General features: G+C 47.6%; 2 protein-coding genes across 2 annotated transcripts in view; both read left to right on the top strand.

Moving 5' to 3' along the window:
* Window positions 1-20,202: 20,202 nt before the first annotated feature.
* On the top strand, window positions 20,203-28,898 carry LOC143961674 (uncharacterized). The gene is made up of 2 exons (XM_077470994.1): window positions 20,203-22,180; window positions 28,315-28,898. Exons 1-2 carry the CDS (start codon window positions 20,241-20,243, stop codon window positions 28,487-28,489), a joined length of 2,115 nt encoding a protein of 704 aa, XP_077327120.1. The 5' UTR covers window positions 20,203-20,240; the 3' UTR covers window positions 28,490-28,898.
* A 30,011-nt stretch (window positions 28,899-58,909) lies between these two features.
* The window catches only part of LOC143962450 (uncharacterized), a 21,164-nt gene continuing 7,984 nt past the window's right edge, over window positions 58,910-72,089 (top strand). Inside the window, exons 1-2 of the mRNA XM_077471722.1 lie at window positions 58,910-60,551; window positions 67,363-67,365. Coding sequence (XP_077327848.1) covers window positions 58,961-60,551; window positions 67,363-67,365 — 1,594 coding nt within the window. The 5' untranslated portion in view covers window positions 58,910-58,960. The remainder of the gene's footprint in view (window positions 60,552-67,362; window positions 67,366-72,089) is intronic.

Genomic DNA, 72,089 nt, shown 5'->3' on the forward strand with positions numbered 1-72,089 from the left:
GGCAAGTTGGACGGACTAAGTATGGCGCATGCTCAGAAAGGATTTACACGGCCGAAGGTTGCATTGCAGTGTATTGGACGTCGTTTTTCTAGTCCCGTCGTACGTGCTGTACACGTCATCATGCACGCTTTCAGCGGACTGTCTGCTCATCGTGTGTGGTCAAGTCCATTCATGCAAATTTTGAACGGACTGTCTGTCGAATTGTCTGACGAACTTAGTTGGGCAGACAATCCGCCCGTGTGTACGCGGCCCAAGAAGCTTGCCATACACCATACAATTTTCTTATTCAATTTTCTTTAGATTTACCTTCAACTATGTAGTGCAAGAGCCTGCCTGATTGCATACAAATTCAAAGTGTTTAGGTTTAACCTCCTGTTATATGCTTTTGGTAAATCTAAAAGAAAGTTGTACAAGAAAATTGTATAATGTATGGCCAGGCTTAGTCTCATTCACACTGTTTTTTTTTTTTTTTTATCTTTATTTAGTATTTTTTCCATACAAAAAATATAAAACAGTATACAAATATATGCATCCTATAGCCCTACTGCCTCGTTATATTTCTTTGTTAATTTAAACAGTTTCCATTGTTCCCATTTCTTTCAGGATTTATTTTTTCCACTCTCCTCGTCCTCTTCCCATCCCTCCATTCTATACATATCCTCTACTTTTCCTATCCATTCCCTCAGGTTTGGGGCTTCCACCTGTCTCCAATTTTTTGGAATCAAGCTCTTTGTTACGTTTGTTAAGTTTCCTATGAGGGCCTCTTTATACTTTTGAGTTGGGGTGTCTGTACCGTGAAAGAGACAAGTCCAAGGGTTTTCTAGTACCTGAGTTCCTGTTATTATTTTTATTAGAGCTAACATTTCCCTCCAGTACTTTCTAATTTTTGGGCATTCCCACCAAATGTGTGCCGCACTCCCTTGCTGTCCACACCCTCTCCAACACGTCCCAAGTTGATCTTCTTGGTATCTCCTCATCATATCTGGTGTCCTATACCACCTAACAAGGCTTTTGTAATTCATTTCTATTGTGTTAAAGTCTCATTCACACTGTTAACCTTTATGAAAATTCTATTGGATTGGGTTCCTCTCTACTTGTAACCTTTGGTCATGAAGTCTTTCACCCTGTGCTACAGGTGAAGGTCATTGTTGGAGGGCAGAACACTCTGGCCCCCTGCCATATATATGTCCTCTGATGAGAACAGGAAATGTTCACTGGTGCCTTGGTCCTCTTCCTGGGCTGATTCCGTTTTTTGAGAAAGGTTCTTAGGGAATTCCTATAAATTTGTGTTCATCTCTAATTGTAACCTAGTCATGGAGTCTTTCGCCCTGTGCTGCAAGTGAAGCTCATTGTTGGAGGCCCATTGTATCTATAAGGTGTTGGCGGGCAGAACACTCTGGTCCCGTCATACGTTTCCTCTGACGAGAACAGGAAATGTCCTGTAGGGGCTAGGTCAGTGATGGCGAACCTTGGCACTCCAGATGTTTTGGAACTACATTTCCCATGATGCTCCAGTACACTGCAGTGTGCCAGAGCATCATGGGAAATGTAGTTCCAAAACATCTGGGGTGCCAAGGTTCGCCATCACTGGGCTAGGTCCTCTTCCTGGGCTGTTTCATGTTTTTCAGAAAAGTTCTTTGGGCTCTTTTTTCATTCCTGTGCCTCCATGAATGCTGATGCTTCACCTAATCTGGGTGATCAGAAGTATTCATAGATCTATGGCTTGAGGTCGGGGATACGCAGGGTTGGTCTTCAGCTGGACTCCTCTTCAGCAACGCCAGTAGTACCCCTTGGTTTCAACGATGATGCATTATATTCATCCTCCGTTCTACCTGGTCATTTCCATCTCACAAGTCTGGAGCTTGGGTCTCAATCCTATTTCCTGCCTACCCTTGTAAGGGTGTTCCTCATGCACCATATTCTTTCAGTCATGCTGATCTCGTGGGATCAAAGCCTTGCGTTCCTTGGCAGACTGAGTTGCATCAAATTCCCTTGAGGCTGTTGTGCTTGAAAGTGTTCAGGAGTTTCCCTGGTAAGTCTCGCTTAGCAAAGCTAGTTGTCTGCCTCGGGGTTATGCAATTAGCGAACCTTCAGCTGTCCCATCATGCCTAGACAATATCTTGACACAGTTTCCGTCCCATGACCATAGGGATCAGGGGGTGTAAGGCTTAAGGCCTTCCCTTTGACACCATGTGACTTTTTATTTTTTATTTTTTTCACCAGAACCTTTTTCTTTTTCCTGTTGATATGTTCCTTTCAGGCTCTTGATGCCTTTTTATGTTGACCACATCAATCTTTTCTTCCCCACTTGATGAATCTATGTCAAACCTGTTTTTTTGGTGGGTTCTGGCTGATCACCGATTCCAGTTGGTATTCCCTTCCACGTGGAATCATGCCCCATTGGCAGTGACCTTTGCTTCTTGGTCTGAGCTTCTAGTTGAATTTCCCTTCCATCCCTTTTGGTCGTGTTGGTGGCTCCCTTATCTGGTAGGGGGCTCTCCCAAATCCGGCTCAGATTTGGTGTTGGTCCTTCAGACATCCTTTGGGCTGCAGGCAGTCTTCAGTTCCTTTTCGGCCTGTTAGTGGTTGCTAATATGTTTTCCACCTTCCACTGGCCTGCTTTTGGACATTCTGACTGTATCTGGATACCTGTGTCCCTCAATGGATGAGAAAGAAGAAAATTGTGTTTATTGAATTTCCTTTTACTTGTAGTCCATTGAGGAATGCAGATCCCACCGCTCTTGTTTTAGTCCATGGTCTTGGTATTGCACTGAGGCCAAAGAGTAGAGGAGTGGGCTGGCTTACAATTTTTCTAATTGCCAGTAATCCAGTAGGTGGCAGTATACCTGAGTCGATTTGAATTCCTGTTTCCTTCAATGGACTCCAAGAAAATATTTTTAGTGCCAAAATTTCCATTTAAGGATGCAATGAATTATTTCTTAATTACAGGAACAGGGAGAACATGCAAACATGCATACCATGTGGGTAAGGTCCTGGTTTGGATTTAAACCAGGAACCCCGAATGCTACAGGGGAGATAACCACTAAGCTATTGAATACAAAGTTCTATTACTTTGTGTCTGCCTTGAGCTCAGCTTTAATCTTTAGGTATGGAAGGAGTTCTTTTTAGTAAGAGTTGCAAGGCTGTTCAATAGTCATCCATGGGGGACTGCTAGCAGCAGATGATGTAGATGACCCATACATTTTAAATAAGGGGTGTACACTTTCCTAAAGTGATACAAAGTTAAAAGTTAACTACCTTTTTAGGAATACAGAGCAGGATACATTACATGCTCAGGAAGGAATTTCTTCAGTTAAAGCAAATAAGCCCATACTTTCTTTATAAGGGTTGTTTTTGAAGGCTTGGTAGATTGTTGCCTGTCAACTCCAAAAAAAATTGATTTTATCTAGTTTTACAGAAGGTAGGGGGAATGGTCAGAGAGTATTTTTCACGTCCTGTTTCTGACACCAGCTCCCAGGACAGGAAGTGAACATAAATCTTCCTTCTGGGGGAAACAGGAAGCAATAATAACATGCCAGAGGTTCTAAACTTTTCATAATTTATATTGCCAGTTTCCCCATGTTGGGGATTCACCTTTTACTTCCTGTTCTGGCTCACACACATGAATGAGAGAGGAAGTGGAGAACTTTCACCTCCTTTCAGGAAGTGGATTTCCCTGGACTTCCTGTTCAGCTACTCTTCAGACAGGATGTCTAGAGAAATCTCCTAAATGGGGTCATAATTGTAAAGAGTTGGCAGAAGTTCTAACCCTTCTCTACACTCTCTGAAAATAGTATTTGGGCTTTAAAGGTTGAGGGCACTTTAATGCCGCGTACACACGAGCGGACTTTACGATGGACTAGGTCCGACGGTACGAATCCGCCGGACAATTCGATCGTGTGTGGGCTCCATCGGACCTTTGCTGTCCAAAAATCTGACGGACTTTAGAAATAGAACATGTTTCAAATTTTTCCGCCGGACCCAGTTCCTATAGAGAAATCCGCTCGTGTGGATGCTACTCCGATGTGCAAAAACCGACGCTAAGGCAGCTATTGGCTACTGGCTATGAACTTCCTTATTCTAGTCCAGTCGTACGTCATCACGTTCGAATCCGTCAGACTTTGATGTGATTGTGTGTGGCTAAGTCCGTTCATTTGGAAAGTCCATCGGAACTCTGTTGGGAAGACCGTCGGACCTAAAGCTGAAATATCCTTTTTGACCCAACCCAACTCATCTCATCTCATCTCATCTCAACCCAACCCAACCCAACCCATCTCATCTCAACCCAACCTAACCCAACTCAACCCAACTCAACCCACCCCAACCCACCTTCCCCTGTAGCTGAGTCATGCTTGCCTCAATCCAACTGCTGAGGTCTCCAGTGTGTACATTCTACACTGCAAGTCTCACGCTCATGGCCACACCTGCATGCTACTCGCTACAGCCCAGTAGACCTCTATGAGTATCTTTCAGATCTTCTCTGACCTCAGGACAAAGCCCCATAGAAGTCTATGCACTACACAATATTGTGCAAAGAAAAAGAATACCCTTATTAGAAAGTTACCACATATACAGTAATAATAAAGGGCACTGTATTGCCACATGAGCAAAAATAAAACCCACTAAAAACAATGCCTCCCAGGTGAACCAGAATGGATGAGACTGGTGGAGCTGAGGTTCCATGGACACTCACTGGCCACTTTATTACGTACACCTGTTCAATTGCTTGGTAACACAAACTGTTAATCAGCCAATCACATGGCAGAAACCCAATGTATTTAGGCATCTAGACGTAGTGAAGATGACTTGCTGAGAGGAGATTTAAGTGACTTTGAAGTGGCATGGTTGTTGGTACCAGACGGGCTGGTCTGAGTAATTAAAAAACAACTGCTTATCTAATGGGATTTTCACGCACAACCATCTCTCGGGTTTACAGAGAATGGTGAGGAAAAGAGAAAATATCCAGTGAGCGGCAGTTGTGTCAGAGGAGAATGGGCAGAACGCCTTGTTGATGTCAGAGGAGAATGGGCAGACTGGTTCCAGATGATCAAAAAGCAACAGTAACTCAAATAACCACTTGTTACATCCAAGATATGCAGACACAACAGATCTGAACGCACAACACATCGAACTTTGAAGCAGATGAGATACAGCAGCAGAAGACCACACCAAGTACCACTCCTGTCAGCTACAAACAGGAAACTCCTGCTACATTTGGCACAGGCTCACCAAAATTGGATATTAGAAGATTGGAAAAACTTTGCCTGATCTCATGAGTCTCAATTTCAGCTGCGACATCCAGATGGTGGGGTCAGAATTTGGAGTAAACATTGTGAAAGCATGGATCCATCGTGCCTTGAATCAACGGTGCGTGGTGGTGGTGGTGAGGGGGGTATTTTCTTGGCATGCTTTGGGCCCCTTAGTATCAATTGAGCATCGTTTAAACACCACAATCTACCTGAATATTGTTGCTGACCACATCCATCCCTTAATGACTACAGTGTCCCCATCTTCTGATATCTACTTCCAGTAGGATAATACACCATGTCACAAAGCTCAAATCATCTCACCACTGGTTTCTTGAACATGACAATGAGGTCACTGTACTCCAATGGCCTCCACAGTCACCAGATCTCATCCAATAGAGCGCCTTTGGGATGTGGTGAAACGGGGGAGTCGCATCATGGATGTGCAGCCGACAAATCTACAGCAACTGTGTGATGCTATCATGTCACTATGGACCAAAATCTCTGAGGAATGTTTCCAACACCTTGTTGAATCTATGTCAGGAAGAATTAAGGCAGTTCTGAAGGCAAAAGGGGGTTCAACCTGGTATTAGCAAGGTTTACCCAATAAAGTAGCTAGAGTGTATATTGTGGTCTCCCATTGCTTCATCAGGGGTGACAGTGAAGTAGAAAGGAGGCTTTAAAAACCCACTTGGTATATAAATTGCCACCAGTTGGCAGATGTGACATCAAAGGGCTTTGAAAGGACAGATTTTTGTTCCACAAAGAGGAACAGGAAGCGAAATTGAGGGAAATTGGGAAAATGACACTTGAGAGAACTGGATAGTCCTTAGATGCATGGCTTCTTGTTAAGGTGACACATTCTCACCAGGACAGGGAAATGAGGAGAACTCTCACCAACAAGGCCCACTGAGAGCAGTATAAACTCAGGCTCTCAATCCGTGCTCCATCCAATCCACAAAATACAAAAACAAGTTTTGACTGCTTTGCAGGGTGCCCTATGTTGAGGACACTGCTGATCCATGCTCTTCCCATGTTTGAAGTTGATAATTATTTGTACACAGTGCTAACCCAATTCTATTGAGAATTCATGAAGACTGAGATTTAAAAAAAAAACATCTTTCAAAGAACCATTACAAGAGGCCTTATAGTTACATGGTTAGTAAGGTTGGATAAAGACACCAGTCCATCCAGTTCAACCTGAGTGAGTGTCTACAATTGTCCCTATCCCTGTACATTGCACACTCACATCGGTCCCTACCCTCAAGGAGCCCACAAAATAATACCAAACCATTGATAAGGTCGTAGATCTAACCATCGATAAACCATCATAAGAGGCCTTATATCTAACCATGAATGAATGATAATAGGGAGCCTCAGATCTGAACATCAATGAACCATCAAAGGAGGCCCCAGATTTGACCATTGATGAACCATCATAAGAGGCCTCAGATCTGACCATCCATGAAACTTCATAAGAGACCTTATGTCGAAAAATCGATTAACCATCATAAGAGTTCTTGGATCTGACAATGCATAAACCATCATACCAGGCCTCACATCTGACCATGGAAGAACGATAATAAGAATCCTCAGGTCTGACTATCAATGAGCTATCCTAAGAGGCTTCAGATATGACCATCGATAAACCATCATAGGAGGCCTTAGATTTGACCATCAATAAACCACCATAGGAGGCTTCAGATCTTACCATCGATGAACCATAAAAGGGGGTCTTACATCTGACCATTGATAAACTATAATAGCAGGCCTCAGATCAGACCATCATAAGAGGCCTCAGATCTGACAATTGATGAGCCTTTATGGAAGGCAATAGATCTTACCATCAATAAACCAACATATGAAGCCTCAAATCTGACCATCAAAGAACTATAATAGGGACCCTCCGATCTGGCCACTGATTATCTAACCATAGATGAACCATCATATTAAGCCTCAGATCTGACCACCAATGAATCTTCATAAGAGGCCTTATATCAAACTATTGCAAAACCATCAAAAGAGAAACGGATGAATCATCATAGGAGGCCTCATATATGACTATGGAAGAACAATAAGAAGCCTCAGATCTAACCATCGATGAGCCATCATAGGCGGCTTCAGATCTGACCATTGAAGAGCCATCATAGGAGGATTCAGATCTGACTATTGATGAGCCATCATAAGAGGCTTCAGATCTGACCATTGAAGAGCCATCATAGGAGGATTCAGATCTGACTATTGATGAGCCATCATAAGAGGCTTCAGATCTGACCATTGAAGAGCCATCATAGGAGGATTCAGATCTGACTATTGATGAGCCATCATAAGAGGCTTCAGATCTGACCATTGAAGAGCCATCATAGGAGGCTTCAGATCTGACTATTGATGAGCCATCATAGGAGGCTTCAGATCTGACTATTGATGAGCCATCATAGGAGGCTTCAGATCTGACTATTGATGAGCCATCATAGGGCCTTTAGATCTGATCATCAATGAATCATCATAGCAGGTTGTAGACATCTAACTTGTAGGAGGTCTCATATCTGACCAGGATAAACCATAAAAGAGGGTGTCTTACATCTGACCATTAATGAACCATAATAACAGGCCTCAGATCTGACCAGCAATGAGGCATCATAGGAGGCCTTAGATCTGACAATTGATGAACCATCATAGGAGACCTCAGATCTGACTATTGATGAACTGTCATAAGAGGCCTTAGATCTGACCATCAGTGAACCATTATTACACCCTATACACGCTATTAGATTTTCTGCGGATTTTTGTCTTCAGATTTTCGGCGGACTTTTGTCTTCAGATTTTCTGCAGATTTTTGTCTTCGGATACCAAAACCATAAAATATGAGGTCAAACTTCCCCGCATACACACGATCGGACATTCTGACAACAAAACCATGGATTTTTTTTCCAACAGATGTCGGATCAAACTTGTCTTGCATACACACAGTCACACAAATGTTGTCGGAAATTCTGAAATGACAAGAACGCGGTGACGTACAACACGTACGACGAGCCAAGAAAAATTAAGTTCAATAGCCAGTGCGATTCTTCTGCTTCATTCCGAGCATTTTGTGCATCGGAATTGTGTACACATGCTCGAAATTTCCAACAAGTTTTGTTGTCGGAAAATTTGAGAACCAGCTCTCAAACCTTTGTTGTTGGAAATTCTGACAGCAAATGTCCAAAGGAGCCTACACACGGTCTGACTTTCCGACAACAAGCTCACAACGAACATTTTCCGACGGGAAATGTTCGATGGGAGTACGTTGTTGGAAATTCCAACCGTGTGTAGGCTCCATTGGACATTTTCCGTTGGAATTTCCGACAAACAAAATTTGAGATTTGGATCTCAAATTTTCCGACAACAAAATCCATTGTCGGAAATTCCGATCAAGTGTACATAATTCCGACACACAAAATTCCACGCATGCTCGGAATCAAGCAGAAGAGCCGCACTGGCTATTGAACTTAAATTTTCTCAGCTCGTCGTACATCACCGCGTTCTTGATGTTCAGAATTTCCGACAAGATTTGTGTGACCGTGTGTATGCAAGACAAGTTTAAGCCAATATCCGTTTGGAAAAAAATCCATGGATTTTGTTGTCGGAATATGCGATCGTGTGTACGAGGCATAAGAGTTTCAATTTCTATGCAATCAGGCAGGCCCTTGCACTATATGGTTTTGGTAAATCTGAAGACAAAAATGTGCAGAAAATCTAATAGTGTGTATGGGGCTTTAAGAGGCTTTATATCTGACCATTGATGAACCATAATAAAAAGCCACAGATCTGGCCAACGAACCATCATTGGAAGCCTTAGAACTGACAATTGATGAATCGTCATAGGAGGCCTCAGATATGACCATCAATGAATCATGATAAGAGGCCTCAGATCTGACCATCCCATATCAGTCCATCAAACTATCATTGGAGGCCTCAGATCTGACCATCCCATATCAGTCCATCAAACTATCATTGGAGGCCTCAGATCTGACCATCCCAGATCAGTCCATCAAACTATCATTGGAGGCCTCAGATCTGACCATCCCATATCAGTCCATCAAACTATCATTGGAGGCCTCAGATCTGACCATCCCAGATCAGTCCATCGAACTATCATTGGAGGCCTCAGATCTGACCATCCCAGATCAGTCCATCGAACTATCATTGGAGGCCTCAGATCTGACCATCCCAGATCAGTCCATCGAACTATCATTGGAGGCCTCAGATCTGACCATCCCAGATCAGTCCATCAAACTATCATTGGAGGCCTCAGATCTGACCATCCCAGATCAGTCCATCAAACTATCATTGGAGGCCTCAGATCTGACCATCCCAGATCAGTCCATCAAACTATCATTGGAGGCCTCAGATCTGACCATCCCAGATCAGTCCATCAAACTATCATTGGAGGCCTCAGATCTGACCATCCCAGATCAGTCCATCAAACTATCATTGGAGGCCTCAGATCTGACCATCCCAGATCAGTCCATCGAACTATCATTGGAGGCCTCAGATCTGACCATCCCAGATCAGTCCATCGAACTATCATTGGAGGCCTCAGATCTGACCATCCCAGATCAGTCCATCAAACTATCATTGGAGGCCTCAGATCTGACCATCCCAGATCAGTCCATCAAACTATCATTGGAGGCCTCAGATCTGACCATCCCAGATCAGTCCATCAAACTATCATTGGAGGCCTCAGATCTGACCATCCCAGATCAGTCCATCGAACTATCATTGGAGGCCTCAGATCTGACCATCCCAGATCAGTCCATCGAACTATCATTGGAGGCCTCAGATCTGACCATCCCAGATCAGTCCATCAAACTATCATTGGAGGCCTCAGATCTGACCATCCCAGATCAGTCCATCAAACTATCATTGGAGGCCTCAGATCAGACCATCCCAGATCAGTCCATCAAACTATCATTGGAGGCCTCAGATCTGACCATCCCAGATCAGTCCATCAAACTATCATTGGAGGCCTCAGATCTGACCATCCCAGATCAGTCCATCAAACTATCATTGGAGGCCTCAGATCTGACCATCCCAGATCAGTCCATCAAACTATCATTGGAGGCCTCAGATCTGACCATCCCAGATCAGTCCATCAAACAATCATTGGAGGCCTCAGATCTGACCATCCCAGATTAGTCCATCAAACTATCATTGGAGGCCTCAGATCTGACCATCCCAGATCAGTCCATCGAACTATCATTGGAGGCCTCAGATCTGACCATCCCAGATTAGTCCATCAAACTATCATTGGAGGCCTCAGATCTGACCATCCCAGATCAGTCCATCAAACTATCATTGGAGGCCTCAGATCTGACCATCCCAGATTAGTCCATCAAACTATCATTGGAGGCCTCAGATCTGGCCATCCCAGATCAGTCCATCAAACTATCATTGGAGGCCTCAGATCTGACCATCCCAGATCAGTCCATCAAACTATCATTGGAGGCCTCAGATCTGACCATCCCAGATCAGTCCATCAAACTATCATTGGAGGCCTCAGATCTGACCATCCCAGATCAGTCCATCAAACCATCATCGGAGCTTCCGGTGCTCAGAGGACTAAGGCATGCCACACATAGCTTTATTTCTCTCGGTATACCCATTTGGACGGAGAAACCTTTGATGGTTATTGTGGTCATTGACAGCCATAGCAGACACAAGTCAACTGACAATGATCCACCAATCTATATTTAAATTGACTTTTGTCTAGCTGAGTGGTGCCAACAGGGGCATCTATAGCTTGAAATTTGGTCACTTCCACAGGAAGTAGGAGAAACCTGAGAAGAGTCTGACTAGCTTCATATATCCTCCTACATCCCACAGAAATCTCCATACCCACCACACAAAGCCAGACTGGAAGGACCGCATTCCAAGGACCACTCATTGTCAGCTGAAGGCAAAGGCTTCCCTCCCTCACCGGGATGAATAACAATACAGTGCTGGGGGTCTCCACCCAGATCACTAGCCAAGAGAAGTCCTCCTGTGCACAGTCCACAAACACAATACAAGTACAGATACCGAGAATTACACCCGGCATACAGGACAAGAGAAGTAGTACTGTGCAGAGACCATACATACAGAATAAGGACAGATACCGAGAATTACACCCGACATACAGGACAAGAGAAGTGGTACTGTGCAGAGACCATACATACAGAATAAGAACCGATACCGACAATTACACCCGGCATACAGGACAAGAGAAGTGGTACTGTGCAGAGTCCATACATACAGAATAAGAACAGATATCGAGAATCACACCCGACATATAGGACAAGAGAAGTAGTACTGTGCAGAGTCCATACATACAGAATAAGAACAGATACCGAGAATTACACCCGACATACAGGACAAGAGAAGTAGTACTGTGCAGAGACCATACATACAGAATAAGAACCGATACCGACAATTACACCCGGCATACAGGACAAGAGAAGTGGTACTGTGCAGAGTCCATACATACAGAATAAGAACAGATACCGAGAATTACACCAGACATACAGGACAAGAGAAGTGGTACTGTGCAGAGACCATACATACAGAATAAGGACAGATACCGAGAATTACACCCGACATACAGGACAAGAGAAGTAGTACTGTGCAGAGACCATACATACAGAATAAGAACCGATACCGACAATTACACCCGGCATACAGGACAAGAGAAGTGGTACTGTGCAGAGTCCATACATACAGAATAAGAACAGATACCGAGAATTACACCAGACATACAGGACAAGAGAAGTGGTACTGTGCAGAGTCCATACATACAGAATAAGAACAGATACCAAAAATTACACCCGGCATACAGGACAGGAGAAGTGGTACTGTGCAGACTCCATACATACAGAATAAGAACAGATACCGAGAATTACACCCGACATGCAGGACAAGAGAAGTAGTACTGTGCGGAGTCCATACATACAGAATAAGAACCGATACCAAAAATTACACCCGGCATACAGGACAGGAGAAGTAGTACTGTGCAGACTCCATACATACAGAATAAGAACAGATACCAAGAATTACACCCGGCATACAGGACAAGAGAAGTGGTACTGTGCAGAGTCCATACATACAGAATAAGAACAGATACCGAGAATTACACCCGGCATACAGGACAAGAGAAGTAGTACTGTGCAGAGTCCATACATACAGAATAAGAACCGATACCGAGAATTACACCCGACATACAGGACAAGAGAAGTGGTACTGTGCAGAGTCCATACATACAGAATAAGAACCGATACCGAGAATTACACCCGACATACAGGACAAGAGAAGTAGTACTGTGCAGAGTCCATACATACAGAATAAGAACAGATACCGAGAATTACACCCGACATGCAGGACAGGAGAAATAGTACTGTGCAGAGTCCATACATACAGAATAAGAACCGATACCGAGAATTACACCCGACATACAGGACAAGAGAAGTGGTACTGTGCAGAGTCCATACATACAGAATAAGAACCGATACCGAGAATTACACCCGACATACAGGACAAGAGAAGTAGTACTGTGCAGAGTCCATACATACAGAATAAGAACAGATACCGAGAATTACACCCGACATGCAGGACAGGAGAAATAGTACTGTGCAGAGTCCATACATACAGAATAAGAACCGATACCGAGAATTACACCCGACATACAGGACAAGAGAAGTGGTACTGTGCAGAGTCCATACATACAGAATAAGAACCGATACCGAGAATTACACCCGACATACAGGACAAGAGAAGTAGTACTGTGCAGAGTCCATACATACAGAATAAGAACAGATACCGAGAATTACACCCGACATGCAGGACAGGAGAAATAGTACTGTGCAGAGTCCATACATACAGAATAAGAACCGATACCGAGAATTACACCCGACATACAGGACAAGAGAAGTGGTACTGTGCAGAGTCCATACATACAGAATAAGAACCGATACCGAGAATTACACCCGACATACAGGACAAGAGAAGTAGTACTGTGCAGAGTCCATACATACAGAATAAGAACAGATACCGAGAATTACACCCGACATGCAGGACAGGAGAAATAGTACTGTGCAGAGTCCATACATACAGAATAAGAACCGATACCGAGAATTACACCCGACATACAGGACAAGAGAAGTAGTACTGTGCAGAGACCATACATACAGAATAAGAACCGATACCGAGAATTACACCCGACATACAGGACAAGAGAAGTGGTACTGTGCAGAGTCCATACATACAGAATAAGAACCGATACCGAGAATTACACCCGGCATACAGGACAAGAGAAGTGGTACTGTGCAGAGATCATACATACAGAATAAGAACCGATACCGAGAATTACACCCGACATACAGGACAAGAGAAGTGGTACTGTGCAGAGACCATACATACAGAATAAGAACCGATACCGAGAATTACACCAGACATACAGGACAAGAGAAGTAGTACTGTGCAGAGACCATACATACAGAATAAGAACCGATACCGAGAATTACACCAGACATACAGGACAAGAGAAGTGGTACTGTGCAGAGTCCATACATACAGAATAAGAACCGATACCGAGAATTACACCCGGCATACAGGACAAGAGAAGTAGTACTGTGCAGAGTCCATACATACAGAATAAGAACAGATACTGAGAATTACACCCGACATACAGGACAAGAGAAGTAGTACTGTGCAGAGTCCATACATAAAGAATAAGAACCGATACTAAGAATTACACCCGACATACAGGACAAGAGAAGTGGTACTGTGCAGAGTCCATACATACAGAATAAGAACAGATACCGAGAATTACACCCGACATACAGGACAAGAGAAGTGGTACTGTGCAGAGTCCATACATACAGAATAAGAACAGATACCGAGAATTACACCCGACATACAGGACAAGAGAAGTGGTACTGTGCAGAGTCCATACATACAGAATAAGAACCGATACCGAGAATTACACCCGGCATACAGGACAAGAGAAGTAGTACTGTGCAGAGTCCATACATACAGAATAAGAACAGATACTGAGAATTACACCCGACATACAGGACAAGAGAAGTGGTACTGTGCAGAGTCCATACATACAGAATAAGAACAGATACCGAGAATTACACCCGACATACAGGACAAGAGAAGTAGTACTGTGCAGAGACCATACATACAGAATAAGAACCGATACCGAGAATTACACCCGACATACAGGACAAGAGAAGTGGTACTGTGCAGAGTCCATACATACAGAATAAGAACCGATACCGAGAATTACACCCGGCATACAGGACAAGAGAAGTGGTACTGTGCAGAGATCATACATACAGAATAAGAACCGATACCGAGAATTACACCCGACATACAGGACAAGAGAATTGGTACTGTGCAGAGTCCATACATACAGAATAAGAACCGATACCGAGAATTACACCCGGCATACAGGACAAGAGAAGTGGTACTGTGCAGAGACCATACATACAGAATAAGAACCGATACCGAGAATTACACCCGACATACAGGACAAGAGAAGTGGTACTGTGCAGAGACCATACATACAGAATAAGAACCGATACCGAGAATTACACCAGACATACAGGACAAGAGAAGTAGTACTGTGCAGAGACCATACATACAGAATAAGAACCGATACCGAGAATTACACCCGACATACAGGACAAGAGAAGTGGTACTGTGCAGAGTCCATACATACAGAATAAGAACCGATACCGAGAATTACACCCGGCATACAGGACAAGAGAAGTAGTACTGTGCAGAGTCCATACATACAGAATAAGAACAGATACTGAGAATTACACCCGACATACAGGACAAGAGAAGTAGTACTGTGCAGAGTCCATACATAAAGAATAAGAACCGATACTAAGAATTACACCCGACATACAGGACAAGAGAAGTGGTACTGTGCAGAGTCCATACATACAGAATAAGAACAGATACCGAGAATTACACCCGACATACAGGACAAGAGAAGTGGTACTGTGCAGAGTCCATACATACAGAATAAGAACCGATACCGAGAATTACACCCGGCATACAGGACAAGAGAAGTAGTACTGTGCAGAGTCCATACATACAGAATAAGAACCGATACCGAGAATTACACCCGGCATACAGGACAAGAGAAGTAGTACTGTGCAGAGTCCATACATACAGAATAAGAACAGATACTGAGAATTACACCCGACATACAGGACAGGAGAAGTGGTACTGTGCAGAGTCCATACATACAGAATAAGAACAGATACTGAGAATTACAGTTGCAAAGTTTTGCATTGTTTAAGTTTTATAAAGTTTTGTAAAGTTTTTTTTCATTTCCCCTTTTTTCTGTTTGTTTCCCCCCTCCCCTCCCCCGACAACCCAGTTCCCTGTCCCCCCCCCCCCCCCTTATAATCAGAGAAGATGTTTTCTGGATGCTCAGTATGGAGAGTGACACAGGGGTGGGGGAGGGGACACAGGGACAGTGGAGGGGACACAGACCTCCACCCCCTCCCTTCCCTGTGCAGGACAAAGCAGCAGAGGAGAGGGGGGAGGGGGGCTCTGTAGGGGGTCTATAGAAGTGCATCTGAGCTATGTGCATGTGTATAGGGGGCAGGCCGGAGAGCCCCCCAGCCCTCAGCATCCAACACAGGAATGGAAATGGCCCTATAGTCATGGATATGGAGCTGCAGGGGACTGCTGACTACTCCCCTGTGTGTGTGTATGTGTATGTGTGTGTGCGCAACCCCTGCCCGGCCACACCGCCATTCCCAGCTTTTCCTCCCTTCTACAGGATTGGGACACTGGAACAACTGACTTTTATTTAGTTACACTTTAAAAAAAAAAAAGATCACTGTCTCTACATCTACGATCCTCAGATCGATTTAAAAAAAAATTATTTGTTTCCCAGGGCCTGCGCTGATCAATACATTCGCTGGTCACTCTTTATATAGAGATTGATAAAAAAAAAAAGAGATACAGAGATTGATAAAAAAAAAAAATTAATCAATAATAAAAACGAATCAATAATACAAAAAATTAATCAGTCTATTTTTATATATTAGTCCCAGCAGCTACGCTAATCAATACATCCTCCGGTCACTCTTTATACAATCGATCCCCCAGCGTCTGCTCAATAAAAAATATAATAATCGCCGGTTGTTCTTTAGACATCATGGGATCGATAAAAATAATGAATAAATACACATTTATATATCAGCCTCAGTAGCTACACTGATCAATAAATTCATTGATTAAGCTTTATACATCGGCTCCTCAGATACATAAAAAAAAAAAATTATTCGGTCTGTCTTTAAATATCAATCCCAGTGGCTACGCTAAATAATAAATTCACCGATCGATCTTCGAGGTCCTCAGATACATACAAAAAGTCTGTCTCTGTATATCGTCCCTATCAGCTACACTGATCAATAAATTCACCACTCAGTTTTTATACATTGGCAGCTCGGATCAATACAAAAAAAATGAAACGGTCTGTTTCTATATACTACCCCAATGGCTTCACTGATCAATCAAATTCACTGGTCAATCTTTATACATCAGTTCCTGGGACCGGTAATCGATATTTATATATCCGTTCCAACAGCTACACTGATCAATAAATTCACCGGTCAGTCTTCCTACATCAGCAGCTATGGGGATCAATGGAAAAAAAAAAAAGAGATCTTTATATAGCCCCGGCAGCTATGCTGATCAATAAATTCACCAGTCCATCTTTAACATCGGCTTCTTGGATCAATAAAAAAATGAATTGGCCTGTCATTTATATATATATATAATGTGTGTATGTATAGATATAGATATCAGTCCATATCTATATAATAGCTCCAGTGACTACATTGATCAATAAAGTGACCGGTCAGTCATCTTGCAGCTGCATCATTCAATAATAAAAAAAAAATAATCTGTTTCATCTTTATATATCAGCTACAATGATCAATAAATTCACTGATCAGTCTTTCTACATCAGCAGCTATGGGAGTCAATAAAAAAATTCACTGATCGATCTTTATATATATCAGCTACACTGATCAATAAATCCACTGATCAGTCTTCCTACATCAGCAGCTATGGGAGGTCAATAAAAAAAAAAAATCGCTGATCGATCTTTATATTTATCAGCCACAGTGGCTACACCGATCAATAAATTCCCTGGAGGCCTACATCAGCAGCTATGGAAGTCAATAAAAAAAAATCACTGATCAATCTTTATGTATCACCCACAGTGGTTAAACTGATCAATAAATTCACTGGAGGCCTACATCAGCAGCTATGGGAATCAATTAAAAAAAAATCACTGATCGATCTTTATATATATCAGCTACACTGATCAATAAATCCACTGATCAGTCTTCCTACATCAGCAGCTATGGGAGTCAATAAAAAAAACAAAAATCACTGAACGAGCTTTATATATATCAGCCACAGTGGCTAAACTGATCAATAAATTCACTGATCAGTCTTCCTACATAAGCAGCTATGGGAATCAATAAAAGAAAATCACCGATCAATACTTATAAATCAGCCACAATGGCTTCGCTGATCAATAAATTCAGCGATCAATCCTTATACATCAATGGTGCGGCTTGAAAAAAAAAAAAAAAAAATTCCTAAGCGCCTTAACGAACGTGGTGAAAACACATCCAAAACAGAAAACAAATTTTAAAAAGTAACAAAAAAACTACATAAAAAAAAAAAACTTCAAAAAGTAAAAAACAAATAAGAAAAACTTCAAAAAGTGAAATAAAAAAAATCTAAAAAAAAAGTTATGCAATTTTTGATCATGCTGAGTAACTGAATGTTGGTCACATCAAAAAATATAAAAAAGAAACTTTAAAAAAGATCTAAAAATAACCAAAAAAATAAAATAAATGTGACAGCAGTTTTCGATCACAAGGAATTGGTTATCCAGCACACTGGAAAATGTTTGTACGCTGGATCCGACCTGTTTTTATTTTTTTTATTTTTTTCTATTTTATTACCTATTCGAGTTTTCCTGTCTAAGTTATTTATTTTTAATTTTTTTGTACTTTTTTGTACTTTTTATTTTTTCTTCCTTTATGTGTTTTCACTACGTTTTTTAAGGCACTTAGACAGGAAAACTCTAAAATGTAATAATAAAAAAACAGGTAGGATCCAGTGTATTTTTTATAATTTTATTTAACCTTTTTAAAGTTATTTTTCATTTTTTTTGGTATTTTTTCTTTTATTTTTTCCTCTTTCTTTATGTGTTTTCACCACGTTTTTTAAGGCACCATAAATGACTTACATCCCTTACTGCCCCCCCCCCACAGATGGGATCTAGTGTATTTTTTATAATTACCTTTTAGAGTTTTCCTGTCCAAGTGCCTTAAAAAACGTGGTGAAAACACATAAAGAAAGAAAAAATAAAATAAAAAGTACAAAAAAAAAATGAAAAAAAAAATAACTTTAAAAGGTAATAATAAAAAAACAGGTAGGATCCAGTGTATTTTTTATAATTTTATTTAACCTTTTTAAAGTTATTTTTCATTTTTTTTGGTATTTTTTCTTTTATTTTTTCTCTTTCTTTATGTGTTTTCACCACGTTTTTTAAGGCACCATAAATGACTTGCATCCCTTACTGCCCCCCCCCCCCCCCCACAGATAGGATCTAGTGTATTTTTTATAATTACCTTTTAGAGTTTTCCTGTCCAAGTGCCTTAAAAAACGTGGTGAAAACACATAAAGAAATAAAAAATAAAATAAAAAGTACAAAAAAAATGAAAAAATAACTTTAAAAGGTAATAATAAAAAAAACAGGTAGGATTCAGTGTATTTTTTACAATTTTATTTAACCTTTTTAGAGTTTTCCTGTCTAAGTGCCTTAAAAAACATGATGAAAACACATAAAGAAAGAAAGAAAAAAAAAAAAAGTACAAAAAAATAAAAAATAACTTTAAAAAGGTTAAATAAAATTATAAAAAATACACTGGACCCTAACTGTTTTTTTTTTTTTTTTTTATTATTACCTTTAAGAGTTTTCCTGTCTAAGTGCCTTAAAAAACTGTGGGGAAAACACATAAAGAAAGAAAAAAAATAAAAGTACAAAAAGAAAAATGAAAAAAAAAAAACTTTGAAAAAGGTAAAAAAAAAAACTTTGAAAAAGGTAAAAAAAAAATCTAAAAATAACAGAAAAAAAAAACCTGATAGCAATTTTCGATCGTAGGTGACGGAGGGATCTGGTGTCCAGAACGCTGGAAAATGTTTTTATGCTGGATCCTGCCTGTTTATTTTTTAAATGACCTTGTTTTTTTTTTTATTACCTTTTACAGTTTTTCTGTCGATGTGCCTTAAAGAACGGGGCGAAAACACAATAGTAAAGGTTGTGGAGCTCCGCCCACTCTTTATATTTTTATCCCAGTGGCTTTGTTTATTTTATTTTTTTATTTTCTTTGTTTATTTTTTATTTTCTTTGTTTATTTTTTTATTTCATTCTCTTTTTTTTTTGTTCTCTTTGTTTACATTTTAGTGATTTTGTTTCAAACTTTTGTTACTTTTTTTGTTACTTTGTTGTCAGTTTTGTTACTTTTCCTCTTCCTGATTCGTCCTCCTCTCTGCCCCCTGCCCCCGATAGATGAAGGCGATGTCCTTTCTAGGGTCTGTAGAAGTCTTCTCATAGAAAGGTATGTTAGCCTGAAGAGCTTGCAATCTAAAAAAAGAAAAGGAGATTAGGCAGATTAGATAGGGAGATAAAGGAGCACGTCAAGTTGTTTTGGAAGCGGAAGGAGGCTCAGGTGAGGGGTCTGGGGCTCTCAGGCACAGTAAGGGTTAAGTGTCCCAGTTGGAAGGGTGGATGGGTGGGGCCTTTCCTGTGATTGGCTGGAAGGCTCCTGGGGGCAAGGGGGGAGTTTAAAGCACTCAAGGGGGGGTGGAAGAAAGAGGAAAGTAAGGAGGAGGAGGAGGAGAGGACTGAGCACCTGCTGGATGGAGAGTCCTGAGCTGTATTCCCTAAAGGACAGGGGCCAACAGGCCCAACTAGGGGCCCCACACATGCAGCACCAGCAGGAGAGGGGACCCCAGGTTCAGGCAGGGGCCCCGCACGTTCAGATTCCTCAGGATTGGTGCTCGCAGCTTCAGAGAAGAAGTCCACAACTCCAAAGCCACCATGAGACTGATCCCTACATACAGCCAAGGGGCCACAGCATGCATCCCTACCAGGACTGGGGCCCTCAGCAAGACAGGGGACCGGAGCTGCCAAGTCACCAGGACAGGGGCCCCCAGACCCCTCCAAGGGTTACCCGTACGCAGGACCGAGGAACATTATTCCAGACTCTGGACCGGGGCCATCAGATGCATCTAGAGGCCCCTCATAGCAAAGCCTACCAGGACTGGGGGACACAGATGCACATGTCGCAGGAAAGGGGCCCTTATATACAGTCGGGGGCCCTGCGCCTCCTGCAGTCCCAGGACAAGGACCAACAACTGCAGACGCCACTGGAAAGGGGGCCCTATATGCAGCGGGGAGCCCCGCACATTCAGTGTTCCCAAGACGAGGACCAACAGCTGCAGGAACCACTGGAAAGGGGCCCCTTTATACAAGGGGACCCAAACATTCAGCAGGCCCAAGACGAAGAGCAGCAAGTTCAGAAATCGCAAGAAAAGGGAGCATTTATGCAGCCAGGGGCCCCACACGCTCAACATCCTCAGGACAAGGACCAGCAGCTACACAAACCACTGGAAAGGGGCCCCTTTATGCACATGGGATCCCCACACATGCAACATCCCCAGGACAATGACCACCAACTGCAGAAACCACCAGAAAGGGGCCCCTTTATGCAACTGGGGTCCCCACACATCCAACATCCCCAGGACAATGACCACCAACTGCAGAAACCACCAGAAAGGGGCCCCTTTATGCAACTGGGGTCCCCACACATCCAACATCCCCAGGACAATGACCACCAACTGCAGAAACCACTGGAAAGGGGCCCCTTTTTGCAACTGGGGTCACCACACATCCAACATCCCCAGGACAAGGACCACCAACTGCAGAGACCACTGGAAAGGGGCTCCTTTACCCAACTGGGGTCACCACACATCCAACATCCCCAGGACAATGACCACCAATTGCAGAAACCACCGGAAAGGGGCCCCTTTATGCAACTGGGGTCCCCACACATCCAACATCCCCAGGACAATGACCACCAACTGCAGAAACCACTGGAAAGGGCCCCCTTTACGCAACTGGGGTCCCCACAAATTCAACATCCCCAGGACAAGGACCAGCAACTGCAGAAACCACTGGAAAGGGGCCCCTTTACCCAACTGGAGTCCCCACACATTCAACATTCCCAGGACAAGGACCAGCAGCAGGACACCCCCCAAGAGAGGGATCCCCAGCCTCATTCTTACCCAGGCCAAGAATCTCAGCCCCCTAAAGACAAGGGCCCCCAGCCACAGCAGGCCAAGGAGAAGGCCCCCCAGAAGGAGAAGGGCTCCAGCAGTGGCCCTCCTATAGTGAAGCGCCCCATGAATGCCTTTATGGTGTGGTCCAGTGAAGAAAGGAAGAGGGTGTCCGTCCAGTATCCCAAAATGCACAATTCAGAGATCAGCCGGAGGTTGGGGGAGGTCTGGAGGGGTCTCACCGAGGAGGACCGGAGACCCTTCCGGGAGGAGGCCAAGAGACTACGGGTCCAGCACGCCCGGGACCACCCAGGGTACAAATACACCCCTCGCAAGAAGAAGAAGATGGAGCCAATCAACAAGGTTCCCCAAATACCCCCTCCACCATCTGTACCCCCAAAACCATCACTGGAGGAACCCCAACCCCAGCTCCAGTTCCATCACCAGCACCAACCTCAGCCTAGAGCCCTGCAAGAGGAGGAGAAGGCGTACCAATACAACACCTACCAGGACCCCTACAGGTGAGTGCCAAGATTGTAACCCCCTCACAGATAATGCTGTACCCCATAAGTTACTCCCACCCCCTACTGTACCCCATAAGTTGCTCCCACCCCCTACTGTACCCCATAAGTTGCTCCCATCCCCTACTGCCCCCCAATAAATTGCACCCCCATAATTTACTTACATGCCCTACTGCCCCCCCCCCCCATAAATTGTACCCTTACAATTAGGATTTCTTGCCAAGGTTGCCACAAGTCATTGATCTAACGTAGACCCCAGCATTGGCTAAACACGGTCCAATTCTGTGCCAAACCCAATGGTCCAGTGGCATGGTAGGGCTTCCATAGGGTTGGGTTTAGATGGTTTCACCAATTCGAATGTGGGGGGCTTGTTTTATCATTTAACACCCTTGGGGTCACCATACACCTTTTACAAGCTGACCCTACAAACGTTGTACAATCAATTTCACCTAAACAATGCAATGTGAGGACCTACCTAATCTGTATCCAATCGGGAAAGACCTTCACTGTGTACTATTTGGTAGCTATAAAGAAGATTGTACAACCAGATTGGTGTGTGTGTGGAGTGAGCTTTAAACTGGCCATATATCTTGCAGTCTGAACCTGCAATCTCTATTCAATCTCCTTTTTAGATCTACCAAGGCTAACCTTAACAATCCGACCGATTTTTATTGTGGTCAGGTAGGTTCTCCTACTAAATAATTGTTGGTGGATCTAAAGAAGATTGTAACTTGTGTGGTGAGCTTTGGGTCTACCAACAATGTAGTATAAGGGTCTGCACACCTGGGTACAAATTGGAGAGCTTGTACAATCCAGATTGTATGGTGTATGGCCAGCTGAAAAACTCTTATGAAGTCCCTTCCTCCCTGACCTCCATGTGAATGCAAATGCAAAATTTTTACTTCTGTTTTTTTGGAGAGAGAACTGCTGCCTGAGTCCTGTTAAGGAGGTTCCCCGTCACTTCCTGTCTCGGTGACCCTAACAGGAAGTGAAAGGAAAATATCTACAGGTCCCCTCTTAGTTGTCACAGGAACAGGTGTCCCCACTGGAGACTTCCACTCACTTCCTGTGGTGGTGACAACTTTAACATTTTTAGATTTCATTTGCTTTATGTCTTGACAATGGTCACTGGAAGAGACACTAATTCTTCCTTTTACAGGGACAAAGATGGGCCCTTAAAGGGGGGCCCACACCATCCGGAAAAAAAAAATAAAAAAAATAAAAAATTAAATGTTGCCCTCACCTACACTTTAATCTGATATTTTAGTCTGCTTGTATCTTGTCTGTCTTCTGCCCCCAATCAACATAATTGTAGTTTTTCAATATAACATTTCCATACCGTATTTTAGTCACTGTGATGTCATCACTGGGTCTCTGTGCTTCTCTATGGAAGGATACATCATGGCTGGTGGGAAGCACTGTACATATCTTCCTGATAGACACACCGCTATTGGTGCTGAGCCTCCCTAACTGAAAGCCAATGAATGAGAGGGGCGGGCCAGGGACAGTCTCTGCCTGACTTATTGTGTGTCATCTGCCCTCAACCGGCACTATGCATTGTAATGGGGCGGGCAGCTTGTGCGACAGTACCATAGCAATGAATGATTATGTCACCTCCCCCCCTGTGTTCACATTAGAGGTTCTCCCCCTATCTGTTCGCATGAGTGTCACCTCCCCATCAGTTCGCATGAAAGGTCTCTTCCCCCCCCCCCCCCCATCTTCATCCCCCTCTCCCCCATCTGTTTCCATGAGTCTTCATCCCCCTCTCCCCCCATCAGTTTGCGTGAGAGGTCCCCCCCTATCTGTTTCGCTTGAGTCTCCTCCTCCTCCCCCACCCCATCAGTTCTCATGAGTCTCCTCACTCCTCACATGTCTCCCCCCTCCCCCATCAGTTTGCATGAGAGCGCACCCCCCCCCCCCATCTGTTCACATTAGAGGTTCTCCCCCTACCTGTTCGCATGAGTGTTGCCTCCCCATCAGTTTGCATGAGTCATTCCGCCGCCCCCCATCAGTTTGCGTGAGAGATCCCCCTTATCTGTTTGCGTGAGAGTCTCCTCCCCCATTCCCCCCCCCTTTGGTTCGCATAAGGTCCCCCCCCATCTGTTCGCATGAGTCTTCCCCCCCCCCCCCATTTGTTTGCGTGAGAGGTCCCCCCCCCCGTCTGTTTCTCAGGAGAGTCTCCTCCCCCACTGGTGTGCATGAGTTCTCCCCCCCTCACCCTATTGGTTCGCATGAGAGGTTCCCCCCCGATCTGTTCGCATAAGTGTCCCCCCCGCTCCAATCCATTGGCATGAGAGGTCTCTTCCCCCCCCCCCCCCCCCCCCCATCGGTTTGCATGAGAGCCTTCCCCCCCCCTCTCCCCCCCATCAGTTTACATGAGTCTCCACCCCCCCATCTGTTTTGCATGAGTGTCCCCCCCCCCACCCCAATCCATTTGCATGAGAGGTCCCCCCCCCATCTGTTCACATTAGAGTTTCTCCCCCTACCTGTTCGCATGAATGTCACCTCCCCATCAGATCACTTGAGTCTCCATCCCCCCTCCCCCCATCAGATCACTTGAGTCTCCATCCCCCCTGCCCCCCATCGGTTTGCATGAGTCTCCATCCCCCTCCCCCCCCATCGGTTTGCATGAGTCTCCATCCCCCTCCCCCCCCATCGGTTTGCATGAGTCTCCATCCCCCCCTCCCCCCATCTGTTTGCATGAGTTTCCATCCCCCCCTCCCCCCCATCTGTTTGCATGAGTTTCCATCCCCCCTCCCCCCCCATCTGTTTGCATGAGTTTCCATCCCCCCTCCCCCCCCCATCGGTTTGCATGAGTTTCCATCCCCCCTCCCCCCCATCGGTTTGCATGAGTTTCCATCCCCCCCCTCCCATCGGTTTGCATGAGTTTCCATCCCCCCCCCTCCCATCGGTTTGCATGAGTTTCCATCCCCCCCCCTCCCATCGGTTTGCATGAGTTTCCATCCCCCCCCCTCCCATCGGTTTGCATGAGTCCCCACTTCCCCTCCCATCGGTTTGCATGAGTCCCACTTCCCCTCCCATCGGTTTGCATGAGTCCCCACTTCCCCTCCCATCGGTTTGCATGAGTCCCCACTTCCCCTCCCATCGGTTTGCACGAGTCTCCATTTCTCCCCACCCCCCCCTCCCATCGGTTTGCACGAGTCCCCACCCCCCCTCCCATCGGTTTGCACGAGTCCCCACCCCCCCCCTCCCATCGGTTTGCACGAGTCCCCACTTCTCCCCACCCCCCCCCTCCCATCGGTTTGCACGAGTCTCCATTTCTCCCCACCCCCCCCTCTCATCGGTTTGCACGAGTCTCCATTTCTCCCCACCCCCCCCTCTCATCGGTTTGCACGAGTCTCCATTTCTCCCCACCCCCCCCTCTCATCGGTTTGCACGAGTCTCCATTTCTCCCCACCCCCCCCCTCTCATCGGTTTGCACGAGTCTCCATTTCTCCCCACCCCCCCCTCCCATCGGTTTGCACGAGTCTCCATTTCTCCCCACCCCCCCCTCCCATCGGTTTGCACGAGTCCCCACCCCCCCTCCCATCGGTTTGCACGAGTCCCCACCCCCCCCCTCCCATCGGTTTGCACGAGTCTCCATTTCTCCCCACCCCCCCTCCCATCGGTTTGCACGAGTCCCCACCCCCCCTCCCATCGGTTTGCACGAGTCCCCACCCCCCCTCCCATCGGTTTGCACGAGTCCCCACCCCCCCTCCCATCGGTTTGCACGAGTCCCCACTTCTCCCCACCCCCCCCCTCTTATCGGTTTGCACGAGTCTCCATTTCTCCCCACCCCCCCCCTCTTATCGGTTTGCACGAGTCTCCATTTCTCCCCACCCCCCCCTCTCATCGGTTTGCACGAGTCTCCATTTCTCCCCACCCCCCCCTCTCATCGGTTTGCACGAGTCTCCATTTCTCCCCACCCCCCCTCTCATCGGTTTGCACGAGTCTCCATTTCTCCCCACCCCCCCCTCCCATCGGTTTGCACGAGTCTCCATTTCTCCCCACCCCCCCTCCCATCGGTTTGCACGAGTCCCCACCCCCCCCCTCCCATCGGTTTGCACGAGTCCCCACCCCCCCCCTCCCATCGGTTTGCACGAGTCCCCACCCCCCCCTCCCATCGGTTTGCACGAGTCCCCACCCCCCCTCCCATCGGTTTGCACGAGTCCCCACCCCCCCCTCCCATCGGTTTGCACGAGTCCCCACCCCCCCCTCCCATCGGTTTGCACGAGTCCCCACCCCCCCTCCCATCGGTTTGCACGAGTCCCCACTTCTCCCCACCCCCCCCCCCTCCCATCGGTTTGCACGAGTCTCCATTTCTCCCCACCCCCCCCTCTCATCGGTTTGCACGAGTCTCCATTTCTCCCCACCCCCCCCTCTCATCGGTTTGCACGAGTCTCCATTTCTCCCCACCCCCCCTCTCATCGGTTTGCACGAGTCTCCATTTCTCCCCACCCCCCCCTCTCATCGGTTTGCACGAGTCTCCATTTCTCCCCACCCCCCCCTCTCATCGGTTCGCACGAGTCTCCATTTCTCCCCCCCCCCCCCCCATCGGTTCGCACGAATCTCCATTTCCCCCCCCCCCCCCCATCGGATCGCACGAGTCTCCATTTCTCCCCCCCCCATCGGTTCGCATGAGTCTCCATCCCCTCCCCCCATCGGTTCGCATGAGAGGCCCCCCTATCTGTTTGCGTGAGAGGTCCCCCCCCCCATCTATTTCGCATTAGAGAGTGTCCTCTTCCCCCCCCCCCCCCATCGGTTCACATGAAAGACTCCTCCCCTATTGGTTCTCATAAGTCTTCCCCCACCCCATCTGTACGCGTGAGAGGTCCTCCCCTGTCTGTTTCACATGAGTTCCCCGCCCCCCTCATTGGTTAGCATGAAAGCTCCCCCTCGCCCTATTGGCATGAGATATTTCCCCATCCATTAGCATTGGTGTCCCCCCCCCCAAAATTCCCCATCTGTTTGCATGATGGGTCACCCCCGCCCCATCAGAGTGGATAACAGTGAATGGCTCCCTGGCCCTAGAGCTCCATTGGTTGCTATGGTGCTGGCGACCAGCCTTCTGTACCATGGCAACCCCTTTTTTGTGGTGCCAAAATACCTGCCAAAGCGTGTCCCATATTCTTAGCACCCCAGGTGAGAAACCTTTTTGTACTAAATCCTTAGCCCTTGTACACACGGTGTGTCCGATCGGACCGTTTTGTCGGATATTCAGACTGTGTGTGGTCTCCATCGGACTGATTCCGACGGACTAAGTTTTCCAACATGTCGGTAAAATTTTCCGACAAAATGCTCCGACCGGACATACTCCGATCATGTGTAACGAATTCCGACCGGACAAAGTGCCACGCATGCTCAGATCAAATTCCTACACCAAAGCTATTGGCTACTAGCGTGAACGTAGTCCCATCATAACGAAATAACGTCATCACCCGGGTTTTCCGACAACTTTGTCCGACTGTGTGTATTCAACAGTTTCGGACAAAATCCGACGGATTTGGTTGTCGGAATCTCCGACCGTGTGTACAAGGGCTTAGCGTATTGTAGATCTTCTAAGGTGAAGGACTCGTCAGATATCCTACAATTGAAATAATGTATCTCCATGCTGACCAGCCTTGGGGGGGGGGGGGGGGGGAGAGATACTTCTTTTGCTCTAAAGTTCTAAAAAAAAAAAAAAAAAAAAAAATCACAAATTCTTCAACGTCTCCATTTCTCTGAGGATGAGTTGGGACTGCATATTGTCCTTTAGTAAGTGTGGACATTAACTCTGGACTTCATCTGCTGCATGCTTGTTCCAGGTTGGTGATCAAAACCAAAGGCAGCCAGGCAACTCGACTTTTCAGAAGGTGGTCAGAAATGGCAGCGGCATGCCTGGGACAAGGGGTGGGCAGAAGAGAAGGCTGCCCTGGGCTCAGTGTGTATTGTAGGGATGGGGGGCACCATAAGTTCCTTCTACTATAAGGCTGACAGGAGTATTGACAGTGGCATCACTACTTCTGTTAGCCCAGTGCTGGAAACGGCAAGGAGAGGAGCCATCTTTGCCCTGGGCACTGGATGATATTGTCTTTTTTTTTATTTTTTATTTTTATGGAAATCTTACTAACCAATAACCTTCTTCTCTCTCACAGTTACGTGCCGTACCCTGCCCCGATCAAGACGGAACCGTTCTACCCCACCGTCACCGACGTTTCAGCACTCTATGGCCTCGGACTCTTTGACTACGGTGAGCGGAGGGGGATCCATCCTCAGGTTCACTATCAGACGGTGGAGGTGGAGAGCGGGGGGTCCCTCACCAGCCTGTGACCAGCGGGGGCGGTCTCTTGGAGCCTACCGGATCATGCAGGTCCCTCCCACGAGGGAGGGGGCAACTAACGTCCCATCCTTTCCCAGGAGCTCCGTAGGTCTCGCTGAGGACCGTCGTGGAATAGAAGTGGCGAATACGACCGACGATCTCAGTCTCTAGACAGTGCGTCCGATCCTGTAGAATTGTCTAGTTGGGGGGCCCCATTATAGGGACCGCTGTGAACACATTTTTAGGTGGGGGTTTGCTGATCCCTTGTGGACTATACCATCAGAGAATGTTCCTACATAGACACTCCTCATAGGAGGGTACCATATGGCCGCAGTCTTGTACACTGTTTACTGATTGTCTAGATTTTTATGAATATTTTGTATTTTTGTTAGTGAAATATTAAATGGGTTTTTTTTTTTTTTTTAAATTGTGTTCGAATTTTGTTACTTTTTTATTGTCCAGTGACTGAGGGACACGTCATTAAATACAACTTTTTGGCGGTTATTTTAAGTGTATCTCCAGAAATTACCGAAGTTTACTCTCCCATTCCACTTCTGGATCAGGTCCCAGTATTATTTTTCCCCTTTACCTTGTTAATGTATCGCTTATTACTGGCTGTGATTAAGGATGAGCCGAACACCCCCCCGTTTCGGCTCGTACCAGAACCTTCAAACGGACCTAAAATTCGTACGAACTTTAGAACCCTATTAAAGTCTATGGGACTCGAACGTTCGAAATCAAAAGTGCTAATTTTAAAGGCTAATATGCAAGCTATGCAACAGACAACACCAGCAATAAGGGGTATATTCAGGTGTATACTGTGCTGGAGGCACACAACACCCACTTTAATTCCTGCAGATGGCTGTATTAGAGAACACCAGCAATAAAGGGTACAGTGGTGTGAAAAAGTGTTTGCCCCCTTCCTCATTTCCTGTTCCTTTGCATGTTTGTCACACTTAAGTGTTTCGGAACATCAAACCAATTTAAACAATAGTCAAGAACAACACAAGTAAACACAAAATGCAATTTGTAAATGAAGGTGTTTATTATTAAAGGTGAAAAAAAATCCAAACCATCATGGCCCTGTGTGAAAAAGTGATTGCCCCCCCCTTGTTAAAACATACTATAACTGTGGTTGTCCACACCTGAGTTCAATTTCTCTAGCCACACCCAGGCCTGATTATTGCCACACCTGTTCACAATCAAGGCATCACTTAAATAGGAGCTGCTTGACACAGTAAGGTCCACCAGAAGATCCTTAAAAGCTACACATCATGCCGAGACCCAAAGAAATTCAGGAACAATTGAGAAAGAAAGTAATTGAGATCTATCAGTCTGGAAAGGGTTGTAAAGCCATTTCCAAAGCTTTGGGAATCCAGCGAACCACAGTGAGAGCCATTATCCACAAATGGCGAAGACATGGAACAGTGGTGAACCTTCCCAGGAGTGGCCGGCCGCCCAAAATTACCCCAAGAGCGCAGCGACGACTCATCCAAGAGGTCACAAAAGACCCCACAACAACGTCCAAGGAACTGCAGGCCTCACTTGCCTCAGTTAAGGTCAGCGTTCATGCCTCCACCATCAGGAAAAGACTGGGCAAAAAATGGCCTGCATGGCAGAGTTCCAAGGAGAAAACCACTGCTGAGCAAAAAGAACATCAAAGCTCGTCTCAATTTCTCCACAACACATCTTGATGATCCCCAAGACTTTTGGGACAACATTCTGTGGACCGATGAGACAAAAGTGGAACTCTTTGGAAGGTGTGTGTCCAAGTATATCTGGCGTAGAAGGAACACTGCATTTCATAAAAAGAACATTATACCAACAGTAAAATATGGTGCTGGTAGTGTGATGGTCTGGGGCTGTTTTGCTGCTTCAGGACCTGGAAGACTTGCCGTGATAAAAGGAACTATGAATTCTGCTGTCTACCAAGAGATCCTGAAGGATGTCCGACCATCTGTTGGTGTACTCAAGCTGAAACGAACTTGGGTTCTGCAGCAGGACAATGATCCTAAACACACCAGCAAGTCCACACCGAATGGCTGAAGAAAAACAAAATGAAGACTTTGGAGTGGCCTAGCCAAAGTCCTGACCTGAATCCTATTGAGATGTTGTGGTATGACCTTAAAAAGGCCGTTCATGCTCGAAAACCCTCTAATGTAACTGAATTAGGACAATTCTGCAAAGATGAGTGGGCCAAAATTCCTCCAGGACGCTGTAAAAGCCTCATTGCACGTTATCGCAAACGCTTGGTTGCAGTTGTTGCTGCTAAGGGTGGCCCAACCAGTTATTAGGTTTAGGGGGCAATCACTTTTTTCACACAGGGCCATGATGGTTTGGATTTTTTTTCACCTTTAATAATAAACACCTTCATTTACAAATTGCATTTTGTGTTTACTTGTGTTGTCCTTGACTATTGTTTAAATTGGTTTGATGTTCCGAAACACTTAAGTGTGACAAACATGCAAAGGAACAGGAAATGAGGAAGGGGGCAAACACTTTTTCACACCACTGTAGATACAGGTGTATACTGTGCTGGAGGCACACAACACCCACTTTAATTCCTGCAGATGGCTGTATTAGAGAACACCAGCAATAAAGGGTAGATACAGGTGTATACTGTGCTGGAGGCACACAACACCCACTAACTCCTGCAGATGGCTGAGAAAAGAACACACTGTCCCTGCCTATCTAGCTCTTTCCCTGCATGCCAACACACTACACAAGGCCACCGCGCTGGTAGCCTTATATAGTGTGGGGTGTGTACTAAACTCCCTGAGCTATAATTGGCCACAGGCATCCCACCTGTGCCAATTTTGCCTCTCCTTCCTGCCGGCGCTGTGATTGGCCAAGCATGTGGGGGTCACAGTGCATGCTTGGCCAATCAGGAGCCAGCAATGCACTGCGATGGCGTAGTGCATTGTGGACCGTTTGTGCCATGCAAATTTGGTGCGAACGGTCCACAAAGTTCTGAATTCGCTGAACGGCCGATGTTCGAGTCGAACACCAAGCTCATCCCTAGCTGTGATGACATCACCATCTACAATTCTTTGTGGGGTAGCTGCTGGGGGCTCAGTTATTAACATAAGCAATTCCCCCAGAACGACATCTCCCAAGAGATCGTTCCCTACGTGGGGGAAGGGTCAAGGTGAAATCACTGGGGGGGGGGGGGGGGGGGGGGGGGGGCGGCTTTAAGGGTTGTTCAGGCGGTGAAGTAGACCATGCAGGTTGGGAATTTAGTTGTATGAAATGAAAGGGGTTCCTTCCAAGCACAGTAATATCATCTGGTCTTGGACGTCTGGGGATTCTGGAAGCGTCTATGGCTTGCCCTACTGCATTCTCCATCTGCACGTTTCCCAGTACAGGCATTAAAGACACGAGTTCCACCAGTCCATTACGAGGAGAAGTTTCCAGCAGAGGTTAGGAGAAGGAAGAGTCCCGAAGAAGTCATCCTGCTCCCAGGTGGAGGCCCAATCACTTATTTATCAACATTTGATAAGAGTTTGCGTGGAAAAACAGCCTAAGCCCTTGTACACACGGTCGGACATTCCAACAACAAAATCCGTCAGATTTTTTCTGAAACTGGTGTTGCATACGCACGGTCGGACAAAGTTGTCGGAAAATCCGATCATTCAGAACGTGATGACGTTCGTTTGTTACGACGGGACTACGTTCAGGCTAGTAGCCAATAGCTTTGGTCTCGTAATTTGATCTGAGCATGCGTGGCACTTTGTCCGATCGGAAAATTTTATATCCAGCTCTCAAACTTTGTTGGTCGGACATTCCGACGGAAAAAGTCAGATGGAGCCCACACACGGTCGGATCGGACATTTTCCGTCTGACTTTCCGACTGTGTGTACAAGGGCTAAGAGTCCATTCACACAGGGGCAACACGACTTCCAGCACGACTTTAGGAGGCAACTTGGACACGGCTTGAGTATGAATAACAGCGCGACTTCAACACGACTTGAGGCGACTTATAACATGACTTTAAGTTGCCCCAGGCCAGGCAACTTTGGCCGTGGCCAATCAGAGAATAATCAGCTCTCGAGGGGGAACTCCACGCCAAATTTTAAATAAAAAACCGGCACGGGATCCCCCTCCAGGAGCATACCAAGCCCTTAGGTCTGGTATGGATTTTAAGGGAACCCCCCCCACACCAAAAAAAACGGTGTGGGGGTTCCCTGCAAAATCCATACCAGACCCTTATCCGAGCATGCAGCCTGGCCGTTCAGCCCCCCCTGAACCGTACCAGGCCGCATGCCCTCAACATGACATCATTTAGATTGATTTTTACATGTAGGGCAACTTGAAGTCAGATCCAAAGTTGTCCCTGTGTGAATGGAGTCTAACTCCACAGTACTTCCCATCAAGATCCAACTATTTATATCCTAGCCTCATACCCAGGGTGCCTACTGCTGGCAGGGGCAAGACTTTCATTACCTTGTGGTGCCCCCTACCGATCAATATCACTATCTTACCTATGGGGACCACTTGTAGCTTCATAGGCCACTACACTGCCTAAAATTGCATGTGGTGGCTACCAATCCAATTCTACAAACTCTGGTGCATTCCCATGGCCAGAAGGGTGAGATACAACAGATGCATCAGTCTGTACAATACAGATACAGCAGATGTACAGACTTGGGAACTCCGCACAGGGATGGTGGGAAGCTCTCATAATAGGCACAGTAGGTGTACAGACCCGGGAACTCAGCACAGGGATGGTGGGAACCCCTCATAATGGGCACAATAAGTTTACAGACTCGGGAACTCAACACAGAGATTGTGGGAACCCCTCATAATGGGCAAAGCACGAGTACAGACCTGAGAACTAAGCATAGGGATGGTGGGAACCCCTCATGGTGGACACAGCAGGTGTACGGACTCAGGAATTAAGCACAGGGATGGAGAGAACCCATCGTAATCAGACTGGGACCTCAGCACAGGGATAGTGGGAACCCCTCATAATAGGCGCAGCAGGTGTACAGAACTGAGAAATTAGCACAGGGATGGTTGGAACCCATCATAATGGGCACAGCGGGTGTACAGACCCAGGAACTCAGCACAGGGATGGTTGGAAGCTCTCATAATGGGCAAAGCAGGAGCACAGACCTGAGAACTAAGCATAGGGATGGTGGGAACCCCTCATGATGGACACAGCAGGTGTACGGACCCAGGAACTCAGCACAGGGATGGTGGGAACCCCTCATAATGGGCACAGCAGGTCTACAGATCTGGGAAGTCTGCACAGAGATGTGGGAATTCCTCATAATGGGCAAAGCAGGTGTACAGACCTGGTAACATACCACATGGATGGTGGGAACCCCTCATAATAGGCAAGCAGACGTACAGATCAGTTCACTCAGCACAGGAATGGTGGGAACCCCTCATAAAGGTCACAGCAGGTGTAGAAACTCGAGAACTCGGTACATGGATGGTGGAGAGCACTCCTAATGGGTACAGCAGGTGTACAGACCCGGGAACTCAGCACAGGGATGGTGGGAACCCCTCATAATGAGCAAAGTAGGTGTACAGACCCAGGAACTCAGCACTCTGATTGAGGAAACCCCTCATGATGGGCACAGCAGGTGACCAGACCTGAAACTCAGCACCGGGATGGTGGGAACCCAACATAATGGGCACAGCGGGTGTACAGGCCTGGGAACTCGGCACAGGCATGGTTGAAACCCCTCATAATGGGCAATGCAGGAGCGCAGACCTGAGAACTAAGCATAGGGATGGTGAGAACCCCTCATGATGGACACAGCAGGTGTACAGACCTGGGAACTCAGCACAGGGATGGTAGGAACCCCTCAATAAAGGCACAGCAGGTCTACTGATCTGGGAACTCTGCACAGAGACGTGGGAATTCCTGATAATGGGCACAGCAGGTGTACAGACCCGGGAACATACCACATGGATGGTGGGAACCCCTGATAATAGGCACGGCAGGTGTACAGATCAGTTCACTCAGCACAGGGATGGTGGGAACCCCTCATAGAGGTCACAGCAGGTGTACAAACTTGAAAGAACTCGGCACATGGATGCTGGAGAGCTCTCATAATGGGCACAGCAAGTCTACAGACCGGGGGCCTCAGCACAGAGATTGTGGGAACCCCTCATAGGCACAGCAGGTTTACAGACCTGGTAACTCAGCACAGGGATGGTGGGAACCCCTCATAATGAGCAAAGCAGGTGTACAGACCACGGAACGCAGCACAGGGATGGTGAGAACCCCTCATAATGGGCACAGCAGGTGTACAGACCTGGGAACTCAGCACACCAATTGAGGGAACCCCTCATAATGGGCACTGCAGGTGACCAGACCCGGAACTCAGCACAGGGATGGTAGGAACCCCTCAATAAAGGCACAGCAGGTCTACTGATCTGGGAACTCTGCACAGAGACGTGGGAATTCCTGATAATGGGCACAGCAGGTGTACAGACCCGGGAACATACCACATGGATGGTGGGAACCCCTGATAATAGGCACGGCAGGTGTACAGATCAGTTCACTCAGCACAGGGATGGTGGGAACCCCTCATAGAGGTCACAGCAGGTGTACAAACTTGAAAGAACTCGGCACATGGATGCTGGAGAGCTCTCATAATGGGCACAGCAAGTCTACAGACCGGGGGCCTCAGCACAGAGATTGTGGGAACCCCTCATAGGCACAGCAGGTTTACAGACCTGGTAACTCAGCACAGGGATGGTGGGAACCCCTCATAATGAGCAAAGCAGGTGTACAGACCACGGAACGCAGCACAGGGATGGTGAGAACCCCTCATAATGGGCACAGCAGGTGTACAGACCTGGGAACTCAGCACACCAATTGAGGGAACCCCTCATAATGGGCACTGCAGGTGACCAGACCCGGAACTCAGCACAGGGATGGTGGGAACCCCTCATAATGGGCACAGCAGGTGACCAGACCCGGAACTCAGCACAGGGATGGTGGGAACCCCTCCTAATGGGCACAGTAGGTGTACAGACCCAGGAACCCACAACAGGGATGGTGGGAACCCCCTCCTAATGGGCGCAGCAGGTGACCAGACCCAGGAACTCAGCACAGGGATGGTGGGAACCCCTCATAATGGGCACAGCAGGTGACCAGACCCGGAACTCAGCACAGGGATGGTGGGAACCCCTCCTAATGGACATAGCAGGTGTACAGACCTGGGAACATAGCACAGGGATAGTGGTAATCCCTCATAATGGGCACAGCAGGTGTACAGACCTCGGAACTCAGCACACAGATTGTGGAAACCCCTAATGGGCACAGCAGGTGACCAGACCTAAGAACTCACTACAGGGATGGTGGGAACCCCTTATTATGGGCACAGCAGGTGACTAGACCCGGAAATCAGCACAGGGATGGTGGGAAACCCTCATAATGAGCAAAGCAGGTGTACAGACCTCGGAACGCAGCACAGGGATGGGGAGAACCCCTCATAATGAGCAAAGCAGGTGTACAGACCTCGGAACGCAGCACAGGGATGGTGAGAACCCCTCATAATGGGCACAGCAGGTGTACAGACCTGGGAACTCAGCACACCAATTGAGGGAACCCCTCATAATGGGCACAGCAGGTGACCAGACCCGGAACTCAGCACAGGGATGGTGGGAACCCCTCCTAATGGGCACAGCAGGTGTACAGACCCAGGAACCCACAACAGGGATGGTGGGAACCCCTCCTAATGGGCACAGCAGGTGTACAGACCCAGGAACCCACAACAGGGATGGTGGGAACCCCTCCTAATGAGTGCAGCAGGTGACCAGACCCGGAACTCAGCACAGGGATGGTGGGAACCCCTCCTAATGGGCACAGCAGGTGACCAGACCCGGAACTCAGCACAGGGATGGTGGGAACCCCTCCTAATGGACATAGCAGGTGTACAGACCTGGGAACATAGCACAGGGATAGTGGTAATCCCTCATAATGGGCACAGCAGGTGTACAGACCTCGGAACTCAGCACACGGATTGTGGAAACCCCTAATGGGCACAGCAGGTGACCAGACCTAAGAACTCACTACAGGGATGGTGGGAACCCCTCATAATGGGCACAGCAGGTGACCAGACCCGGAACTCAGCACAGGGATGGTGGGAACCCATCCTAATGGGCACAGCAGGTGTACAGACCCAGGAACCCACAACAGGGATGGTGGGAACCCCTCCTAATGAGTGCAGCAGGTGACCAGACCCGGAACTCAGCACAGGGATGGAGGGAACTCCTCATAATGGGCACAGCAGGTGTACAGACTTGGGAACTCTGCACAGGGGTGGTGAGAACCCCTCATAATGGGCACAGCAGGGGTACAGACCCGGGAACTCAGCACAGGGATGGTGGGAATTCCTCATAATAAGCCCAACAGATGTACAGACCCGGGAACTCAGCACAGCGATCAGATTCTCCAGGACTGTCCCAGGAATTAATTAAAATCCCAGTCTTCTAGGGCCACCAATAAGGGGGTACCCCGGGGTTGCCTTGCCAGTGAGCAAACAATCTTCAGTGATTGACCTAGTTATGGAGTTAGCAATGTCAACCAAGCCTATATGTTGCTTAGCTTAGTATGTGTCTCCCTCTACTGGACAGACTTATATTCACAGCATCCTGCCTTGAGAAAGCATTGTGCAAGTTCGAGGTAGTAAACTGTGGAGAGAAAAAAAAATCCTGCAAGACAATAGCATAATGTGCTAGTATGCATGTGCAAGCATGAAACACTTACCTTAGAATGAAGGTCACCGCTGAGGGAGCTGACATGTTCCCTCTGCGTTTCTTCTCGGATCGCTGGCTCCGGCGCTGTGAGTGGCTGGTGCCACGATGACGTCACTCCCACGCATGCGCGCAGAAGCCCTCCGTTCTGGAAGTGTACGCTGGACCTGACATCAGTGGCTGCATGCAGGGTCAATATCTACTAAACCTTGCAGGTTTGGAAGATTTTCTTTTTTCTTACAGGTAAGCCTTATTATAGGCTTACCTGTAGGTAAAAATCCCCAAGCATGGACAACAACCTCATTAATGTGCAGGATGTTAAGGAATTGTTCCCAACAAGAATAAATGTGTTGTTGTTGTTGTTGTTAGTATGTAGCAAGGTTTCAGACCTCCAAAGGCATAATGGTGAGCTCCAGAGTCAGGAAGAGCTGACATCCGTCTTTGTAGAGTGGGTTACGAGGCATGGTGGGTGTAATGCAAGATGGAGTGATGGGTGCCAGACACTTTTTGAATGCAAAAAAGATTTATTGTCTCTTAACAGAGCCGTGGGAGAGAGGGTTAGGGCCAGGACACCCTTAAGTAAATGCAATGATAATTGGCAGACTCAGAGGCTTCTATAGGTAGACATCTATACAGTGGAAGGCCTCCAGCCGGATAACACTTCTGTATAGTGTGGCACTGACTCCTGAAGGAGCGGCTGGTTTTACCGTTACCTTCTTAACCTCGATTTGCGTCTAGGGGTTCCCGTGGTAGATGGCCCAGAAACTATAGAGACTGACGACAGATCCGCTTAAAGGGATTTTTATTTGCAAAAAACGTAGTTAAAGAACAGTTTCTTAGTATAGAATCAGAGGGTTAGGTGAAAAGTCCAGGTACTCCCAGTGTCAAAGTCAGTAATAAAAGAACTTTCTTACTTTGAATAAAATTCAGAGAATAGCCATTCACAGCTGGATCCTCACCCTAGTTGGACAGTCCCTCTCTCACCAGGCCCAGCAGCCAACAAGGTGCTTGAGTCAGGAGCAAGTCTCTGCCACAGACTTTGTTGTAGAACACGAACAAGGAAACTAGAAAACTTGTAGAACGCTCGTGTGGTACCAGTATCTTGCAGCCGGTCCGGCGATACCCCACGAGATTGGATTTGTTTAGGTCCTTCAGCTTTACCAGGCTCTTGCTAAGAAGCCAACCCTTGTGTGGACTTCTTCTGACGAGTCCTCTCCTGGATAACTATGAAGTTGCTGGGCCTCTCCACAACCTGAGACGGCACCGGACCACCTCCAAATCCTTTCCTTAGTTTCCTTGCCTCGGGCTATCCAGCCCCGAGACATAAATTCGGGTACATCCACACCCCAGGCCATAGCCTTCCTGGGGGCTGGTCAGGAGGACCATGGAGTCAGAACATGCTTCTGGACTGGAACACCCGAAACACGTGACATCCGCATCTTAAATACCCTCTCCCAGAAAGCACAGCAGGAGTGACACTCCCACTGGGCTGCCCCTGAGAGAAAGTAACCTTAAAGCGGGAGTCCGCCGGGACTCCGCGTTTTTTTTTTTTTTTAAAAGCCAGCAGCTACAAATACTGCAGCTGCTGACTTTTAAAATAGTGACACTTACCTGTCCAGCGCGCCCGCGATGTCGGCACCCGAAGCCGATCTCTAGATCGTCTCTCGGGTCCTGCCGCCGCCATCTTGGGTATGGGAATCAGGAAGTGGAGCCTTTCGGCTTCATTTCCCGGTTCCCTACTGCGCATGCGCGAGTTGCGCTGCGCAATAAGGACGGTCCCCGCTGCCTCTGGGATCTGTGTGTTTCCCAGCAGGCAGCGGGGCACTTGCGGAAAGCGGCGTAATCTACGCCCCTTTCCGCAGAGAGCTATCCCGGAAGTGGGTGCAGATACCTGTACTGTACAGGTATCTGCACCCCCCTCCCCCCTGAAAGGTGCCAATTGTGGCGCCGGAGGGGGGAAGGGTTCCGATGAGCGGAAGGTTCACTTTAGGGTGGACCTCCGCTTTAAAGCACCCAACCAGACTGTGTTTCCATGCCTGCCAGAAGGGACAGTGCCCCCTATGGCCAGGCCAAACACTCTATAGTCCAGTCAGACTGATGCTGAGGTCAAAATTTGAAATAATTATACGCAAACCAAACTGCAGTTCAGGTGTAACGTTAAATTCCAAAAACACATAGCGCGTGTTCTTAAGGAGCTGGCGCTACAATAGGTATTACCACTGTCTCCTATGGCAGCAAATCTTGTGACAGTCACTAACAGTAGTTGTACTTAACTATTGGCAACACAGATGGTTCTTCTCTTACACTACAATCTCCCATTGTAGACTTTTACTCACTGAGCTCCCAGTTTCTCACTAGCAGGGGCATCAGGAGGAGGTGGCTAGGGGGGGCTGGAGTCTCAGGAAGGCACCATCCAATTGTTAGCCCCGAGCGCCGCCGGGCGCCGCTGAGTAGGGACCAATCTGATCCGCTTAGTGCGGCCGAGTGACACAGCAGGTCCCGCCTTCTGGAGCTATGATGGACATCCCACTCTTCCAGTGCTGGCACCGCGGGACGTGTGACGTCCATCGTAGGCGCTGCAGGCTCCAGAAGGTGAGAATTACAATACCGCTGCGCCACATCACTGAGATCCCCGCTCCCCGTTCGGAAAGATCAGGGCAGCGGAGGAGCGAGATCTGCCAGTGACTGCACCAATGATTGTAGAGGAGGGGATGAGGATAACCGGAAGAGGAGCCCGCTGGGGTGTGTTGATGACCTGAGCTGTGCTGGGGGCGGATGGCAGAGTGAAGATCGCGGTGTGTCCGATCATGGGCACCGGAGTGTGCAGCAGGAGGCAGAAGAGTCTTCTCCATACCGCCTTGTGCCTGCTGGCCTTGCTGGGACTGGGCGGGGGGCTCTACTTTGTATAACTATGTGCAGGACAACGCCTGGAGCTCCAAGGTCCAGGCGATGAAATTCAAGCAGTCTCCTCTCCTCCTCTGGCTGCCTGCTGTGACACATGATGGGTGCGCTGCACACCGCACACTACGGCTGAGGCTGAACTGAACTGCTGGACACATGAAGTTTGTCTCCTGGTCAGGTAGGTGAGGTCAGTGTATGTATGTTAGGTAGGTGTATGTATGTCAGGCAGGGCAGTGTATGTTAGGTAGGTGCAGGGGCGGATCCAGGGGGAGGGGCAACAGGGCAATTGCCCCCTCCGAGAAATTAGTAATTGGCAGGCCAGTCAGGGCCAGCAGACGAGCGAGTGGGCGGGAAGATGGGAGGGCGAGTGTGCGAGATAATGAGCGGGTGGGCCAGTCAGCGGGGATCGGCAGGTGAGAGAGAGCCTGTGAGCGGGCAGGTCGGCGGATGAGTGAGGGGGGGGGGTTGCCAGGTGAGTGTGGGGGCATGCAGGGCAGACATCGAGTGAGGGGGCGGGCCGGTCCACAGGTGGGCAGAGAGCAGAGAGATGACATCATCTCTCACCGCCCGCCCTGCATCACTGCAGTGCCGCCCTCGCTGTACAGCCGTGGGCAGCAGAGAGATTACATCATCTCTCTGCTCCCTGCCTTCACTCTGACAATCTGCACCTTAGCAGGCCAATGGCAGTAAACAATGTGTGGCAGGTGATGTGACAATCAGAAACATGTGGCAGGTGACGTGGCAAACGTAATCCGCAATGTGTGGCAGGTGACGCTCTCGCTCTCTCTTCTCTGCTCTCTCTCTCTTCTCTGCTCTCTCGCTCTCTCTGCTCTCTCACTCTCTCTGCTCTCTCACTCTCTCTTCTCTGCTCTCACTTTCTCTTCTCTGCTCTCTCTCTTCTCTTGCTCTCTCTTCTCTCGCTCTCGTGCTCACTCTCTCTCTCTGCTCTTGCTCTGCTCTCTCTCTTCTCTGCTCTCTCTTCTCTTCTCTGCTCTCTCTCTCTCTGCTGTCTCTCGCTCTCTCTCTTCTCTGCTCTATCTCTTCTCTGCGCTCTCTCTCTCTCTTCTCTGCTCTCTCTCTTCTCTTGCTCTCTCTTCTCTCGCTCTCGTGCTCACTCTCTCTCTCTCTGCTCTTGCTCTGCTCTCTCTCTTCTCTGCTCTCTCTTCTCTGCTCTCTCTCTCTCTGCTGTCTCTCGCTCTATCTCTTCTCTGCGCTCTCTCTCTCTCTTCTCTGCTCTCTCTCTTCTCTGGTTTCTCTGCTCTCTCTCTCGTCTCACTCTCTCTCTTCTCTGCTCTGCTCTCTCTTCTCTGCTCTCTCTCTTCTCTGCGCTCTCTCTCTCTCTTCTCTGCTCTCTCTCTCTCTTCTCTGCTCCCTCTCTATCTTCTCTGCTCTCTCTCGCTCTCTCTCTTCTCTGCTCTCTCTCTCTCTTCTCTGCTCTCTCTCTCTCTCTTCTCTGCTCTCTCTCGCTCTCTCTCTTCTCTGCTCTCTCTCTTCTCTGCGCTCTCTCTCTCTCTCTTCTCTGCTCTCTCTCTCTTCTCTTCTCTCTCTTCTCTGCGCTCTCTCTTCTCTGGTTTCTCTGCTCTCTCTTCTCTGCTCTCACTTCTCTTCTCTGCTCTCTCTTCTCTGCGCTCTCTCTTCTCTGGTTTCTCTGCTCTCTCTTCTCTTCTCTGCTCTCTCTCTCTCTTTCGTCTCACTCTCTCTCTGCTCTGCTTTCTCTACTCTGCTCTCTCTCTTCTCTGCTCTCTCTCTCGTCTCACTCTCTCTCTTCTCTGCTTTCTCTGCTCTGCTCTCTCTTCTCTGCGCTCTCTCTCTTCTCTGCGCTCTCTCTCTTCTCTCTCTTCTCTCTCTCTGCTCTGCTCTCTCTGCTTCTTCTCTCTCTCTCTCCCCTCCTCTGTCTCTCCTCTCTCTCTCTCCCCTCCCTCTGTCTCTTTTCTCTCCCCCCGTCTCTTCTCTCTCTCTCCCCTCCCTCTGTCTCTTCTCTCTCCCCCCATCTGTCTCTTCTCCTCCCCTCTGTCTCTTCTCTCTCTCTTTCCTCTCCTCTCTTTCTTTCACTCTTCTCTCTCTCTCCTCTTTCTTTCTCTCTCTCCTTTTCTCTTCTTCTCTCTCTCTTTCTCTCACTCTTCTCTCTTCTTCTCTCTCCTCTCTCTCTCCCTCTTTCACTCTCTTTCTCTCTCTCTCGCTCTCTCTCTTCTCTCGCTCTCTCTCTTCTCACTATCCTCTTGCTCTCTCCTCTGATCTCTCGCTCCCCCTCTTTTCTGCTCTCTCTTCTCTGCTCGCTCTCTTCTCTGTTCGCTCTCCTCTCTGCTCTCTCGCTCTCTTTTCTCGGCTCTCTCTTTTCTCTGCTCTCTCACTCTCTTCTCTGCTCTCACTCTTCTCTGCGCTCTCTCTTCTCTCTCACTTCTCTGCTCTCTCTCTTCTCTCTCGCTCTCTCTCTCTCCTCTCTCTCTTCTCTGCTCTCTTCTCTGCTCTTTCTCTTCACTCTCACTTCTCTGCTCTCTCGCTCTCTCTGCTCTCTCTCTTCTCTGCTATCTCGCTCTCTCTTCTCTGCTCTCTCTCTTCTCTGCTCTCTCTCTTCACTCTCACTTCTCTGCTCTCTCTCTTCTCTGCTCTCTCTTCTCTGCTCTCTCTCTTCTCTGCTCTCTCTCTTCTCTGCTCTCTCTCTTCTCTGCTCTCTCTCTCTCTTCTCTGCTCTCTCTCGCTCTCTCTTCTCTGCTCTCTCCCTCTTCTCTGCTCTCTCGCTCTCTCTGCTCTCTCTCTTCTCTGCTCTCTCTTTCTCTGCTCTCCCTGCTCTCTCTCTTCTCTGCTCTCTCTGCTCTCTCTCTTCTCTGCTCTCTCTCTTCTCTGCTCTCTCTCTTCTCTGCTCTCCCTGCTCTCTCTCTTCTCTGCTCTCTCTGCTCTCTCTCTTCTCTGCTCTCTCTCTTCTCTGCTCTCTCTCTTCTCTGCTCTCTCTCTTCTCTGCTCTCTCTCTCTCTTCTCTGCTCTCTCTCGCTCTCTCTTCTCTGCTCTCTCTCGCTCTCTCTTCTCTGCTCTCTCCCTCTTCTCTGCTCTCTCGCTCTCTCTGGTCTCTCTCTTCTCTGCTCTCTCTTTCTCTGCTCTCCCTGCTCTCTCTCTTCTCTGCTCTCTCTGCTCTCTCTCTTCTCTGCTCTCTCTCTTCTCTGCTCTCTCTCTTCTCTGCTCTCTCTCTTTCTGCTCTCTCGCTCTCTCTTCTCTGCTCTCTCTTCTCTGCTCTCTCTCTTCTCTGCTCTCTCTTCTCTGCTCTCTCTTCTCTGCTCTCTCTGCTCTCCTGCTCTCTCTCTTCTCTGCTCGCTCTCTCTCTTCTCTGCTCTCTCTCGCTCTCTCTTCTTTGCTCTCTCTCTTCTCTGCTCTCTCGCTCTCTCTGCTCTCTCTCTTCTCTGCTCTCTCGCTCTCTCTTCTCTGCTCTCTCTTCTCTGCTCTCTCTTCTCTGCTCTCTCTCGCTCTGTCTCTTCTCTGCTCTCTCTCTTCTTTGCTCTCTGCTCTCTCTCTCTTCTCTTGCGCTCTCTCTCTTCTCTTGCGCTCTCTCTATTCTCTGCTCTCTCTCTCTTCTCTTGCGCTCTCTCTCTTCTCTTGCGCTCTCTCTATTCTCTGCTCTCTCTCTGCTCTGCTCTCTCTTCTCTGCTCTCTCTTCTATTCTCTCTCTCGCTCTGCTCTGCTCTCTCTCGCACTCTCTCTTCTCTGCTCTCTCTTTTCTCGCTCTCTCTCTTCTCTGCTCTCGCGCTCTGCTCTCTTCTCTCGCTCTCTCTCCTCTCGCTCTCTCTTGCGCTCTCTCTCTTCTCTCGCGCTCTTTCTTCTCTCGTGCTCTCTCTCTTCTCTGCACTCTCTCTCTTCTCTGCTCTCTCTCTTCTCTGCTCTCTGCACTGCACCCCGAGCCCTCCCATTTAGGTGACAATAGTGAATGAATATTCACTATTGTCACACTGATTCTCCTCCCAGGCCAATCAAGAAACGGCTCCCAAGACCCGTTTCCCGATTGGCCGAAAGGAGAAGCCATGCTATTTGCCTAGCAGGACGAAGGAGGAGAAGGGTGGAGACAGCTGCTGTGATGCAGAGGAGAGGCAGGGAAAGCCCAACCAATGGAGGCCGAGACTGAGGGGGGGAAGCTGTCGGCACCGCCGACCTCCACACGTCAGGCCAGGGGCAGCACAGGGTGAGTGAGCCGGTGACCAGGGTGGGGGGATGGCAGTGGTGTGCGGTGGGGGCTGGAGAGATGGAAGAGGAAGGGAGGGGTTTCCTTGGTCAGTTCGGCGCCCTCCCCCTCCCCCCTGGCCTATGGAGCACCAGCCGCCACTGCTACAGACTAAATAATATACACTGAAAGAAATGTAAAACCTTCTGGAGAGCAAGTGGTTAACCCCCTCCCGTCTGCGCTATAGCCAAAGGGCGACTGCAGCGTGGGCACAGATTGCCAGGATGGCATCTATGGACTGAACGTGCTCCCAGGATTGCGCTTTCTGCATGCCCATTGGCATGGATCTGTGATGGTCACCTGCTTCGGGCACAGCTGATCACAGATCAGGGTAAAGGGCCAACCACAGCAGCTCCTTACCATGTGACCAGCTGTGTCCAATCACAGCTGATCAGTGTACACAGAATTTGACAGTTATCGGCATTTCTCTCTTCGCGCTTATAGCGCGCGAGGAGAGTGGAGCCAATAACCGGCAAATCCACCCAGGGGACACCTACACTGATAATCGGGGCACTGATGGTCAGTGTTCTGATGATCAGTGCAGCCCTAATAGTGCCCACCAGTGCTGCCAATCAGTGCCGCCTCATCAGTGTCCATCATTGCAGCCCATCAGTGCCGCTTAGTGGTGCCCATCAGGGCTGTCTATTAGTGCCGTCTCATCAGTGTCCATCATTGCAGCCCATCAGTGCTACCTTATCAGTGACGCTTAGTGGTGCCCATCAGGGCTGTCTATTAGTGCCTCATATCAGTGCCGCCTCATCAGTGTCCATCATTGCAGCTCATCAGTGTCCTTCATTGCAGCCCATCAGGGCCACCTCATCAGTGCTGCCTAGTGGTGCCCATCAGGGCCATCTATTAGTGCCCATCAGGGCCACATATCAGTGCTGCCTCATCAGCACCGCCTCATCAGTGTCCATCATTGCAGCCCATTAGTGCTACCTCATCAGTGCCGCTTAGTGGTGCCCATCAGGGCTGTCTATTAGTGCCCATTAGGGCCACATATCAGTGCCGCCTCATCAGTGTCCATCATTGCAGCCCATCAGTGCCACATCATCAGTGCCGCCTAGTGGTGCCCATCAGGGCTGTCTATTAGTGCCCATTAGGGCCACATATCAGTGCCGACTCTTCAGTGTCCATCATTGCAGCCCATCAGTGCCACATCATCAGTGCTGCCTAGTGGTGCCCATCAGGGCCATCTATTAGTGCCCATCAGGGCAACATATCAGTGCTGCCTCATCAGCGCCACCTCATTAGTGTCCATCATTGTAGCCTATCAGTGAAGGAGAAAAACAACTTATTTAGAACATTTTATAACAGAAACAAAGAAAAGCATTTTTTTTCAACATTTTCAGTCTTTTTTGGTTTGTTTAGCAAAAAAAAACAAAAAAAACCTCAGTGGTGATTGACCAGTTGCCGACCGCCGCACGCCGATATACGTTGGCACAATGGCAGCGGTGTGCAAATGGGCATACCTGTACGTCCCCTTTAAGAGTCAGGGATAGCAGGCGTGCACGCCCGCCATGTACAGCGTGACCACGGGTCCCACGGGCTCGATGTTCGCTGGTCTCCCGACGATCGTGTCACGGAGCCTCAGAATGGGAAGTGCCTATGCAAACAAGGCATTTCCCCCGTTCTGGCTTGTGTCATGACAGAGATCACTGCTCCCTATCATCGGGAGCCGTGATCGCTCTCATGTGACTTGAAGCCCACCCCCCCACAGTTAGAATCACTCCCTAGGACACACTTAACCCCTTCATTGCCCCCTAGTGGTTAACCCCTTTCCCTGCCAGTGTAATTTCTACAGGAATCAGTGCATTTTTATAGCACTGATTGCTGTATAAATGACAATGGTCCCAAAATAGTGTTAAAAATGTCCGATGTGTCCGCCATAATGTCTCAGTCACGTTAAAAATCGCAGATCGCCACCATTACTAATAAAAAAAATTAATAATAAAAATGCCATAAAACTATCTCCTATTTTGTAGACGCTATAACTTTTGCGCAAACCAATCAATATACGCTTATTACGTTTTGTTTTTTTAACAAAAATATGTAGAAGAATACATATCGGCCTAAACTGAGAAAGAAATTAGTTTTTTTTATATATTTTTGGAGGGTATTTATTATATCAAAAAGTAAAAAATTATGCGTTTCTTTCAAAATTGTCGCTCTTTTTATAGCGCAAAAAAATAAAAACCGTAGAGGCGACCACCAAAAGAAAACTCTATTTGTGGGGGAAAAAAAAGGACGTCGATTTTGTTTGGGTGCAGCTTTGCACGACCGCGCAACTGTCAGTTAAAGCGAAGCAGTGCCGAATCGCAAAAAGTGTTCTGGGTCAGGAAGGGGGGTAAAATCTTCCCGGGGCTAAAGCGGTTAAATACCACCAAAAGAAAACTCTATGTAAAACTTTTTTTTTGTGCTTTGGTACATGCTCATCAAAGCAGTGCCCAGCGTCCCCCTTACTCCCCCCCCATTTGTATCACAATCCCTTGCCTATTAACCTACAAAATGGCCAGAACTGATTTTTAACATTTGGCTCCCATTAACTTCAGAGGGGTTAAGATCCCCCCCCCCCCCCCGGGTATATTTGGCTCACCCCTACCGGTCATATAACATGGAAATAACAAAGTGTATATGTGTTGATGGACCAGAAAGAGTATGTGGACCTGGGATTACTCAATAGTGTGGAATGGTATCGCCATCCACATAGGCAATGTGTTGTAAATGACTTTTAACCACATCCGGACCAGCGACGTACCCGTACGTGAATGGACTTTGGTTGGTTGTACTGGGATGATATGCAGCATCATCCCAGTAGAGCTGGCAGTCGGTTCCCTTGTAATAGCAACCTGTCACGTACCTGGTTGGAGAGCCCAAGCGTGCAGGGAGCGGCGCCTCGTAAGCCTCCAGCTCGAGAGCCCCTGGAGATGGGAACAGGGATTCAGGAGTCCGGAGGACACAAGTGCCAGGCTGGATAGCTGGTAGTGGGTAGCCGGAACAGGTGGTAGACTGGAACGGCAGGTGCAACCAGCGCTGGATGCTGGACAGGAACTGCTGGACAGCTGGCACAGGTGAACAGGCAGGAACTGCAGAAGTAGTCAGCGCTGGACTTTAGGCAGACTGGCAGGCGTGGTCAGGGACGAGCTGGGTCGGCAACAATCGGGCAGCGGAGGTACAAAGCAGAAGGCAGAAGCGTGGTCAGTCAGGCAAAGGGTCGGAGGCAGGCGGCTAACAGGCAAGGTCCAGGAACAGGCCGGGTACAGAATCAGGAACACACACACAGGAACGGATAGCAGGAGTCTCGGGAACGCTGTAGACAGGACAGCACAGAGGAGCAGGAGCAGGTCCCTTAAGTAGGCAACTGGGCGCCAAGAACGGTCGCACGGTACGTCTGCGTACCCCCGCGGGTAACCGTGCTCCCGTTCGTGACCCCGCGTACCCGCGTACGCCCGTTCGGCTCGTCGCGCACCCGCGTGCGCCCGCTCGTGTCAACGCGCACCCGCGTGCGCCTGTTGGGGACTACGTGCACTCGCGTGCGTTCGTTAGCGCCAACCCGCGTCCGAAGGCACCGACGATCCCCTCGTACAGGGAACCTGCGGGTAAGTCTTCCTTGGGCGACCGGGATAGTAGAACGACCGTGATACAACCAGAGCCACTAGCCGCTGGATTGCTATTACAAGCAGTGAAAGGGAACGCCCCCCCCCCCCCCGCCTCCGTGCACGCGCCACTTTCTGCAGCTTTTCCTGGCTCTCCCGTCCCACCAGGAGATCTAAGCTACCAGCCGGTGTTCTGCCAAAAACTATCCCCCCATCGCATAGTGTCCACTCCGTACTGCGCGGTGCAGAGGACAAGGAGACTCCGAAAGTCTCTGAAGATGAACGGCGCCTGCGCACTGAGTCCAGGTTCAAGCCCCACCATCCAAGTGGACATATGGTAGCACTTAGTAAGAGGGCCCCTCACTCGCCATGCATTGGGCACGTCCTCGCTTTGCTCTGCAATTTTTTATTCTAACTTGGATGGTGGGGCTTGAATCTGGACTCATTGCGCAAGTGCCGTTCATCTTCGGAGTCTACTTGTCCTCCGTACTGCGCAAGCGCAGTACAGGGCGGACACTATCTGACGGGGGACAGCATTCGGCACAACACCGGCACTTCCGCCCGCTGGTCGGAGAGCCGAACAAAGCCAGGATTAGCTTTTGATTGGCTCTCTCCGCTATGGTAACCCCGAAGAGAAGACCTGACATCACCGCCGGTTTACCCGGATGTCAACTGCGACATTTTACAAAAAATCAAAAGCAAGGAGGGGGGACAAGGAGGGCGGGGCTTTATATGAAGCACATGGAAGCCAAAGAATAATTATGTGGAACGGAGGAATTGTATTCATATCACAATGTAAATATACATATAATGTTGGTACACGAACAATCACATGGTGATAACAAAAGTGTCTTGGATTATGACCACTATTGTCAAGAGTAAAAAAAGGTAAACATGGTAGCAAACAATAGACAATAAAATGGTGACAGTATCTCAATGAAGAACATGATTAATTCCATAATAAATTCCAAAGCTCCACAAGAACAAGGTTGAATAAAAACATAATAACAAGGTAAAACCTGCAGGACCTATGGCCTCACTCGACCTGTAAAAGTAGTTATTGTATAAAAGCTTGAGATAGGTATAAATAGGCGGAAACACGGCATCCTGTAGCTTTACGCGTTTCGTAGGATCATCAGGAGCATGCGCGTGGTAATCTAAGATAGAATTGATATAAAAATTATCAATAATCGTTATAGCCATAGATAGGGGCGGGGTGACACCACCAGCAGCACACGAATGCATGCTTACTCATTAAGATCTGCAGGCCAAAGGTGTGACGGCAAGGTGTCAGGACATCCAGAACAACCTCCAACCGGGAGCCATAGCGGAAAGCTTGCAGGGGACAACCCATACAGGCCACCAACAGGGCGGACATTGGAACCTCGGAAAAAATTTAAAAGCAGTCAAAAACAGCGATGTTTTGAATGCTTTTAAGGGCAGAAGAGGGATTTGGGGGTCTTCCAGAAATAAAAGTGCTAAAAAAAATAAAAATGTTTAAAGCTGGTCCCCACGAATAAGTCTTTCTACGACGAAACGTACGTCGGGTGGCAGACGTGCTGACATCATCGCGTAGGTTGGACAGGTGATTGCATGCCGGCCAGCATTTTTTATGGGCGTTTTTACTGCTTTCTATGTAAGTGTATTTCTTTACTTTTATTAAATTTGTTATACGGAATTATGCTATGGTGAGTCTTCTTTCAATTTCCCTGGAAATCCCGAGTACTGCCTCTCTGCTTCACGTGCTACTGTTGACGGTCCCGGCTTTTTCATTCAATAAAGGAGCCTACTGTGATCATGGTCTGAGGAGGTGCTGTGGCCATCTAAACTGGTGACCCGTAAAGGCTTTTAAAACGTTGCCTGTGAATCGTAAAATTGACGTCTTGTTGTCGCTGTTGCGTGGGCGTGCACAATTCTAAATCGTGACACATTTGGTATCTTTTTTTACTTTGGCGTATACTTTCATATTTAATAAAAAAAAAAAAAAAAAAAGGGTTATGTATTGTGTGTTTTTTTTTTTTTATTAAAATTCTAAAAAAGTGTGTTTGAAAAATGGCTGAGCAAATACCATGTGACATAAAAAATCCTACCAATTTATTCTCTAGGGCCTCTGCTTCTAAAAACCCAAAAAGGTCTGGTCTGAAAGTCGTACCAGAAAGAGTTATAAAGTACTTACAGTGTAATAAAAATTGTATTTTTGATGTGGATAGTACATAATTGTGTCTGATACAACAAGTAAACACATAGTAAAATACTACACCACCATACTCATATTCCCCAGGTTGCCTGTCTAGTATTCTGATTTTAATTAATGAGAACACCGTCTTCTAAAGGTCCAGTGCATATGTCATTTACTGGCCCCTTCCTTTTCCTAAATGAACACAGCGAGTGATCTGTACCAATCACTCCTGTGTCCATTCATCACTGTGTTTACTATGATTCACTTTGTGAAGAAGCTGCACAGTGCTTCCTATTCATGCATCTCTGCTGCTGAGGCTGTAGATAAAGGGCCTTATAAATCTATATCCTCTGTCACTTTTGACCAGGAAAGGGGGGGGGGCTGTCAGTTAGGCTGCATGGGGCCCCCGTGATTTCTAACCGCAGCCCTGGCCCCATCTCAGCAGAGGAGGCCAGAATTCCTCCTACAGATCCTGAACTTCTCTGTGCAGTCGTGGAGAGGCTCGTCTCTTACCTCCCCATCTCAGCAGTCCGCAGTAGAGGGGAGGACAAAACTCCCACTACAGATCCTGCACTCCTCTGTGCAGCCGTGGAGAGGCTCATCTCTTATCCCCCATCTCAGCATTAGCAAGGAGGACTGAACTCCCCCTACAGATTCTGCGCTTCTCTGTGCAGCTGTGCAGAGGCTTGTGTCTGCTCCCCCTATCTCAGTAGTTGGCAACAGAGTGGACAGAACTCCTACATATCCTGAGCCTCTCTGTGCAGTCACAATACCCGCTCATGTCCGCCTACTGACCTCAGCCCTCCTCTGGTCCTCCTCCAGACCCTGGCCCTTTTGCTTCTAAGCTCTGCCCCCAGTTTCTACACAAGTTAAGGGGGTGCACTGTGATGTAAAGGGGGGGTGGGGGACTCTTGACCTCTCATGGTGGCGGGGCTCTTCACATCGGATATAAGGGGGGTGGGGGACTCTTGACCTCTCATGATGGCGGGGCTCTTGACATCTGATGTAAGGGGGGTGGGAGACTCTTGACCTTTCATGGTGGCGGGGCTCTTGACATCTGATGTAAGGGGGGTGGGGGACTCTTGACGTCTCATAGTGGCGGGGCTCTTGACATCTGATGTAAGGGGGGGTGGGGTGCTCTGAATGAAATTGAGTTTGACACCCCTGATTTAGAATCACCAAATCTCAGTCTCCCCCCCCCCCCCCCCCCAGGCAGACTCCAGCAGACTACCTCTGGGCACTCATTTAATCAGATTATGTGCCCCTCCCCCATCTCTATTTCCATATGCCGTGAACCTGGAGGCGGAGCATAGCTGCTGATATTGCGGGTTGCTTACACTACCATGCAGGGGGCGAGGTGAGTTGCTCCAGGGGAGGAAAAAGTGCCTAAAGCCACATTTTGCAAACACATTTAGGCATGTTTGGGCACATCAAGCATCTGGGCCTTCAGTCATTCCATTGGTCAGGATATTAATTGATTCAGGCCATTGGAAAGTGTTCTAAAAGGCACTCAGCGCTTAAGCCCATTTAAACATGTCCTCACACTGAGGACCACTGCACTGGGCAAGAGTTCTGTTCAGGCCTCCAACTGATCAGATCTTGCCTGGTTGTCCAAATATAATGGAGATCCCAGGCTTCCTCTCCTTCCCTTACTCAGCTTCAGCCTGGAGGCAGAGCCCACCTCCGGTCCCACAACAGCAACCTCAGCACATTTTCCACCAGGCTCCTCCATATTTAAGGGCTGACCCAGCCACCCTGCCAGGCCCTCTGCCTGGGGATTGGCCAGATTCCCTCAAGTATGAAGATCGGGACCTCCTGTCCTCCACCCACTAACTTCCAGAAGCTTCTCCAAGCTTCTAGATTGTCACATACCTGGCATTTCCCAGGAAACGGTAAGACCGGGGCAAAGGTCTAAATCTTGGGAATGTCCCGGGAAATTCGGGAGGGTTGGCAAGTATGTGATGGTGGTAACAGGGAGTGCTGTGCTCAGAGAAGCAGGGGTTACCAGCTGCGACAGGCTGAGGTGGTGAAGAAGTGTCTGCTGGATGGCGGCTGGCGAGCAGAATCCACTGCTGGGCAGGAGTCCCTCAGGAGCACCGGGTGAGACTTGTCGGCAGGTAGAGCCAGGAGCAGACTAAGGAGCCAGGCCAGAAGTCATGCATGAAAAATCAGCCAGGAATAAGACAGCAAGCAAAGTCAGGAGTCAGCCGGGGTCATACACTGGTAATCAAGCAGTAGCGAAGTAGGAAGAGACAGCCAGAGGTCGTGCACGGATCAGCAGGCAGAAGCGGGGTCACTGGAACAAGCCAAGGGTCAAAGCCAGGAATGGAGATAAGACAGGTCAAAGGCAAGCCGGGTTGGCAACAGGAAATCCATAAATAGCAGGAACAAGAACTTGGGAACACACAGGGAGCTGAAGATCATCTAGCAACTGGTGGCTGATGTGCAACCAAGCGTGGGCGTGTTTTTCACGTGTAGCGCCCTCCTAGGCAGTTGTTAGTGAGTGTAAATAGTTTTGGGGTTTTTCTGCTTAACAGGAAGGCAGCTAGGCAAATCCAGGCGCTATCTGCTTAGCAGAGAGCTGTGATTGTTTGGTGAGGTCTGCTCAGGGTGCTGCTCAAGCTGTCTTGGAGATTTCACACTGGTCCAAATAGTAATGAGACATTTTGGACAGTGGGTGGAAACTTAGCAGGTGAGAGCATGGATGTTAGAGCAAGACTGGACCATGATGAGCCCATGTGCTCTTCAGATTTAAATACAGGTACCCAGCATTTCTTGGAGCACGTCCCCTTCTAATTGGCCAGGGCTGTATATACATCCATTTGAGATTTGGGCTCGGGCTTGTTTCGAAATCCCACATGCCCGATCCCGCCAGGAAGCCGCCACTGCACACCGCTAATCACAGGCAGTGAGACATTTCTCGGTTCGCAGCTGCAGAGATCGGGAAATGTCTCACTGCCTGTGATTAGTCGTGTGCAGTGTCGGCTTCCTGGTGGGATCGGGCATGTGTGGGATTTCGAACATGCCTGAGCCCAAATCTCAAATGGATGTATATACAGAGAGGCCACGGAGCAGCAGCCAAAGGCTGCTAAGCGCAGGGACGGCATGACAGTTCGTTTGGATGCACTGTCGCCGCTTTAATAGCTGAAATGTGGGCCGCTTTAAGAGGCCGGGTAGGCGGAGCCAGGGGGCGGAGCTACAAAGTTTGGCCGGGAAGCCGAGCGGAAGCCAGGCCACTTGGAGAGCGGAGGAGGAAGAGATTCCCACCCACCCTCCCCTGTGGTTGGTAGGATTTGGTTGTGAGGGGGTGTTGGCAGGGTGTGCTGGTTGTTTGAGGGTCAGTTTAGAAGGGTAAGTGGTGCAGGTGGTAATTAGGTTGTACCCATCCATGGGGATGGGGATGGTTGTTGATGTACTTCCTGGTTACAAGGGGGTAACCGGAGGAGAAAGGGGGTAGGTCACTGCATTGGTTTGGGTTTAGCCTCCGAGACAGGGGATGCCGTCTGGAGGTCAAGAGGTAAAATATATGGTGCAGTGACCAGTAGGGTCTTGGATATGCTAATGACCCATGTTCCAGTGTTAAAGAAAAAGTTTACAAGTTATTATTATTAAAAGTTATTTATTAAAAGTTTATATTTTATATTTATATTTTGGTTAATAAATCAAGGCCTTTGGCCCTTTACTCCAAAACGTAGTCTGGTCTAGTTTAATGGGGTGAGGGGGTTTGGAGGAAAGGGGGGTGATGGATGGGGGTATGTGGCAAAAGGTGGGGGGGTGGAAGTGTCAGACAATACAAATGTCAAGCCCTGGCCAATTAGAAGGGGACTTGCTCCAAGAAATGCTGGGTACCTGTATTTAAATCTGAAGAGCACATGGGCTCATCATGGTCCAGTCTTGCTCAGAAGAGTGGTCCATGTGGGGAGGAGGCTGCTGACTCTCCCCAGCACAGGCTGCCATGCGGCCTCAGGTGGTCGACCTTCGGGTCTCAAACCTTGAAGCTACAACCCATGGTTGCTTTGCAAGCTGACTGAGGGAAGATGCCCACGGATCGGGTCTTGTATAACTGGTCTGGAGTGTCGGAAGTTGGAAGGAGGCTACCAGCTGTCCCTGGACATTTTGTGAGTACTGACCCCCTAAAGGGATCCCTGAGACTGTGTGTGCTTCTGAAATCCCCCTCTTGGTCCTGGAAGTCATCATAATGGGTGTGCGAGCCAAAGGAGACACTGGCTAGTGTCTTGAAGAGACAAAGTCCATTGAGTTCCTTCTTCTACAAAGGGACTTGTTTATTCCATACAGGCGCTGTATGGTCCTGCAGATAATCTGCTACACAGTACTACAAAGAGAGCTGTCCTCACTTGTGAGTAGTTAATTGGGATTATCCTACTGATTCCCTTCTCCTATCCAAGTTTTCCAAATAAACCATAAAAAACACATCTCCTAGACTGGTCAACGAGCGGAAGAGTGTGTACACCTGGCTGTGTGAAAATACCGCATAACTGGCTGTGGATTAATCAGTGGGAGACCCGGGTACAAATCTTTAAGTAGCTCCTGTGGGGGTAGTGCTACACACGCATCACATGTAAGGTAGCCCATTCATATCAACAGGCTGTCCTACATGTGAGCAACATGGAAAAGAAGCCCCTAAATCTTTTTCTAAAAATATGCCGTACCGAACCACAGGGGGCTGCAGCACCATGCAGTGTGGTGCACGCATCTAAGTATGCAAGGGGGTGCCATTAAAAATAAATGGCACTGCTGTGCATCTGCTGAAGGGCAGGGCAGTGCCACTTAGGGTAACACTCACAGAGATGCACCGACAACATCTGTCTTCAGAGGGTGGAATGAGGCCTGGTCCAGTCCCAAAGGGGAGACTTCCTTAAGGATTGTGAATCCCTAGCTTGTCCCTACTCGTCTGGAACCTTTCCCTCCCCCTAACCTTTTCTCTGACAGATGAGTGCTTTTCCCCTATACTAACCACTTCGGAAATGTGCGCCAATAGGGACTTACAAAAACTCTGCTGAACCAAGATGGCTGCCAGAGGTCATCTGGATGCAGCATAGCCAACTGGAACTCTGCCTCCAGGGATCAGTTACCCATAGAGAAGCCAGGTTTCTACTGACCTCCTCCCCAGGCTGTGATACTGCTCCAGTCGAGCGCCACCTACAGTGGACAAAGCAGACTGTACCTGCCTACACTTCCCCTTCTTTGGCAGATGCTGTCCTCGGCATCGCAACATGGAAAGAACACCAACAACAACAGTAATCATAGTCAGAAAATCTTGCAGGAAGTTGTCCACGGTTGAACCTCAAACGGCAACGATTCTCTTGATTTTCAGCAGAGACAATTGGCAAGGGTTAATTTTCAGGTAGTGACATCCCCCCCTCTCCTGGGCCCAAGGTAGGATCCTCAGACAAGTTCGTACAGTCTGTGGTACTGGATGGGGTTGCCGGGTCTTCTGGGCTTCCGACACCCGAGCTGTCAGCAGGGTAGCCATCAGAAATTTTGGGGCCTTGTACACAGCTTTAGGCCTGCCCCCCTCCCCCCTGAACCAACATCAATATTCCCCAGGGCCCCCCACTGGTCGCCCCATGTCCTCCTCCTCCTCCTCTATCCCACATCCTTCTCTTCCAGTCCCATCTCCCCCATCCCATGTCCTCCTCCACCAATCCCATCTCCACCATTCCATGCCCTCCTCCTCCTCCATCCCATTCCTCCTCCTGCAGTCTCATATCCTCCATCCCATGTCCTCCTCCTCTATCCCACATCCTTCTCTTCCAGTCCCATCTCCCCCATCCCATGTCCTCCTCCTCCAATCCCATCTCCCCCATTCCATGCCCTCCTCCTCCTCCATCCCATTCCTCCTCCTGCAGTCTCATATCCTCCATCCCATGTCCTCCTCCTCCAATCCCATCTCCACCATTCCATGCCCTCCTCCTCCTCCATCCCATCCCTCCTCCAGCAGTCTCATATCCTCCATCCCATGTCCTCCTCCTCCAATCCCATTTCCTCCATCCCATGTCCTCTTCCTCCTCCATCCCATGTCCTTCTCCTCCAATCCCATCTCCCCCATTCCATGCCCTCCTCCTCCATCCCATTCCTCCACCTGCAGTCTCATATCCTCCTTCCAATGTCCTCCTCCTCCAATCCCATCTCCCCCATCCCATGCCCTCCTCCTCCTCCATCCCATTCCTCCTCCTGCAGACTCATATCCTCCATCCCATGTCCTCCTCCTCCAATCCCATTTCCTTCGTCCCATGTCCTCTTCCTCCTTCATCCCATCTCCTCCTCCTTCAGTCCCATCTCCTCCACCCCATGTCCTCCTCCAGTCCCATCTCCTCCATCCCATGTCTTCCTCCTCCAGTCACATCTCCTCCATCCCATGTCCTCCTCCAGTCTCATCTCCTCCATCCCATGTCTTCCTCCTCCAGTCCCATCCCCTCCATCCCATGTCCTCCTCCTCCTCCAGTCCCAACCCCATCCCATGTCCTCCTCTTCCAGTCTCCACGGTTTAGGAGATATTTGCAAAAAGACAGGCACCAATGTCTACGGCGCATGCACCGTAGACAGGTGCACTGCTCATGCGCGGGAGTGACGTCATCGCTTCTCCGGCGCTGTGAGTGGCCAGAGCAGCGATACTCGGAAGAAGATGGATGCTTTGTGCTACAGGCGACATCGCTGGCTCCTGTGTCAGGTAAGTGACACATATTGGGCTACTATGCGATGCATAGTAGCCCATTATGCTTTACCTTTGCAGGGAGACAAAGAGGAAGTAAACCCTGATGGGTTTACTTCCTCTTTAATGCGTGTGGCATGGAAGCGATCAGCCTGTGGCACTGCTGAGGTGTTATGGAAGCCCAGATTGCTTTAATAGTGGCCTTCAGCTCATCTGCATTGTTGGGTCTGGTGTCTCTCATCTTCCTCTTGACAATACACCAGCAGATGACATGGCTCCCCAAATCTTTGCTGACTGGGGAAACTTGACACTGGACCTCATGCAACTTAGATTCTGTGCCCCTCCCTACTCTTCCTCCAGACTCTGGGACCTTGATTACCAAATTAAATTCAAAATTTACCATAGTGATGATTTGTGGAGCCATGTCATCTGCTGGTGTTTGTCCACTGTGTTTGATCAAGTCCAAAGTCAGCACAACAATCTAGAGCTCTTCACGCTTCCCTCTGCTGACCAGCTTTATGGAGATGCTGATTTGATTTTCCAGCAGGACTTGGCACCCCACACTGCCAAAAGTACCAATACCTGGTTTAATGATCATGGTATCACTGTGCTTGACTGGCCAGAAAACTCGCCTGACCTAAACCCCATAGAGAACCTGTGGGATATTGTCAAGAGGAAGATGAGAGACACCAGACCCAACAAAGCAGAGGAGCTGAAGGCCGCTATCAAAGCAACCTGGACTTCCATAATACCTCCGCATTGCCACAGGCTGATCACCTCCATGCTATGCCACATTGATGCAGTAATTCATGCAAAAGGAGCCCCGACCAAGTATTAAGTGCTTACTATGCTGTACATAGACAGACTTTTCACTGAGCCAACATTTCTGTATTAAAAATTCTTTTTTTTTATTGGTGATATGTAATATTCTAATTTTCCGAGATACTGAATTTTGAGTTTTCACTAGCTGTAAGCCATAATCATCAAAATTAAAGTGGAAGTAAACTCCCCTATCGTTTTCATCCACGGAAGCTGCCATCTTTGCCTCTGTTTAATCTTCAGCTGCCACGGTGCTGCACATGTGATCCGTTATGACACCAGCCATTGGGTGGTTTGACAGTTTGGGTGAGAGCACAGCCAATGTGCAGTTAGCATTCTCGGCATGCCGTTTTTTTAAACTGTTTAATGCCGCGTACACACGACCAGACTTTTCAACATCAAAAGTCTGACGGAATGATTCCGGCAGACTATTCGATCGTGTGTGGGCTGCAGCGGACTTTTGATTTGCAAAAGTCTGACAGACTTTAGAAATAGAACATGTTTCAAATTTTTCTGCCAGAACTCCGTCGGACCCAGTTCCTACCGAGAAATCCGCTCGTGTGTGTGCTAGTCCGACGGACAAAAACCGATGCGAGGGCAGCTATTGGCTACTGGCTATGAACTTCCTTAGTCTAGTCCGGTCGTACGTCATCACGTTAGAATCTGTCGGACTTTGGTGTGATTGTGTGTGGCCAAGTCCGTTCATTCGGAAAGTCCGTCAGAACTCCGTCAGAACTCCGTCGAAAGTCTGTCGGACTTAAGTCTGGTTGTGTGTACGCGGCATTAATCGATGGGTTTACTTCCACTTTAAAAGAAAGAAATGCTTGAAATATATCCCTCTGTGTGTAACACATCTATATAAAATACGAGTTTCACTTTTTGAATTGAATTACTGAAATTAATGAAGTTTTTGATGATCTTCAAATTTTTTGAGCTGCACCTGTAAATTTACATCTAGCTGCCTCCCTGTTAGGTAACTATAATACACTCATCCTAGCACCCATCTAGGAGGGTGCTACAGCAATTTGTTATAATAAACTTCCGTATGTACTGTTCAGCCTCTAAGTAGGAACTATTGTTTGGGGTTTGTGTGGCCACGGTCTCAGCACATTTACAAGCGCGGCTCGTAGACTTTAAAGCTTGTAAATGTGCTGAGACAGTGGTCACCCGCAGATCGTTTCGTAGAAAAACACAATCGTTCCGTCTTTTCATGTCTTCTAAAGTAGGGAGATGTGATTATCTTCACTACTGTGAGGAATACATCTCCCCCTCTGTGCTTTGTTCTCTTCCGGGTCAAATGTCACCGATCAGTCCCAGCCTCCTCCTGTGTAGGAGGAAGTCACCCCTCCCAACTGCATTCCTTCCCCCGTGTCTCTCTTCCTGGTTTCAGCGATGGCGTCTGCAGACCTGAGAGCTGAGTTGGAATGTTCTGTCTGCCTAAACATTTATACAGATCCTGTAATGCTGAGATGCGGACATGACTTTTGCCGGGTTTGTATCAAACGTGTGCTGGATACACAGCGTGTGGCTGGAGATTACTTCTGTCCTGTGTGCCGAAAAAGGTTCAGGAGTCGTCCTGCACTGCAGAGGAACATAACACTACGTAACATAGTGGGGAATTTCCTGTCTGCTCAGCCACATCAGGAGGAGTCCGGGGTCTTCTGTACTCACTGTGTGGACTCTCCTGTACCTGCTGTTAGATCCTGTCTGCTCTGTGAGGTTTCTCTGTGTGATAAACACCTGAAAGTCCACAAAAAGTCCCCAGAACACGTCTTATGTGACCCCACCTTGTCCATGGAGAGCAGGAAATGCTCTGTCCATAAGAAGATCCTGGAGTATTACTGCACTGAGGATGAGACTTGTATCTGTGTGACCTGCAGTTTGGCCGGAGAACATCGAGGACACCAGGTGGAGTCACTGGATGAGGCTTCTGAGATCAAGAAGGAGACACTGAGGAATGTTCTGCAGAAACTTCTGACAAAGAAAGAGGAGATGGAAGAAAGAGTCCAGAGTCTGCAGGAACACAGGAGGAAAGTAGAAGAAAAAGCAGCTGGTGACACCAAGAAAGTCACTGTCCAGTTTAAACATCTCAGGAAACATCTGGATGACCTGGAGGAGAAATTCCAAGATGAGATTTCCAGGTGGGCACAGGGGGTCTCCATCTGCATGTCAGAAATGATCCGGGATCTGGAAATAAAGAAGGAGGAGCTGTCCAGGAAGTTGCGTCACATTGAGAAGCTGTGTAACGTGACGGATCCACTGACTGTCCTACAGGAATCAGACACAGGTGACTTGTGTGATACTGAGGATGGAGATAATGAGGACAGAGAGAGACATGAGAAGCTCCTCCATGATGCAAGAGGCCTGGATATAGATGGGATATCACGCGAAATACGCACATTGTCTGATATAATCACACGGGTAAATGTAAACTTCTATATACAGGGAGCTACAGACATATTACTGGATGTAAACACAGTTCAAAAAAATCTACTTATATCAGATGACAGGAAAACTGTATCCTGGTCAGATAGAAACCAAAATCACCCAAAAACACCAGAGAGATTTTTTGGTCATCCTCAGGTGTTGAGCAGTCAGAGTTTCTCCTCAGGGAGACATTACTGGGATGTGGATGTCGGGGGATCAGATCAATGGGTAGTTGGAATGTGTTACCCCAGTATAGACAGGAGAGCAGGGCCGTCACTTATTGGCTGGAATAACAAGTCCTGGGGTTTGGTCAAAAAAGATAAACAATATTTGGCGGTACATGACGGTAAAGGGACCCGCTTACCCCCCAATATCTCCAGTAACAGAGTCAGGATATATCTGGACTATGAGGCCAGGCGGATCTCCTTTTATGTTCTGTGTGACCCGATCCGACATCTCCACACCTTCACCACCACCTTCACTGAGCCCCTCCATGCTGGGATATGGGTATGGAAAGATGGTATAATAAAGATTTGTGGGGGTAATCAGAAGATCTAAGAAATCTGGCCAGAGACTGGTGATGTCGCATAGAGGAGGCTTCGATTGGTGGAATTTTCAACTAATTCGATAAGACAGTGGGATGGGGGGGTCTTGGGGGCTTTGATCAGTGTCCTGCATGTTCTTCTACTATAAATAAATATGAGTGAGATTTCATTTACGGCCCCAGACACAACTTTTCTATCTCACTATCTGTCTATCTATCTAAGCCCTTGTACACACGGTTGGAGAATCCGTCGGAATGTGTCCTATCGGACCGTGTTGTCGGATAATCCGACTGTGTGTGGTATGCATCGGACTGATTCCGTTGGAATATCCGTGGAAATATTTTCCGACCAACTGGTTCCATCGGACATACTCCGATCATGTGTAGAGAATTTTGATCGGACCAAGTGCCACGCATGCTCAGATCAAATTCCTACATCAAAGCTATTGGCTACTAGCCTGAATGTAGTCCCATCGTAACGAAATTACGTCATCACGTTCTGAATGATCGGATTTTTCGACAACTTAGTCTGACCGTGTGTATGCAACAGTTTCGGACAAGATCCTACAGGCAAAATCCGACGGACAAAATCCGACGGATTTGGTTGGCAGAATGTCCGACCGTGTGTACAGGGGCTTACATGAACATTTGTAGATGGTCTTATTCCTTATTATTAATACATTTACATTGAGTTTGTTCTATTGATTATTTTATCGTAAGAAGAAATAAAAATGAATAATAGATCTACAAATAGATAGAAAGAAATGAAAATCGATATAAAAATCTCAAAGGAAATATATATATGAGAAAGGGATCTTTAGAAAGATATACTAGTGAAAGAAAAAATGGGATTCATCACTAATATAATGGGATCAATATACTGTATTAATGTGTGATTAACAGTACTGGAATATGTCACTAATATAATGTTTCCCCATAGAATGGATCACCAATAGAATTATATCGGATCACTTCTATAATTGTGCATTTGACAGCAGGAATAGCCTGAACGATAATTATATTGAGTAGTTTTCATCAATCAAATGTATTTTTTAAAAACACAGATCAAAAGATATGAACATAGACTAAATATGGAATATTTATTCACTAGACATGTATTCACAATAAATAGTTAGAATATGGATGGACATAAACAAAATCTTACATAAAATACAAACTGTTATGCAACACTTGCTAATGGGTTTTGCTATGCGATATGAATGGAATGAAAGGAATAATTTCTTCCCATGGACACAATAACCATGCATATATATATATATAATTACCTACCAGACAATAGTCTGCGATTCATGAAGCCAACAGTTACCTCTCTGCAGAAGAAGCAAGTGGTTGACTTTCCAAAATGGCGTCTCGTCAAGGTGGAACTGCGTCTTGGCGTCCCGGAGGTGTTTAGATGATGAGGCATGATGATGAGCGTATGAGGTGTAAAAGCGTGTTGTGGAGAGTGATGTATTGTAAAGCGTCTAAAGTGTGTGTCCCAATGGCTTCCCCTCCTGGTCCTATATACTGTTCTGGTCAATAAGCTGATAAATATTTTATTAAAGGGGTTGTAAAGGTTCATTTTTTATTTTATACATAGGTTCCTTTAAGCTAGTGCATTGTTGGTTCACTTACCCTTTCCTTCGATTTCCCTTCTAAATGTTTTTTTTTCTTTGTCTGAATTTCTCACTTCCTGTTTCTCCTCAGTAAACTTCACACCATCATCCGAGTGGTGGTTAGTCATCCAGAACAGCTTACTGAACAGCTTACTGAGGAGGAACAGGAAGTGAGAAATTCAGACAAAGAAAACAAAGAATAAAAACATTTAGAAGGGAAATCGAAGGAAAAGATAAGTGAACCAACAATGCACTAGCTCAAAGGAACCTATTTAGAAAATAAAAAGCAAACCTTTACAACCCCTTTAAGCCTAGCCCAGAAGGTGGAATTTCTTATTGGTTCTTGTGGCTAAATCTTAATTTCATTATTTGTTTAGGCATTGCCTCTCTTAGCCACCTGGTGTCACTCTAGGACAAGAAATATTTGTTCTAAATAATTTGTTGTAGGACTGTGCATTTTCTCATAATACAAGTGTAGCCATGTGATATTTCTAATATATTATTATTATTATACACGATTTATATAGCGCCAACAGTTTATGCAGCGCTTTACAATGTATAGGGGGGACAACGCAATTACAGTACAATACAAAAGGTACAGGAGAGCCCGGCTCGTAGAGCTTACATTCTAAAGGGAGGGGGTGGTGGTACAAAAGGTAATAGCTGCAGAGAATTATTTGATGGGGGCGGCTCAGGGACAGTTGTTAGGTGGGTGTGGGATAGGCTTCCCTGAATAAATGAGTTTTCAGGGAACTCCTAAAGGTGGACAGGGTAGGGGCTGATCGGACAGACTGGGGCAGGGAGTTCCAGAGGATGGGAGAAGCTCTGGAGAAGTCTTGAAGGCGAGCATGAGAGGAGGTAACAAGGGAGATAGAAAGCAGAAGGTCCTGGGAGGAGCAGAGGGGACGATTTGGGCGATATCTGCAGATGAGGTTGGTGATGTGGATTGGGGGCGATGTTGTGGATGGCCTTGTATGTTGTGGTTAGCATTTTGAATTTTATACGGTGGGGGAGGGGAAGCCAGTGAAGGGATTGGCAGAGAGGAGCAGCAGTCATGGAGTGAGTTGTATTAGTCTAGCAGCAGCATTCATAATAGACTGAAGGGGGGATGGCCTGCTTAAGGGTAGGCCATTAAGGAGAGAGTTGCAGTAGTCAAGGCGGGAAATAATCAAGGAGTGAACGAGTTGCTTTGTGATGTCATTAGTCAGGAAGGGTCGAATTCTGGAGGTGTTGCAGAGGTGAAGGCGGCAGGATTTAGCCAGTGATTGGATATGGGGGCTGAAGGAGAGGTCAGAGTCAAGGATTACACCCAGGACCCTGGCATGTGTGGCGGGACCAATGGTTGTGCTGTTGATATTAATGGTGAAGTCACGGGGGGGAGGGGGGATTGGACCGTGAAGGAGGAAATATAACAAGCTCAGTTTTAGAAAGATTGAGTTTGAGGAAGTGGTGTGACATCCATACCGAGATGTCCTTCAGTAAGTTTGAGATCTGTGAGGAGATTGAGGGGGTCAGTTGAGGAGTGGAGAGATAGATCTGGGTGTCGTCGGCATAGAGGTGGTATTGGAAACCATGGGAGGTTATCAACTGGCCAAGGGAAGAGGTATAGAGCGAGAACAGGAGGGGCCTAAGGACAGAATCTTGGGGTACCCCAACAGAAAGAGGAAGGGGAGCGGAGGAGATGACACTGAAAGTACGCTGAGATAGGTAGGAGGAGAACCAGGATAAAGCAGAATCGCGGAGGCCAAGGGAGTGTAATTTGCTGAGGAGGAGCAGGTGGTCAACTTTGTCAAAGGCAATATATATATATATATATATATATATATATATATATATATATATATATATATAAATAAATAAATAATATATATATATATATATATATATATATATATATATATATATATATATATATATATATATAATATATATGTGTAATGTTTAGGAGATCTGGTAACGCCATAAGATGAGTATACATTTCTAATGCAGAAATATTTTAAACATAATTTTATTGATTAGGAATAGATGTTTTTCCTATATGCATGTTATGATTAATTATACATCTAAGTAAAGAAAAAAAAAAAAAACGATATGGATATATATATATGGTTTTAGTATATATATCTAAACACAATGATTTGTATATTTAAACTATTTCTACATATAGGGTGTTTCTAATCAGATTAAATACATACTACATCACAAGATTACTATTATATAATCACACACTCTTATGCCACGTACACACGACCGGACTTTTCGACATCAAAGGTCGGATGGAGCGATTCCGGTGGACCATTCGATCGTGTGTGGGCTGCAGCGGACTTTTGATTTGCAAAAATCCGACAGACTTTAGAAATGGAACATGTTTCAAATTTTTCCGCCGGGAACTCCGCCGGACTCAGTTCCTACCGAGAAATCCGCTCGTGTGTATGCTAGTCTGATGGACAAAAACCGACGTGAGGGCAGCTATTGGCTACTGGCTATGAACTTCCTTATTCTAGTCCGGTCGTACGTCATCACGTTCGAATCCGTCGGACTTTGGTGTGATTGTGTGTGGCCAAGTCCGTTTATTTGGAAAGTCCGTCAGAACTCCGCCGAAAGTCCGTCGGACCTAGTCCCTCGAAAAGTCCGGTCGTGTGTACCTTAGATATATGCAGAGGTGGTGCAGTAATTATTAAAATATTGTCATAAATGCATAGTTCCCTCTTATCATATTATGGACCATGGAGGTTGTACATCAAATTTTTATGTTAATATTCTTAGTGGGATCTTCATTGTATAGTGTCCACATATTTTAAATGGTGTATGAAATGTATACACATACACTATATTACCAAAAGTATTGGGATGCCATTAAAGTTCATACGTGTGTAAAGCCAGACGTCCCAATACTTTTGGTAATATAGTGTATATTTATTTCTTCACAATAGTGCTGACATAAGTCCCCCACCCACAGACCATAACAAGCACCAGGCCAGAGTTGTGGGGAAGAGGCCCATTTCCTAATCCACTTGGCAAGGTTTTTTTTGGCGGAGGGGCAGGGGGGTGGAAGTCTACCCTGGCAATGTACCTTCCCCAATGTTGAGGGCATGTGGCCTAATATGATTTGCCCTCCACGGGTGTCACCCCTCTGGCGGGTGTCACCCAGGTGCGGCCCGCACCCCCCCGCGCCCACCTAGCAACACCACTGCACGGGTGTCACCCCTCTGGCGGGTGTCCCCCGCGTGCGGCCCACACCCCCCGCACCCACCTAGCAACGCCACTGGATGTCACTACTACCTGGATGTAAAGTCAGCAGAACTTGGAGTTTGCCCTGAACACACCAACTGCTGGAGAATGCCTTTGATGGACTGCTGGGGGTATGCAGGTATGCTGGGGCAGCACATTATTTATTTATTACAGATTATATAGCACTGTCAATGTATGCAGTGCTTTGCATATATATTGTACATTCACATCAGCACATAGCCTGAGTTAAGAGTTAGGCATCTTTGACATGGGCGCCTCCGTTCTGTGGGATCCGCTTGCTCAGCGGGGGATCGCTCCGCTGATCCTCGCTGAGCAGGCGGGTGACAGGTCCGTCTCCGCTTACTGAGCAGAGCGGAGATGGACAGAGTCTCCCTCACTTCTATGGGGAGGGCGGATGAAAACATACTGCTTGTCCGTTTTCATCCGATCCGGCATACGCGTTGGAAAATAGGACCTCCATCCGTCTGGTTTTGGCGTAGAGGATCATATAGCAGCGGATGTCAGTGGACATATCGCCACTGACATCTGCGGCTCCATAGAGTTGAATGGAGTGTCCGATCAGGTACGCCTGAAAAACTGACAGGTAGACCTGATCTGATATCACACGTGTGAAAGGGGCCTTAGTTATGTAGGAAAGATTTATGTCTCAGAATGTTGGACTTTGCAATACCTTTGCACTTTTTTCTAAGTAAAGTTTCGAAACCTTGATGCCGCCTTGGTCTAAAGTTACTAAAGGGGTGCAATGCAAGTAGCAGGTCACTAAAGTACTTGGGGTATGAAGACGGCAGTTCTCGAGTTAATACAGCGTGAAGACACAAGTGGTTACCCAAGGTAACAAGTAAAATTTTTTGTACAGCGCTTAAAAAAAAATAAAATTTAAAATTCATGTACAGTGGAACTTCGGTTTGCGCATAACGCGGTTAACGAGCATTTTCGCAAAACCAGAACTGTATTTCTAAAAATCCTAACTCGGTTTGCGAGTGTTGTCTTGCAAAACAAGCAGGATCCAGGCCAAAAGCAGTGTGCAGTACCGCTTTTGGCCTGAGGTGGGGGCGGCCGGAGCCGAACAGCGCCGATCGTGAGCGCTCGCAAATGCACGGAAAGGCCCGAGCACATTTCGGCTGACCTCGGCAAACCTCGGAAAGGCTCGTGAACGGAGTCTTTCCGAGGGTTTGCCGAGGTCAGCTGAAATGTGCTCGGGCCTTTTTGGCCATTTCCGAGGTTCTCCGGCGCCACCCCCGCCTTTGGCCGCATGCGGTATTGCATCCCATTGAAGTCAATGCGGAACAAATTATTTTCGTTTCCATTGACTTCAATGGGAAAACTCGCTTTGATATGCGAATACACTGGATTACGAGCATACTCCTGGAACGGATTATGCTCGTAATCCGAGGTTCTACTGTATATACAAACTAATGTACACTGTGCAATGACCGCAAAGACTAATGATAATGAAAAAGAGATGGGAAATTCACACCCAAAACTAAAGTCCATGTGCCATCATATAAAGGTTGTTTTGAAATACAAACACAACAGTCTTTGAATAGACGGTAATTAAACAAATTGTGTGACTAGACAATAGAACCACCACCGGTTAGTGAGGAGGTTTACCGGAGTGAGAAGACTCAAATGAGCATATGCTCAGTGAGTCAACAAAGCTTATAGTGCAACCACCAAAGTATGGGACCTCCACATCTAGACTCCAGATCCCAGATCCTAGACTCCAGATCAAGTTGTAAGACAATCCAACTGGTCAAGAGATGTCACCGAGAAGCAGTCCTCAGAAGCAGCCAACTTGTCAGACAAAATCATTTAGAAAGTGGATCAAGCTCTTAAAATTGAGGTTTGTGGGTAAAGCAATGACATCAGCAAGGCTCGTCCCGACGCGTTTCATCTAAAGAGACATCATCTGGGGTCAAGGCCCTATAAACAGCCTTTCGGTGTGCCTGTTGCAGGTGGTACGGCCTTTAGCAGCGAGGCCTCCCCCCCGCTCTCCATCCCGAAACATCCCCTTGTGTTCCGGCAGCAGTTGCCAGCGAAAGAGGAAAGGGGCACACAGGGGGGCCCAGACAGCAGATGGAAGGGCCGTATGTGTGTGGGGCACCCCCTAAGGAGCCACAAGTAGTAAAGGATTCCCCACCCTGCGCAGCCAGGCACACCAAATTTTCACAGCACACTTGAGGCAAGAAACGGTTCAGTGCTTTTGTTTTGTATTTTTATTAGGGGGTTTAACTTGGATAGAGAGAACTGTAATATGGGATGCCCACTTGCCTTTAATAGAACGTTCGGGGACATCTTTTTCTGTACAGACTATTTACACTCCTCGGCTTCCTGCAGCACAACACTTGCTTGAAGCACTACAACTCCCAGGACCAGCTGGCATTGTTAGATTGGTAGTAGATGCCCTTTACAGGCAGGGACCGTGGGCCCATTGTATGTGTAGCAAAGTCCCAGTGCCCAGCTGTCTTTCTGTGGCTACTGGTCCCAGCACCACCACTTTAGGCACTGCCAGCCCACCTGGCTGCAGCTGCCCCTTTCTCCAGCCCTCTTGGCTAAACTTCCACTATCCTCCCAGACTGACTCTACATCCATCCCTGTGTGCTTTCCACAGTCCTCTCAGGCTGCCTCTCAGTCCTCCCTGACTGTAACACTCATCAGCCCACCTGGCTGTCTTCCTCCCTGTAGATTTTCCCGGCAGTGTTCTCCACCTGCTGTCCTGCCCCCGTGCCGCTGGTCAGGACACTTCTGTGTGTTGTGAAGGAGGTCCCTTCTGCACCCGAGCTCCCAGGCCCGAGGTCACCCCCCACCCCCCAGACTAAGGGGCTACCTTCAAGGGTCTCTGACAACCTCTAACATTCCATCTTCAGCTTCCACCCGATTGCCACTGCCCCCCCCCCCCCCCCAGCTGTGCTGACCCTGAGTTTTTGAGGGGGCCTGCTGTTGGGTATTGGTCAGGGCCCTCAGAATACTCTAGACAGCTCCCCCTCACCTCCACTCCCATTCTTCTGGAAGTTTGCAGCAAGTTTCAGAAGTCGGGGGCAGTGTTGCCAACCTACCAGATTGAAATTTACTGACACAACACCCAAAATTTACTGGCACAGCCAAGTTTTTACTGACATTTCCAAAAGTTACAAAATTACAGTTTTACGTGCAAATGAGAGTATTTAGGCTGCAAACAAATACAATATGCAATTAGCAATATGATTTAAAGTAGATAAGGCAAAAAAAACATACTTCTTATTTTATTTTCGAAACAGTAAGTAAGTAGCTCAGGGACAGGACTCAGGAGGGCAAGAAATTAGAACACACACACATAAAATTGACTCTCACAGTGACACTGAGAGCAGTGTGCAGCAGCACAGATGATGATGAGACCTCACCGACACAACACATCCCCTCCTGAGTCACAGTGACAATCTCTCTCTAAGCCAAGCGCTCCCTCCAGTCCACTCCAGTCTATACAGCACTGGTGGTCCCGGTCCCAGCCTGCCTTGCTCCCATATCGCAGACCCGCACACGAAGCTCTGGTCGCTCTGCTTGGCTCCATTGCACCATGGCATCGCACGACACGCTCAGGCACCGCCTCCGCCAGAGCCGCCCGATCACACTGTAGCAGGCACTGGGATGGTCTCAGCCAACTCTGGACCAAGCCAAGTGTCAGAGCCATATTTTTTACTGGCAAACTTTTACTTTTACTGGCATTTACTGGCTGCCAGTAAAAATACTGACGGTTGGCAACACTGGTAGGGGGAGGTCGCGGAAGTGCTGCCTGTGAGTCACCCAGTCCTCCCTGAGTCACTCACCCTGACCCAGAAAAAAAACACATAGGCTTGGCTGCCAGCCAAGCCTAAACAATTTTCCTACACTAACAAAAGCCTATTCTAGCACCCTAGAAGGTGCTGCATGTGCTAGAACCAATCCCCCTGCAGTGGAGGGAGAAAGAGGAGGAGAAGCTGACAGCAATGCAGGGGGAGACAGAAGAGGATTGGTGTCAGCACAGCTGGCCCTCCTGCTTAGCAGGTACCCAGACTCCTCTTTTGAACTGATGGGGCCTGAGCCCAGTACCCAGTGCCTTATCAGCAGCCCCAGTGTCTTGACTTCATCTGCCACCACCTTCCTATTTCTCTGGAGGCTCTAAAGCCTGTCATGACTTTATAAACTAGTGGAACAGCCATTTTGAACTACAGCATTTTCCAACTGATTGATTGTCCTAAGGTGGCTTACGTTGTGTCCCTGCTGAGAAATTAGATCCTGCCACTAAGGCCTTGTACACACGGTCGGACATTCCGATGGACAATGTCCGATAGGACCGCGTTGTCGGATAATCCGACTGTGTGTGGGCTCCATCGGACTGTTTCGGTCGGAATATCAGCTTGGCTATAAAATTTTACGACAACATGATCCGAGCGGACTTTGTCCAATCATGTGTAGAGAATTCCGATCGGACAAAGTGCAACGCATGCTCAGATCAAATTCCTAGACCAAAGCTATTGGCTACTAGCCTGAACGTAGTCCCGTTGTAATGAAATAACGTCATCATGTTAAGTACGATCGGATTTTCTGACAACTTTGTCTGATCGGAATTCAGTTTCGGACAAAATCCGTCGGACAAAATCCAACGGATTTGGTTGTCAAAATGTCCGACCGTATGGGGCTAACAGTACTGCAACATTCCCACCTCTTTCCAGGAAAGTCTTTGTTTAGCCCGCGTGAGTCTACTGCCAAGCAAGTTCAATGCTCTGACTCCATCAGGTTTTACAGATTAGCCGTGGAACTGTCCTGGACCAATAAAGCCCTCACAGCTACCTTTTGCCAAGGTCTGGCAGAACAAAAATTATGAGAAATGCTGCTTAAATTGTTGGTGCTTTATAAAAATACATGTAATAAACAAAATTCCTAAGTGTGGTTTGACCCATACTTTGATTTTCAGCCATTTGGGACATTGTCCATTCGTTCTCAAAAATGGCTCACTTTACCTAACTGAATGGGCCACCAACTTCTCCTAAACTGACCAAGATCTTTTTCAAACAGATCTCCTGGCTGCATGGTCACATTAGCCCCTTAATTTTTTTCCCTAATGAGATACATTTTCAGGGATTACCTTGTGGGGCAGGTAAGGGGGAACTTTGTCTATGGTCCCCTCCTTGATGAGCGCCAAGTGTAGGTAACATAAAAGGCCTACCCTGGGGTGGATTCCTCTGGGCTACAATAGGCACCTTGGATGGGGTCACTCGCCTTGCACATTGAATTTTCAGTTCCCCTGTCAATATACACCTTCACTGTACCTGGTTACAATTAGGAGGGACGACCTGAGCCTCTCCATGTCCACTCCATCTGTCCAGCGTATCTCTGTTGCCTTACCCCCAGTAACAGAATGTGGCCCCGCTGTGCACCTAGCATGGAGTCCATGCGTGCTTTTAATTAACTATTCATTTTCTAAACCTAATGGCTAGACTTAGTGCCTCTGCAGTCCTGATCTGCTCCAGTTGCTATGAGAGAGAGATTGCTCGAGGAGAGAGTGCTGACAGCAAACCCCTTGCTGCAAGAGGACATCCCACTTTCAAAGGTACATGCTTCACGACAGGCTGCTTTATACTGGTTGCTAAACTTATGTTACCCCTGGTAACCACCTGCTTTGTACCATGCTGACTCTTCATACCTCAATGTGCAGATCATGTGTAGTGCCAGTTACTTTCATACAACCCTGTGAATAACTTCAGACCAGGCATGGCAAACTTTCAATGCTTTACTGTAAAACTTCAGTGCAACAAATGAACAGGCATAGAGTCAAACCCTAACTATAGCTGTGCCTGCCCCGGCATACCTGCATAGGTGAAGCCCATAACAAGGAAGTCCTTGGTGGGGGTTCTCCAGGACTGGTGATTTCAGGGCAGACTGCAGCTCCCAGCAGTCCCCCTACATTTTAAAGGCTTCTGGCACTCCCAGATACAGGCCTCTTCTCTACGACTGGCGACTAGGACCTACGGCTCTTGGAATCCAGACCCCTGTCCATTTTTTAAGCCACAAGACCAGTGGGTTAGACCCAAAAAACAATTAACCACCTTCTGGCCAGGGCAGCAAACTGGCTAATCTAACAGTAGGCAACCTACCTACAAGATAAAGGTGGGCAGAGTGGGAGATAATAAGAGTAGATTGAAGTAAAGGTCCCCGGGTCGCCGGGTTCTGTCCAACGGACCAATCCTATTTAATTTATTCATAAACTACCTGGAGGATGGGGTAAACAGTTCAATCTCTGTATTTGCAGAAGATACTAAGCTAAGCAGGGCAATAACTTCTCCGCAGGATGTGGAACCCTTGCAGTAAGATCTGAACAAATTAATGGGGTGGCCAACTACATGGCAAATGAGGTTTAATGTGGAAAAATGTAAAATAAGCATTTGGGTGGCAAAAATATGAATGCAATCTACTCACTAGAGGGAAGAACCTCTGGGGGAATCTAGGATGGAAAAAGACCTGGAGGTCCTAGTAGACGACAGGCTCGGCAATGGCATGCAATGCCAAGCTGCTGTAAGCAAAGCAAACAGAATATTGGCATTAAAAAGGGGATCAACTCCAGAGATAAAGCGATAATTCTCCCGCTCTACAAGACTCTGGTCCGGACGCACCTGGAGTATGCTGTCCAGTTCTGGGCACCAGTCCTCAGGAAGGATGTACTGGAAAT

Source organism: Lithobates pipiens, unplaced genomic scaffold (genome assembly GCF_037356315.1).
Source record: "Lithobates pipiens isolate NorthernLeopardFrog02 unplaced genomic scaffold, aLitPip1_a1.2 Scaffold_8, whole genome shotgun sequence".
Taxonomy (NCBI): Eukaryota; Metazoa; Chordata; class Amphibia; order Anura; family Ranidae; genus Lithobates; species Lithobates pipiens.

Bases quoted from the DNA above. Each gene is read 5' to 3' on its own strand.
- LOC143961674 (XM_077470994.1), top strand. From the start codon at position 20,241: ATGGAGAGTCCTGAGCTGTATTCCCTAAAGGACAGGGGCCAACAGGCC. The intron at 22,181-28,314 runs GTGAGTGCCAAG...TCTCTCTCACAG, and splicing joins ACCTACCAGGACCCCTACAG to TTACGTGCCGTACCCTGCCC.